At 45.1% G+C, this 60,948-nt stretch overlaps 2 protein-coding genes across 4 annotated transcripts; one reads left to right on the top strand and one right to left on the bottom strand.

Annotated features, from left to right (window-relative positions):
• Positions 1 to 1,369: 1,369 nt before the first annotated feature.
• KLHL36 (kelch like family member 36) lies at positions 1,370 to 21,013 on the bottom strand. Of its 3 annotated transcripts, XR_010606674.1 has the most exons (6): positions 17,374 to 17,549; positions 17,055 to 17,136; positions 11,701 to 12,774; positions 10,680 to 10,837; positions 3,905 to 4,622; positions 1,370 to 2,868 (listed from the first exon to the last, which is right to left on the bottom strand). XR_010606674.1 is itself a non-coding variant. In XM_065640835.1 (5 exons), the coding sequence occupies exons 2-5, from the start codon at positions 17,112 to 17,114 to the stop codon at positions 4,067 to 4,069; spliced, it is 1,848 nt and encodes a 615-aa protein (XP_065496907.1). In that variant the 5' UTR covers positions 17,115 to 17,136; positions 20,898 to 21,013; the 3' UTR covers positions 1,370 to 4,066. The 3 variants fall into 3 exon arrangements, 2 of the variants coding, with proteins under 2 accessions (XP_065496907.1, XP_065496905.1); XM_065640835.1 differs by lacking the exon at positions 17,374 to 17,549 and adding an exon at positions 20,898 to 21,013 and having other exon boundaries at positions 1,370 to 4,622; XM_065640833.1 differs by having other exon boundaries at positions 1,370 to 4,622.
• A 253-nt stretch (positions 21,014 to 21,266) lies between these two features.
• COTL1 (coactosin like F-actin binding protein 1) lies at positions 21,267 to 42,166 on the top strand. Its single transcript, XM_065640990.1, has 4 exons — positions 21,267 to 21,487; positions 21,749 to 21,831; positions 31,178 to 31,335; positions 40,782 to 42,166. The coding sequence occupies exons 1-4, from the start codon at positions 21,411 to 21,413 to the stop codon at positions 40,890 to 40,892; spliced, it is 429 nt and encodes a 142-aa protein (XP_065497062.1). The 5' UTR covers positions 21,267 to 21,410; the 3' UTR covers positions 40,893 to 42,166.
• Positions 42,167 to 60,948: the final 18,782 nt, after the last annotated feature.

Raw genomic sequence — 60,948 nt, 5'->3', positions numbered from 1 at the left:
TAGAAAATCACCCGTATTTGGAGGAGTCTGATCTCTTATGGAGACAGACACTCGGGCACATTTTTCTCCATTGAAGATTTTGACTTGAGAACAAACACATTTCCAGCTACTTTCTCAAGCCTTCAAAACAACTGCATCTCACACCACGGTGTAATTTTTCCTCGGGGTATCTCGAGAGATTTATGTTGTGGAATTTCAGCGTTACAGGCAGCAGCTCCTTGACATGCTGATGCCAAGATACAGGAATGGAAGTGTGGGAAGAGAAGACCTGAGGTTTTTGATAGCTGTTTTGTGTCAGGTGAAATGAGCTTTCCTCAGAATTTGGCAATAGGAGAGTTTTTAAACATTAGGTAGAGCAGCAGTTATTTTTCCCTAGGGCAGGAAGAGCGAGCTCTGCTCCTGACAAGAACTAAAATGTTTTTCGGAGCTCGCAGATGAAGGCAGTGGCGTGCACAGGTGCTGGGCTGATTCCCCAAGAGCAGAGAGCAGGACGATACATCTTTTCTCTCCCCATCTTAATGACTCACCAAGAGGGCTGTTTGGACTACAAAAATCAAAGTAGAAATCTGCTCATCTCCTGCGCATTCTCCCTTTCATTTTTTTTGCAGAAATCCAGCAGAGCAATTTCACAAAGCAGTTCAGCACTTGGGAGCTGAAGTTATTTTCGAGCACTGTGTGCGACCTACTAACACTTCCCGAGTGCTGATAAACCACACCTGGGTAAAACAACATCCAAAATGACAAGGGACTCTGCCAGGCTGTGCTTCTAGAAATGCCTACTACTGTGAGCCTCATAGGTGCAAATGATAATCATTTGTTTCTTTAAGCTTTTTTCCATTATTATGGCAACAACGGGTACGATACCCCAGTGACCTCTAGTAACACAAGGGATGTCCCCATCTCACCAATAGCCTCTAGTTTGCAAGGGACAATAAACAGACCAGGAAAAATAAAGCTCACTTTGATGAGTACTGGGGTTATATTTTGCCTACATAATTAACATTATGAAGTCAGAACTGTGTTTATCTATTCCCCATTACATACTGTCTTTGAAACCACTACATAAACTGGGTCCTTTGTGACAGCTGCAAAAAATGTGAAAAGTAATTTCTGTTTGGAGCATGATGCAGAAAAGGTGGATTAGCCAAATAAGTTATGTTTCTGCTTTATATTGAAACAATTAGTTTCTGCCTATGAAAATGTTTCCACCATTATCAATGCCACCTAAAAATAATTACAGAATTACTTCTTTCCAATTTATCAAAAAGGAAAACCTCAGTTAAATAAATACACAAGTCAGATGGTGATGAATACAATATTCTAAACTGGATTTATTGTCTCCAGACATTAATGTAATACATGAACACGGTAAAAGGGGGGATATAGTAACAAGCAACCCATTAACAGAAACAAAGGAATTATTTGAAATTTTCATTCTATACTTACACATGAAAATGTCCCAAAATGTTAAGTAGTTGTCAGTCAACATTGCAAGGGTTTCAGATACAAAAAGGTCCAAATAACTCATTAATGAGTTTGTCATAACCAAAATGTTTGTGGTGGGTTTTTTTCTTTTTTTTTAAATTTTTAGGATTTAAAAAAGAATAACCATTACCTCATGCAGTTTACAAAGGCTTTAAAATAAATCCATTAATGCAAATGAAAGACTAACTCCTGAGGCTTTTTTTTTTTAAATAGCAAAGAGACCTCAAGGAGTTTCACTAAATTAATTTCAACTAGTTTTCTTAAATCCTGTCTTAGCACTGAAGAAGAAACCTGTAACTTCCTTGTACTGCAGAAATTTATTCAGAGGTACCTCTTTCAATACAAATATGTTCTTGTAATATATCTAAGAGGTCTTCCATTTACAAGAGCTTCAAATGAAATTAAGTGCAAAAATGTTTTCTTAGTGTTTTCCAATTACTGAGGTAAATAGTTGAAAATAAAATAGGAAAAAAAAAAAGGTAGCAGGACATCAGCTGTATTAACACCAGATGGAAAAAAAGGCAAATCTGAAATACATGGTTATGGTGCACAAAGGAGATGTGAAAGGACCGAGGCAGAAATAACAGCAACAATCAACAGTTCCCCAGCAGAACGTTCAACCAAAGCCCCTGAAATCCACTCAGCAGATCCCCAATAGCTGCAAAGAAAGCGTGTTTATTCGCCTGTCTGCGAGCTGGACCAGCGGGAAGAGCCCGCCTGACCACGCTGAGAACGGCAGCGCTGCCCCAACAGCTGCATCGCGTCCCCCCAACCACACCAAAACTAAAAGATCCACCGAATGATGAGTTCCTGACAGCAACAACGGGGTCACAATGACAGAGCAGTAGCTTCTATAGTAAATAATATCTGGCAAACAAGAGACTGAGTTAGCAAAATGCGTTATAAAAAAGTACAAAAGTTGTTTTTAAAAACTTTCTAAAAATTTCTTTTGGGAAGGAGGAATATTAGTCTGTGGCCTGGCATGATGACAGTAACTGAAGTGGTTGTATCGGATTGCTGGTGATCGACTTCTTGCAAATCAGAGGTGCATTTGTCAAATGCCCCAGGGTGAATGCCTGAAAGCTGGCCAGACAGTCGGGGAATTTTAATATCTGCAGCAGAATCAGCTGTGTTTGTAGAGGCGGTGGACTAACACTTGGGCCTGAAAGCTCCTGACTTGGAATGCAGAGGATAGTGTGACACAGAGGATCTAACAGACGATTTTCAGTTCAGTCCCACTGTCTGGATCCCAAACACAGTCCTGAGTTTATTTTGGGTTTCCCCTGTCTCGCACGGGAAGGTGTTCGGTTGCGTTCCTGATGAGCCGTGGCTTCAAGTCCCTGCCAACTCCATCACAAAAGGCTGCTCTCATGAAAAGACATACTGAACTTGAGAAAAAAAAAAAAAGAAAAAAAAGAAAAAGGAAAGTGTGAGCTATGAGCTCAGGTAAAAAAACAAGTTGCTGTTCTTCAGGATTACCGAACCCCAATTAATAATCCTGGGTTAATAAATTTTTTGACAGCTGACAAGTCCCATATGGGCTCTTGTTCATACCAGCTATTAGATGTGACCACTGTGAGAGCCCAGTCCAGTGAAGTGGATCCCATTTTTTTCAGCCTGGTCAGGCTGGGGAGAAACATCTTATTTCCAGTTCACCTGAAGGATCCTCCTCCATCCCTCCTCACCACTACCCGATTCAGCAAACCCCAAACTCACAGTGAGCTCCTATCAGTTCCATCTGCTTTAAAGCCCAAGGCAAATTGTACAGTTTCCACCCAAATCCTCAAGTCTTCTCTCAAGTTCTTCGATATATATTTTTTTTTCCTCCTTCTGGGGCATATTTTAAAGCCTAAGAAAAACTTGCTATCATGTTTGGATGCCAAAGTCCCGTGACCTTTCCCAGATTTCGAAGCTCACACGTTATCAATCCAAGCCCAAGTCAATCCCGTCTATTCTTCAGCCACATAGTAAGGTCTTCGTAATCCTAAGAGTACAGCAGAGTTATTTGCTCTTCAAACTGATCTGACCTGCATTGACCAAAAGCAATATCCTCTTCGAACACTCGTGTGTTCCAGAAATCTGACACTAACAACTCAAGAATGTATTGTAAATGAAATTTAACATCACAAAAACTCAAGATTTACAACATCGAAGATCCATTTCACTATTTCTTAGCAGTTGCTTCTGAACTCCTTTGAACTGCTCTGTAACTGCCTCCTCCCCCTTGACATTGTTGTCTCAGCAGCATATTCAACCTTATTTTAAAAATGTCAATATCATACGATGTATTTGGAAATACCATGAACCACAGAAGTAAAAGACTAAGCCTTAACATTCCAGAGCGGAGTGTAACCTCTCTCACCATATCACCCTTTATATAGCAGGAGGGGGTATTTTTGGTTTCTTTTGTTGTTTTTACCTTGAACATGAGCTTAAAGCAAAACCACATTCAACTGTACATTTGAGGCTTCAGAAGATGCCTTCCCCGCTGTTTAAAAAGAAAGAATCAAGGTTATATAGAAATGATTAAATACAAAGTTCTGTTGGAGTCCACCATCCAAGGGTGGTTATCCAGAAGTAGTCATCTTCCTCGATCTTGATGTTTTTTTGTTTTCTTCTTTTTCTTCTTGTCCTCAGTTTTGGGTTTCAATGCACACACACATGCAGACACACCAGCAATTGCTTTGGGTAAATCAGTTCCTTTGTACCACTTATTTTTCTCCTTATCATAAACCTGGACTGTTTTGGAGAAGACTGTTTCTTCCCAGCTGTAGCCTCCGAGGATGTAAATCTTCCCTTCCCAAACTGCCACCCCTGACTCACTGTTCGCTTGCAAGAGAGGAGCAACTCTGGTCCACTGGTTACACTGAGGGCTGTACGACTCCACGCTCAGAATGTCAAAACGAGCCATGGTTTCGATGTTGTCATCGCTGCCACCGATGGAGTAGATGTTGTCCTGTAAGGTGCACATGCTGTGCCACCCTCGGGCAGTGATCATCGGCCTCTTCTCCTCCCAAACATCCGTGCGGTAATCGTAACACAGCAGGTTTTTCCTATAAGGGCCAATTTGGTAATCGTGGCCTCCTGAAATGTACACAAATTCCTTGTAGACTGTTCCAGCGTGGCCGTAGGTAAACCTAGGACAGGCAAACAAAAATGATCCCAACTTAGTACTTAGAGATTTTAACAAGATACACAAGCATTCAACAAGTACTGGCACTAAAGAAAATCAACAGTAACTGAAGACAGAAGAATCCCTAATCCTGTTAGTTATCCAGTAACTATTCTTATTCATACTGCTCCACTCTGCGCTGCAGAGTGCTAAGGTACGACAATCACTTTTTGAGGCATCCTTTTCATACCTGGTCGCTACAGAGCGCTAAGGTATGACAATCACTTTTTTAGGTATCCTCTACAGTGTGTCATACAAGAGGGAACCCATCCTGCTCTAGTTGGCATGGCCTTCGCTCCCATTTTTCTGCTCCAGTGCTTGGGTTGGATCAGTCTGAGAGGGCCAGAGAGGAAAAAATCCACATCTCAGCAAGGGTTTCTATGACAGAAAGAGGAAATAATCATGATACCTCTCAGACTTACTAGTAGCAGTTAACCAAGAAAAAACAACAAGAAAACTACCGCTGGCTTCCACTTCCACAGCTTCAGGATCACAAATCACATTTCTTACCCATCAGTGTTCACAGCCCAGATTTTTTGCAGTCATGATACATAGAGTGTCCTTTTCATGAGCTATCCAACTGTTCTACCACTTCTGCTATACAGGTGATAATTTCTTTGGTCACCCCAAGACAAGGCAACAGACCTCAGTCAATCATACACCAGAGTCCACGTGCGAAATAAGACAAAAGGAGATGGTAGAAACCAGCATCATGCATGCTGTTTCCACAGGGCAGACAGAAAACCCCTTTGATCACTCGTAATAAAGCCACCACAAAACTAAATCTTGAGGCTGTTCTTAACTTCACATTAGGATGTTTCTGACCAAACCCTTTTGAACTCTTAGAAGTGGAATGCTAAGGCAAGGACCAGCCTTGGCTTCTTTAAACATACCCTTCCTGCAAATGCCTTTTTATCTTTTCCTGGGCATGGGGAGGTGTCAAGAGGCAGCACCAGCCACAGCAAACCAGCTCATACACTGGGTACAAAGAGCCTAAACAATTTAATACCCACAGGGCTGCAGAGCAATGGACTCACCACGTGGCACTCGCTCCCTCTACTACCATCCTTTGTAGTCAAGGACTCAAGACAACTCAACCTCTACAGCAGACAAATCTATGTTAGCATTACTTTAGCCTGGAATGCTTTTGAACCGTGCCCGAACACGCTCAAAACTCAATGTGGAGAGAACCTTGAGCTGTTTTTATTTCACACAGTAATCATTTGTCTCAGCTACACAAACTGTATCATAACTTCTTCCACACACCTCGGTGCCAAGCGCTTTTGCGCCAAGGGAAAAGGTGGAATAGAAAAGAAAACCCACGTTTACCCTGAAAGCACAATACTTCTGAGAAAAGCTAAAATATGTTTACTATTCTAGATGCCTACTGAAGCTTCTGATCCCTGACCAGTGTCTGCATCAGATATTTTAACAGGCTCCTGCTACAAGAAACAGAAAAATCCTTGACATGCTTGGTCTAAGAATATGGAGTGGCCAGGACAGACCTTGCAACTACAGGGGCTGAAGCACCATCCCTGGAGACCTTGAAGGGATAACTTCAGAACCGCATGGCTTCTTAGCCACTCAGGAAAAGGAAAGAAAGGAAAAAAGAGAGGACTAAGGCATAGTTATATGACTTTATCCAACAAGGCAACTCAAAAATACCACAGCTCACCATCTGCCTAACCGTGGAAGCACATAACTCAGGGCTGGTGCCCCTGTTTGACATGAAATACCCTGAGCACACACGCTCCAGCTTTTGCACCAGCCAGAAATGCTTGGGCAGGTGTCGTGCACATGGATGCCGCTCTGCCTTGTTTGTGGTCTCTTAGAGACAAGAAATGGGAGCATACGTCTCCAAGCGGCACCCAGTCTGGTTGGTAGAGTCTTTACTTCTCTATATACACAGGAATGGGTCTTAAAAAGTAGACAACCTATTTGGGATGTAGGATGGGCAAACTTGAATTCATTTTCTTTCTCAAACTGCACTGATTTTAAACCCACATCTAACCAGCAAGCTACCTGGAGGATGTGCAGCGCACTCCACTGTGGAGGTAGTGTCAGATAAGAGAGAGTTACACCAGAGGTGTTTCACTTTGCCTGACTTCTGAAAAGCTCACCTAAAATTTCACATACCCCACTTCACAGTAATAGAAAAGCACATGAAATATAACACAGAAACTGAAAACAATGAGTAAGAATCCTTTCTGCAAGCCCTGTGGCTGAAACAGGGCATTTTTAAACGTGCAACAGAACAGGACACTTCAATACAGTGAGTCCAGACATCCTCCAACAGAAAGCATCGAGCATTTTGGCAGCATTACCTGTGAGAGTGGCCAGAAAAACATAAAGGCACTAAGGAGAAAGAAGTTTGGATTCAGAACATCTGCTAGAGCCAGTTACCATTTTTTAATAACTTACCTAGATAAAATGCTGCAAAAATTACAGTTTCTGACACAGTAACACTGTTCAATGCTAGAAAATCTACCATTTCTTTTCTTAAACAAAAGAACACTTGGCCTAACTCGATAAAGCCTTAGGGATCTCCAGCTTCGACCAAAGTCCAGGCGAGCTGTGGTTGCTCTGAATCTCAGTGTCCACCTGTTGCAACCCTGCGAGATTATTCATGACCCAACTGGTAGAACAGATACCATCACTCGTTAACCTGTTCCAACACATTTCCTCACGCAACTGCTTTCAGTTGTTCTGCCAAACTTTAACCTAGGGCCACTCAATTAATTTCAGTGATGTTTGCAGCAGGCTTTTTCACAGTCTGTTCAAGATGAGAACACATTGCACCAGCTTCTGCTCTGCCAAGCTTGTCAGCCACCGCTGCTCCCTTCTGGGCTAGAAACTATGGCAGCAACTGCTCCCAAAGAGCCTGGGAAAACGGCAAAAAAAAAGCCCAAATCGGACCTCTCTGAAGAATGGGAACAGCATCGCACAACCAAGGGCCCTAAAGAGAGTCAGGCAAAATTAACTTGGAGCAAACTTGGACCAGGTCCATCCTTTAGATCGCTTGGCTGAAGTTTTCCACATTGAGCATCTGCCTCAAGATGCTGTTTTCTTCTCCAATGAGACAGCATTATTTCAGTCAAAACAGCTCTGCTCTTTCGAAGAAAGCGGTTAGGGAAAACAACGTGTTGTTTTGACCATGTTGGGGTGGGGAAGGGGGTGGGAAGAAGGAGAGATAAAAAAGAGCTTGCAAAGCTCTTCCTGGGAGGAGCACGACTGTGCTGTGGGCAGCAACACAGAGGATTTGGCAGCGGACAGGAGGCCCCTCTATTCAAGACCCAACCATTGCCTTGCCCCCGAAAATCTCCACACACAGCAAGCTATAAACCTTGGGAAGAAAAAATAAAAATAAAACCATTTTTTGCATGTTCGGAGGAGAAGCAGCTTTAACAAATATAAACCCTTGAGAGTTCAACGCCACACAGCTCCAATCAAACCACCTCAGGATGATGTCAACGCGTGCCTGTTGCTCCAGGGAATGGTCTTCCAGGCAGCTGCTGGCTCAGAGCTGGCACAAACACCACCAGGGAGCTGCTTCGGGTGGCCGTGCACCCGAGAGGACAAAAAACCCGCACATTTTCTCTTCGGAGGGAAGACGACAGAAAAATGCAGGAAACAAAGCAGCTGTGTTGGGATGTGTTACCTGATCGGACAATCAGGAAGCAGAAGATTGGAGCTTCTGATTTCTTCTACATGAGGAGAAATGATTTGCTGCTAGGATAGGGCTGGGGAAGACGTAATTTGGGTAAAAACTAACTAAAATCAGTTTGAGGAACAAAAGCACATGGTGGGGAGCAAAACAGAGACCAGATCAAGAGTATTTTGAAGGGAAAATAGAAGTACATAGAAGGAATTCTAGCTAGCAGGCTTTCTTATAGTTGTGAATAGATCACAAAATTCTCTCTCATCCTTCCTTTGCTGTCAGCAAACCCATCTGAGGCACATCAGGGAAGGAGTGTCCAGATCCCTGCAACAGCCACATCTCTGTGCTCCAGCAGCACCCGCATGCCCCCGCATCCAGAGAGGTTTCTTTCTGTTGGCCACCTCTGCGCCCATTTTTGCCCAACACAGTAGTTCTCAAACAGGAGAAGGAGCAACAAAAAGACAGAAAATCTGAAGGTACTAAGTGTCCGCTAAGATCTAACTAGAGACATAGTAACATGCAAAAGAGCAGCTATTAAAACATGGAAAAGTGAGAACTATCCAGCAGCTCAATATGCAGCTGCACAAACACCTGAGCTGGCACAAGGGTCACCATCCCTGGAGGTGTTTAAAAGGCGTTTAGACGAGGTTCTTAGTGCTAGAATTAGGTGAGTGCTAGACATGGTTTAGTGCTAGAATTAGGTTAGGTTATGGTTGGATTCTATGATCCCAAGGGTCTCTTCCAACTGAAATGATTCTATGATTCTAAGGGACAGCACAGGACAAGGACAGAGCAGGCAGGAGGACAGGATGCTGAACTGTTTCTTTGGGATGCAGCAACAACCTCAGTAGTCATCGTGTTAACGGTCTAACCCTGCAGTTCAGCAACCAGCTAAGTCAACCTAAGTGGGATCTGTCCCACAAGGGGGACTTTTGCCAAGTCCAAGTGGGTCAACTAGGGACTCTAATAAAAAAATTCACACCCCACACACACCAAAGTTCACTTTTAAATGCTGCAGCTGCAAAATTCACAAAGCCAACACACAGGTAGCAGTAAGAACACGCAGAAAAGCTGTCCGTGTTCAGACAGCTTGCTGTCTGCAAGCTTCCCCTTATATGCTGGGGAAAAAGAATCCATATCTGTTCTAAGGTGAGTGTTTTTCTAACAACATACAAGGCAGTCAGGTCACATCTACATTTCTTTGAAAAAACATTTGGTTTTTTTTTTTTTTTAAATAAAAGGCTGTGTTACAATATCTATGAGATGTTACTGGGATCTCACAGGTCACCCTAATTAAGAGAAAGGCTTAGGAACTGAAAACTCTCAAACACAGCTTCAAACTCAGGAAAAATTGTGGTGTTTAACCTCCATGTCTAGATCTGTCTACGTGAGCAGGAATAAACCAGAAACCAGCATCCTGGTTCTGCAGAGCGCTCGAGCCCAGCTGTTAACCCAGATCAGACTTGCATTGCAGCACCTGCCCAAAATAGAACCGGGCACCAGGCTCCTGTGCCTTCACTGGCTGCCTCTGGCTCTGCAGCTCAGGGAATAAGGGGAAAAACTCAGAACTCTTGCAAGAATCTTGTTCGTGATGCCACTAAGCAAGCAAGCGCTGCTGCTGAAGTTGCAGGTTTCAGCCATCATGAGAATACCATTCGTATAGTCAATACTCCTGTAATTTCCATAAATGTGAAATATTACTAAATCTGAACAACTGCTTGCAAATGAAACGCTGTGGTATCACTCTTACCAAGTCACTGCTCAAACACTGATTGAAGACAGGAGCAATGTCGCATGCTGCTGTTACAAGGAGAGCTGAGCTGCAGTACTAAAGCCTCTTAAAAGTACAGCAGCTAAGTTTTAACTCATACTGAGAGAAAGAAAGGTCATATTTGCCCGGGTTACCTGTATTTTTAATACAGGTAAACGTGGTTTATTTGTAATAGCCAACCTGAGCAGCCAGAAAGAAACACCTTGCAAGGAAAACAAGCAAAACAAGGTGACAAAGGCCAAATAAATAACAAAAGCCTTTGATCAAGATGTAAACAGTGCCTCTGAAAAGACTTGATTTCAAGTGACTTCAGGAAAAACATCTCAAGAATAGTAGAGTGAAATTACAAGGGCTCTTCCATCCTTCAGATGTACCTCAGGACAAGCATTAAAATCAATCAAGTTGACACTTGACTGCCTGGAAGAGATGGCTGCTCAAATACCAGATGCTGATGTGGTTTGTCACTTGCTCATACGTGTTGGTTACAGATCCCTTGCCTCCCTTCTAGCGACACCCATTCATCCGCTTAAGTCACACGAGCTCGCTCTACCGCCATTCTCCAAGCGTGGGATGGCTTTCCAAACATCTCCTACCTTGGCAAGCCTGCTATGTAGGACCATGAATCCTTCTGAGGACTGTAGGTCTCGACTGAAGAAAGTGCCCCATTTTCATTCCTGCCACCAACAGCTACCAGCATGTCGGTAATAGCTCCCAGGTAGAAATCTACGCGGCGTTGTCTCATAGAAGCAACCTGTGAGAAAAAAATATAACATGCTGACATTTTCAAACACCTGGTAAGCAAGCTGAATTAATATATATTCATGTCTGAGGACAGAATTTGCTTCTTCCCATTTATTTGAAAGGAGAGCTACTGGTTTTGATCAATTGTACTCATAAAATACTTTTGTTTTTCTGCAGTCGCAGGTTACATAGCACTTCTTTACAAAAAGAGGGGACGACATAAAAAAATCTCAAAGACAGTCACTCTATAAAGGTTTGTGTTACACAGGCCTCCTTCCAAAACTCTGCAAGAAATATAAATTGCATCAATCAGAAACACAACCAAACCACACAAGACAATTGGTTCAAAATATGTGAACAGTGTAATATTTGATAGGTCCTGCACTGGCTGCAGGGTTTTACAGCAGGACTGGAGGTGAATAGCTTGTTCGAAGAGACATTTAGCACAGACACATTTGGCAAGTGGCAGAGACATATTCTTTTTATATCAGACCCATATTTTTATTTATTTGTATGTGCTACAGCTTGAGAAAGATGAACTAAGCAATCGCGTCTGTAAGTCCACTCTAGCATTATTCCCAAAAGCAATCTAAAGAGTTGCAGGTGTTTGCTGACCAAGAATTTCACAGATGAGATGCCCAATTCCCAAGTGAAGCTGAAAATCTGCCTCAAAGTCTTTCGCTGCTTATGCAACTTAAGCATTCCCACAAAGGATTCAAGTAGCTGCTTTTTCAACTTAAATAACTTGATTTGCCACTTGCAAGCATTGTTACATTGGCTATTCTAACAAGCCCTGTCCCTCCACCTAAAAGAAGAAAACACTCTACGCATTAAGGACTTTTAAACAGAGAAATAATACAGCTTAAGTCTCACCTTTATCCACTGGTTACAGCGGGGATCATACCTATATAAGAGATTCGAAGCCGCATCCCCTCCATTGTCTCTTGAAAAGCTGCCTCCGGCTATGAAGATGAAGCCTCCCAAGACTGCGACGCAGTGGTGACTTCGTCGGGCTGGGAGAGGCGTTTCTGCCACCCACTGCCCCTTTTGGACGTCCAAGAAACAGGTGTCGTCGCTCAGTTCCAGGCACCGTTCGGAAACCTCCCCCCCTACGAAGAGGAGCCGTTCCTCGCAGGTCCGCAGCGCCGTCCGCTTGTTCTGCAGCACCGGCTGAGCCGTGACGTTGTTGTGATAGTTCACCGCTTCCTCGATGAACCCCTCGCAGTTGGCTTCTTTGGGAAGAAGAGAGCAGACGGCAGGCTTGACTCGATGGAGAAGATCACTTTTAGGTATCAAGGGAAAATGAATATTATCTAGCACCTGGTAAGCCTCATTCTCCCTTTCTGGGTACTGGGTGAGCCACTGCAAGGCAGCCTGGAGCAGGTCGTGCTCACACTCCTGCTGCACGTCACTGCTGTCCAGGTATTGGCACAACTTCTGCAAGGAAATGTTCTGCAGGAAGTCCGGGGTGAAAGACAGCGTACCGAAGTTCTGCAGGATGAAAGAATCGATGTAGGAATCAAGGCGCTTCAGGTTGTAAATGGAGGCGAGCTCCTGCAGGTACAGGTAATTCTCCTCGCTGACTTCGTTCTCCAGATACTCGCAGCAGAAGTCAACCACCTTCCAGATCTGCAGCAGGTGAGCTGTTTCCAGCACGTAGTCGATGTTGCCTCCATCTAAAGACAGCTCGCTGCCATACAGGAAATCCACCACGGCCTTCAGACCAATGTAAGAGGCTCCAAAAAGTTCGACCTCTTTTTGGTGGGCTTCTCGCATACCAATGGTGAACATGGAGTTGAAGTAGTCACTGCAAACAGCGAGGAGGTTCCGATGGGCAGGGACTCGCTGTTCGTCCACCACGAGGACAATGTCACAGAAAAGGCCTCGGTGCCTCTGCTCATTCAGGCTCTGAAGAACAAGACTGGAGTGGTCATCCCACCTGTACACCTGGAATAAACAAACGGCATCAGGCAGATGTTATTTTCACCAAGAAAAATGTTAGTGTGCACAAAGTGTCTTCCCATTAGATGCAGTCATACATGAGAGAAACCCTACTTGTGTTGCATGTTGATCATAAATTCTGACTTGACACCGTTGGCAAACAACATAGTAAGAGCCCAAGCTCCTCATCTCCACTTTGAAAGGCCTATGCAGAATTTTACTGCTTCCTACTCCCCTTTTTTGTTATAATCTACTTCTACCTCCTCCACAATGCTGCATCCAAACCCCCTCCCTGATGATTTATACAGGCACAATTTTCTGAAACTCTTCCACGCATTGTCTTTGAGACATCGTGCTGACATTTCCTTTCTTCCTCATCCCCCAAATGACTCCTTGCAGAGTTCTTCTCAACTAAGCTACTCGCTAAATATTTGGAGTGGGAGACACACATGCAGCAGGATGCCAAATTTTCATCCAGCCCATGTATTGTTTGGGTTAGTGCTTGACAGCTACCCCCCTCTTCAATCTTTTCAGAACTCTGCATTTCTGAGCTTGTTAGGGGAAAATCCCTCTCTTTCTTTCCATATTATTCCAGGCACACACGCTGCATTCAAAAATAATAGCTGTTTATTTATGTGCAAAGCCACAGATGTGGATAACTTATTCCCATAAGATTACTGCTTTCTTCCAGGAGCTGAGGTAGTTTTGGATTTAATGAACACGACTAAGTATTTTTCTTTTAAAGAAAGGGGAAAATGCCCTCAGAACATAGCCATGAAGTGCCCTTCTGGGACCCCTCTGGTCCAGACATTCTTCCCACCAGCTCTGTACGTGCCACAGAGCTTTTGAGGCAACCAGTATTTGCCTTTTTCTCACAGACTCGCGTTACCAGTCTTGAGAAGAACAAAAATGGGACTGTTTTCTGTTACCCCTCGCATGTCCTGCAGGACACGTATTGAAGGGGTTGGTCACCCCAGCATGTCAAGCGATGCAGCTTTAAGGACCATCCTTCCGGAGGAATGGTGTGTGTGATGGTACAGCTGGTTACCTTGTGATCGCTCTTAATAAAAGCCAGGTTAAGTTAAATGCAAATTCATAACTTTAATTACCAAATCCAAAACAGGCCCAGTTGCAGGGCCTGTAAGAACATGTAAAAGAAATGAAAGGAGGTGGAAAGGAAACACATCTTCGTATCGTACCTAAGGTGGCTCTGAACAGTTCTGGCTGTAGCGCCCTGGGGCTTGCCCAGTTCGGCACCCTCAGGCTGCGGTCCCAGAAGTGACGCCCTGGAAAGGTGTCTCGGTCCGTATCCTCATTGAAAACAGTCACACAGGTGACCTGAGGTCTCTTCAAGCCTCTCAGGCATTCACAGAATCACTGAATGACAGGGGTTGGAAGGGACCTCAAAAGCTCATCCAGTCCAACCCCCCTGCCAGAGCAGGAACACCCAGGTGAGGTTACACAGGAAGGTGTCCGGGCGGGTTGGAATGTCTGCAGAGAAGGAGACTCCACAACCCCCTGGGCAGCCTGGGCCAGTGTCTGTTACCCTCACCAAGAAGAAGTTTCTTCTCAAATTTAAGTGGAACCTCTTGGGTTCCAGTTTGCACCCATTACTCCTTGTCTTACCATTGGTTGTCACCGAGAAGAGCCTGGCTCCGTCCTCCTGACACTCACCCTTTACATATTTATAACCATTAATGAGGTCACCCCTCAGCCTCCTCTTCTCCCAATTAAAGAGCCCCAGCTCCTCAGCCTTTCCTCACATGGGAGATGCTCCACTCCCTTCACCATCTTCGTTGCTCTGCACTGGACTCTCTCCAGCAGTTCCCTGTCCTTCTGGAACTGAGGGGCATTCAGCCCTTCCTTCCCCAAACCGTTGCTTCTTCTAGAAATCCCAACCCTCTGTGGCTTTCCCGGTTTCCCAAACAGAAAGCACATGATTATTGCTGTCTGGCTGAGCCATCAATGGGTTCATTAAATCACGGTGAGGCAACATCTCTACCCACCTGGCTGAGAAACGTTCCCCAACCATTGCTCTAGATATGCACCCCGTGCACATAATTTGCTAATTGTACTTTTATTTGATGAGATAACCGAGATTAATGCAGGCAGCTCCCCACTGTCCAGACGCGACAGCAGCCAAGCATCCTGAGCTCACACCGACCTCGGGAGCCTGATCCCCCATGTCTGCCTTTCAGCAAAGAGACCCAAATTAATAACCAAATGCGCTGCTCTTAGCGTGACATCCCAGTGGTTTCTTAGTTTTGCTTACGTTCTTTTCTAAACAGCAGAGACTAAACTGCCAAAAAGCCTCTTGGAGTAACTTCATACATGCTCGCATACAGAGTTAAACCAATCCAAGTGAAGAGGCTTCAATAAATAAGTTTTCTGGGCCAAAACTCTTAAGTTTGCCTTACTGCCTCATCATATCTCCAAACTTAAAAAGGGATTTATGGCACAGACAACAAAGTAACTTCCACTGAGGAATAAAACTGCCAGAGGTCTGTAACAGAGAAAAGATGCGGAGTTTAAGGACTGTAAAGTTTTAAATCTTAATTTTTCTGAATTTGAGAAATGTTGATATCATACAGGAGCCCAAGCAGAGATGGGGGACGTGGGAAGGAGAATAAATATGGCAGAGGACAAACGGCCCATTTGTGGCAACTGTGCTAAGGGAGAGTGGATGAACAGACAATAACAGAGCACCCTCTTCTGAGTCTGACTCATGGGGGACAGTTATTGGATTAAACCAAAAACATATTCCCTCTCGTCTCTGTAAAGTGGCTGATCATTTCTCTCTAATATTCTCTAATACCATCATTGTGCACGTACATAACAAGATTACACCAGAATATAAGATTTGCCAGAGATCCCGACTTACTGAGCTGACTGTCGAGTCAGGAGCATAATCCTGACCGCAAATACGCCTGACAAGTTGTACTCCTGAAATCCTTGTTGCCATGTAGAATTGCTGCGACTTCAGAAATCAGCACAAAATGCCGTTACGTACGGCATTGGTTGGACTCAGAATACATTAACGTATTTCAGCCACTTAGCAAGTTCATTCGTGCAGTGAGCAAATAACAGCTGATAGCTACACATTTCAAAATCAAGACTAATTTCATACTAAACACGAACATCTTTCTCAAGCTGTTTATATTCTGTAGAATAGCTTTAGCACTATCTAGTCATTCTAAGTTTAGCAGATAGTGACAGATGCTGTCTACGCAAGAAAAGAAAACAATGCTGTCAAGTTCATTAATTTTTAATGTGATGAATTATTATTACATTCAGACTAAACCATTTAAGTAGTAGACAGGATCAGCACTTGAAGCAAGATTATACTGGTAGGGATGCATTTAAAAATTAGTCCTATTTAACCAATTGTATTAGAGCAGCATTTTAACTCATCTTGGATTCAGAGATCCAATTTCTGTCAGATTGCTAATGCGGCACCACTACTCGTTAGTGATGCGAAAGAAAACGAGATCTGTCTCATTTGACTTGGATAAGACAGAGACAGCACTGAGAAGTTTTTCTGCTCCAGCTGTTGCCGGTAGCACAAGGTCCCTGCTCTGCAGCATCTGTAACCTGGTGCTCGTGTGGAACAGAAAAGCAGTTTTCACTGGTATGACACACCGTGAACACAGTAATTACAGCAGATATTTACATCTAAATCTTAAGTCATCATCCTGATGACCTGCATGAAGAGCTACCTAAGATGGACTTCTGTGGATTCCTAACTAAACTAAATTCAACATATTTGTGTACACAGATATTCTAAACAAAGAAAATTGAGCTCACAAACCTAAAAAAACATCTTGAGTTTCCTGGAATAACTACTGTTTGCAGGACCAAGACTTAAACCTTGTACAAAACAAAGACTAAATCTAATATGTAATCCCAGCTTTGCTTCTGTAACTAGCTTGGATTTTATGAGATAGATGAGTATGAAAAATCGCCCAAATAAACACATTGCATTTAATGACTGAATTTGTGCTCTAAGTACTGTGCTGCAGTAACGTGGGTTTCTTTTTTCAGTTATGAGTCATGATGAGCAGATGCCCATTTGCTGCTGTTGCCTTTTTTTTTTTTTTTAAATCATTAGGTAGCAATTTCTTCTATCAAAAATACTTGAGCGGGTAGACCAGTGTTTTCACACTTCTTTTTAAAAGCTCTAAATATCCACGTTCCTCCAAAACAGCCCATCCAGGGGAGAGCCTTTACACCCCTTCTTGTTATTTATTTAACTTGCTTTTTTGGTAGGTAACACAAAACATACCAACCTTTGAGGATTCGCTTATCTTGTGTGGACGACAGATCCTGGTTTGCCTGGTTCCCTCCATGACCGGCTGACCCGCCGTACCGCTAGAACAAAAGCAAAGGAAGATGTTAGCAGCACAGAAAACCTTTCGGGCTGCTAAAAACCATAACGTGCTAAATAAATGACACCGTTAATAAGACCCGCACATGCTAACCTGCACTTTGGAAATGGAGTCAAAACCATATTTTTTCCTCCCTTGGTTGTGTCAACAAGTTGAGGGTATGCGCTCGGGTATAATCAAAGACAAGCGTGTAGTTATTGTCGGTAAGTGATTTACTTACTGCTAGTCCTCGCTACAGCTGCCGGAGGTGAAATCACTTCCCTTCCATCGCCGGCAGGACCGGGCTCCGCACCGCGAACCCTTCCCGGGGAACCGCGCTGCGCTCCGGGCTCCGCGGGCCCCGCCGCGCCGGCTCATCCTCCGCCCGGCTCGGCCTCCGGGAGCCGCATCGGCCGCGCTTTATCCACCGCGTTTATTGAGTCGAAAAAAAAAAATAAAAAAAAAAAAAAAAAAAAGCGGGGCGGGGGAGGGGATGGGGTGGAAGCAAAGCAACAGCAAACACCGGGAGGCGGCAGCGGCGCCCGGGGGAAGCGGCCTCAAAACCGGCCCCGCAGCCTCCGGGAGCTGCAGCCGCAACGTCCCCGCGGCGGCGGGACGGACGGAGCCCGGCGGGGCGGGCGGGCTGCGCCCCGGGCCCGGCGCGGCCTTGGGCGGCCCAGGAAATGCCGGGGACGGAGCGGGGCGGGACCGCGGCGGGGCGGGACCCGGCGCCGGGGGAGGTGCCGCGGGGCAGGGCCTGGGCGGCTCCGCGGACCCGCCGAGAGCGAATGGCGGCAGCGACCCGGCGGGGCGGCCGGCGCTGGCCGTGGGCTCGGCGGCGGGGACCCCCCCGGAGGGCTCGGGAACCCCCCGGAGGGCTCGGAGCCTTTCCCCGCCGCAGGCCGGGCCGGGGCTGGTGCTCGCCTGCGAGCCCTCGGTGTCAGGGGCGTCTGTCGCAGCGAGCGGGGGATGCTCCGCGGTGTTATTTTGCAAAATAAAAAGAGAACAAGAGCGTGTGTGTGCGTGTTCAAGTACAGTCAGAAGCCCAGTCACCATCTCTTGCTCCTCACCCAGGCATGAATTTATCCGATTTCAAAAATGTCGAGCAACTGGCACCTCTTCAGCAGTGCGTGCTGCTGGAGGGCTTGTTCTCATTGATTGAGGCCCAGGAGGCTTAAAAATTAATAAAAAGCACCTTGGTGAACAGCGGGGCTGACAGGACACCTCCTTCGGGGATGAAGTAAGAAGCAAATCCTTTGTACGCAGTTGCCACCAAGTCCCATGGCAGTGCGATGGTCTCCACTAAAGCACCACAAGTTAAAAAAACCCCCTTTGTTAATCCAGACCTCCTGGGTATCTTCCCGAGTTTATCGTCAGGACAGAAGCAGCAGCCGGCAAGATTGTCCGTGTGTCCAAGCGCCATCTGCTCCCACTGGGGACAGCCCAGCGTCGACACATGTCCCACCTGGTGACGGGGCCGTTGTCGTGGGCAGAAGATGATGGGCAAGGAGAGTGTGCCGGCGCTGTGTCTGTCCTTCAGCCATCCCGGAGAAAAGGAGCTGATGATGAGTTTCTACTCATCTAATTGATTATCGAGCCCGAAGATGAGAAGCATTTTTGCCAGCTCTGGTCTCCCGTAGCCCTTGTGACTGTGGGGACCCAGGATAAAGACCCTCAATTCCTGGACTGTCTGGGTCAAAAAAATACCTTAGTGACAAACCTAATGCTGTGATCTGTAAATTCACAGCAGCCTCTTCCCGAAAGAGGGGATTATTCTCTCCATTATTTGCTCTGCTCCTGCACAGAAAAGACACAGGTGGAGAAGCAGGATTGGGGACTGCCATATAGAAAGATCAGAAAAGAAGCAAAAAGGTGTGATGGATCTAGTAACACGTTTTAGGGGAGCAGCTAAGCCTCCTGGGGGGCCATGGCTGTGCAGAACCATCCTGTTTGCTCAGCTCCTCTACATGTTCTCAGGCCCTTCCCGAATTTCATTAGGAGAGTCCAGACAGCTGAAGGTCAGGCCAGGCCTGACATTTTTTTAGGGAAGACCTTTCACTTTCTCTGGTGTCTGTGCTTCCTCTGCGAGATGGACAGATGGACCTGCCAGGACAGTGACACCTTCCTGCACAGGATGGAAAGACCCATGTACAGAAGACAGAGGTCTCAAAATCCCATATGAAGAGCAAATCAGAGATAAACAGAGCCAGAAAAGTAGGTATTTCCCCCTCTCTAGTTAAAGCCTGATGAAACTGAGCACAGTATCTCTTCCTCCGTGTGTTATAAGAAAAAAACCCATGAGAATGTGTCCAAGACAAGGAAGAGAAGCAAAGAGAGGAGGCTGGGTCCCAAGCATTTCCGAGGTTTGAATCGGGCACTTAAAAGTGTGAGGCATAAAGTTCCTCATCAATATCATTCAAACACTCAAGCCACTGGGCCACAGAGACCCAAACAAGGTTGAGGTTTTGTCCTTCCAAGGGAAATGACATTTCAGTCACCCGCCTCTCCCCTAGGCAACATCGGGAGCCGAGGAACAAGCGCGAAGAGACAAGGACAACCAGCGGTTGTTACAGGTATAAACAGCAGTGAGGTAGCGCCAAAGGATGATAAATGCAGACTATGAAAAAATGATTATGAGCAGATAATGGTCAGCACAAAGGCTTTTACAAAAGAGAAAGTGTTTCTGAAGACAGTTCCAAAAGAAAATCAATACAAATTCAGACCTATTAATGCGTGATTATCACCTTGAGCCTGCAGTCTATAGATATATTGAGTGTGATTCACCCCGATGCCGTGTCCTACACTCGTACTGACTTCAGAAATATTTCTCTCTTCCCTATGACCTCATCTCCATCACAGATGCACTGCAGCAATTCACTCGTGTTTTGGGCGCTGATGCTACAGGGAACCTCACATCGTTCAGGACTCTCTGGAAGGAGCTGCCTGCAGGATTAGGGTTCATATCGTATGGCAGAAAAACGACGCATCTTACAATTGACACATGTTCTGGTGATCTTGTTGCTTGACATGTCTGGAAACACTGAGTAACTATATGTGGTAATGAGGTTTCTCACTGTTCAGACTTCCCTTTCAGAACACATTGATGTGAAATAAATAATTAACATCCCACTGCAAACTTTAAAAGAAACAAAATGTGATACTTTTTTATAATGGAATGTAGTTTTTTATTAAAACTGCAATATCCAGCCCCCCAGGTTTAGAGTAGAAACCCACTAACATGCACAAGAACTGTTTTCTGGAACTCCGGTCCTTGGGCACAACATCTGGAGACATTTATTTCAAGCAAAGCAAAGGATCCGTCTCTATTTCTGTAGGCAGAGGACTGAAGCGCAATCTTACAGACGACCCTCATGCTTTTGCCTAAACCCCAGCATCTCCCATTAGCGTATTGATTTGGGTTAGATTTTCCGTTTTCAACTGGCAGCGCTGGAAGCGCAGTCCAGCAGGGGGAGATCGCTCCATCTGAAACGGGCTAAAACACACCGGCACACGCACCTGAAGCAGCAGCGAGCTGCCACGACCTAAAATCACCCTCCCGGCCCCCGGTGACGGTCCGGACCACCCCGCAGGGATGGAGAGGGGAGCGCTCCCCGGCTCCCACCCGCGGCGGAGCGGGCGATGCTCCCCCCGGGCAGCCGCACAAGCCGCCGGGCGCTTTCCCCGGCCCCAGCCCGGGCCGGGCCGGCTGGCACAGCCCACACCGCCCGCCAGCCCCCGCCGTCCCCTCGCCAGCCCCCGCCTCACCTGCCCTCCAGCTCCGCTACCTCCCGTGCGCCCGGCCCGGCTCCCGGCCCCGCCGCGCCCGCTCCATCTTGCGCATCGTTTCTCCGTCCTTCCTCCTCCCGCCCGGCGGGGGCTGCAAAAACATCGGGGGGGCTGCAAACATCTCAGCGGCCGCACAACGCATCACAGCGCCGGGCCCTCGCCCCCCTGCCAGGGCAGCATCCTCACGACAGGTGCCCCCCCCCGGCCCGCCCCAACCTGCATCCCCCGTGTCCCCCGGCTATTGCATCACCCCGAAACCCCCGCGCCGGGGCCGGGCGGAGCCGGGCGCGGGGGGGGGCAGGCCCGGTGCGGAGCCATTGGCAGGCGGGGCGGGGGGACGGGGCGGGGGGACGGGGCGGCAGCGCTCGGCACTGCGCGGCGCTGCGCGGTGCAGGGCGGTAGCGGCAGAACCGGCGGCCGCGGCCCCCCCAGCTCCGCGCCGCTCCGCGCTCCCCCCCTCCCCTCCCCTTCCCCGGCGTGCCGGCCGCCCCCATGGCCACCAAAATCGACAAGGAGGCGTGCAGGGAGGCGTACAACCTCGTCAGGGACGATGCCACCGAGGTGAACTGGTAGGTGGCCCCCGGCATCTCCCGGTGCTCCGTGATTCTCCTCTCCCCGCTCCCGAAACGGTGACTTTTATAGACCTTATTCCCCTTCTCCTCCCTCCCCCCCCCCACCCCCAAATGATGTTATTTTACAGCATGTCCTTCCCCATCTCTTTTCCTTTCCCAAAGGGTGACATTTAAATGTATTATTCGCCTTCCATTTCCCCCATCCCAAAGGGTGACTTTTAAATGTGTCATTCCCCTTCTCTTTTCCCCTTCCCAAAGGGTGACTTTTAAGTACAACGGCTCTACAATCGTCCCTGGAGACCAAGGGGTAGACTATGAAACCTTTAAAAGGAAATGCACAGGTAAGCGCCGTCTCCGTCTCCATTGCTTTGGCACCTCGTCGTGTTTCTTGCTGCCCGGTGCGAGGGGGAAAGGGTGGGAGAAAACTCGGGTAACCTGGCGCTGGTGCTGCTGCTTCCCCTGCCTGCCCCGTCCTGCACGATCGGGTTTTCAGCCGCCGAGTCCATAGTCCGGCCGCTCCTTTGTCTCATCCTTAGACTTAAGGTCCTTTGGGCTTTTTCCCCCCCTCTCATTGCACAATTTTTCATTGCTTCTGGGGCATAAATAGGATAAAATGCTTGATTTGCAACGGTCTCCTTGTTTAGCATTGCTGAAGAGCATAAAAGACTCAATTTTTTGTGGCCAAAAAGATGCAGTCATACAGATCATTTTACAATTGAGTTCTTCTGTAAATTGTATTTATAGCGCTAAAGTAACTGCAGATTTTTTAAGAATATGAAACCTGAGAAGAGCGGTTATGCCGAAGATTGGCTGGAACAATACAGCACTGAAAACAATCGTATATGTGGCGTTGCACAACCGCAACAGTTGCGGCTCTGGTTTAAACGTGGCAGTTGATTGTTTAACTGTCGGTCGCAGAATAGTAACAGGAGGAACAAAGCTCGGGGTAAAGAAAATAAATTGAGGAATATTTAACTTCACCTGATCTTAACTTTTGACGTGTTTTACAAAAGCGCGCTTTGATTTTTCTCAAAATAACTTCGAGGGGGGAATCATTTAGCTTTTCCCCCAATATCTAGGCTGCTATTTTAACAATGGCACCATGTGACATGAGATATGAAGCACTTGTAATACTGGACTATAACCTTCCTCACTCAGCTAGTTCCTCCGCAGTCAAGCGCTACAGTTAACCTGTATTTTCAGAATTATGTGTCTGCACAGCGAGGGAATTGCACATTGAACAGTCTCTCCCTTCTTAAGGTGGGGCGAGTCCTGGAGGTGTCGTACCCACAGCTATCGAAACACCAGTGCCGGGCCAAATTGGTCTGTCGAGTCCTAGGGCTTGGCTGTATTTTACTGAGTTGTAGGGGAGGACTTCCAGTGATTTACGTAAGGATGGGACTGGACCGATACTTATCAGTCAATAAATATCACAGGAGAAAAATACATTTCAGTCCTTGGAAAGCAGCCGTTAAATCAAGAAGGTTTAGACTTCTCTGCTATGACATTTGCAGTGAGGTCTTACTAGGATTAACACAGCTACTCATTTCCAGCTGTTCTTGAGGCCTTTGCAGGGAAAATTCTCAAAACCGAAATGGATCCTTTTGTAGTCGATGTCAGATGAGCTGATACCCTGTGCCACATGAATTCCTTCTCACCCAGCTCTTCTTAACAGGCAACGTAAGGCAAAAAGCAGTTCCCTGGCATACGGGGAAACCCAGGGCTGAATGCTTCTGAAGTTCATGCCAGTGGTATCTAAAGGGTCAGGAGTTTTCTCAGGAGGTCAACAGCTTCGCTATCCGAGTGCCATTTCTCTGTCTCCTCGTGTGGCCAAGATAACTGAGCATCTCCAGACATCCGAGGTTTGCAGAGGAACCTTCCCCATTTCTTTTCTGTCCTTGTTTTTAAGGAGTCCTCTTATTTTGTCTGACTTTGAATGCTTTGTCAGGAGTGGCACCCTCTCAAGAACAGTTCCTTATCTTCTGTAGCAAAGGGAACACTTTTATCGAGTGGCTAAGCAGGCAGAGGGGCTTTGGCAAAAAGAGTCATCGTTGGGCTGGGTAGGGTGCGTGTGACAACTCACGGAGGCACATATTGCACTTCGGAATATGGCCAGTTTTGTTTTCTTGCCACTGTTTGCATGTGCCCAACCCTTATTTATAAACAGGGTATTAAACAGACAGAGTTGAAGCAAACCTTGTTTTGTACCAGCGAAGTGCCAAGCTGGCCCCCATACTGAAACATTTTTTACAGCAAAAAGGAAATTTTGCATGATTTAGGCATAAGCTTGGTAAGGGAAGAGTTAAATAAAGGGCATCTGGGGGGTAGACTGTGGCCTATTGTTAGCCTTTAATGTGGAGCTAAATCCCTTATAGCTACTCAAGCCTCCCTTTCCCTCTTCCATCTCTCCCTCCTCCTTCCCACCACCCCCACGGGCTGCTCCTTGGCGGAGCAGAGGCAAGAGGTTCTCCTCAAACCCACCTCGGGAGCACAGTTCCTGAAGCCTTAAAGAACTAGACAAATTCAGCTACAGGGTGCTCGGCCAAGTGCTGGAAAGGATCTTCCTCCACCCGAATTATGGTGCAGAAGTTGGGGAAGCAAGAGCTGCAGGTTGCGGTGCCTCCATCTGTGCAGCAACCCTTCGCCTGGCCCAGTAGACTTAGTCAGAAAATGATGCTCGTGCCAGCAGTGAAGTTAGAGCTTTCCTCCCCAGCTGGAAGAAAGGTGCCAAATGTTACTATGAAGCAGAGCTGGTTGGAATATTTCTACTGAAAGTCAGCAAAAAAGGGTAGGAAGGGATGGGAAGAGCTGCTAAATATTATTTCTTCCAATTGCTACATCTCTTCCTTCCTGGGTCACACTCCATCTTATTCTACATCTTGCTGGAGGAGAGAAGAGCTACTATCAATGCAAGCAGCTTTGGAAAATGTGATGAAAAGATTAAAAAAAACCAGCATCAGAATAAACTTCCTTCCTTGTTTCTAATTCCTGTTTTGTGAAAAACGCGGCCCTGAAAGCCACAAAGTGCTGCAGCTGCCTCTAGTAGGAGCTGAGCGTAATTTGGTGCTTGAAGGTGAGAGCGGGAGCTGGAACGGAAAACCTCAGCGTGCAAAGCGTCCCCAAGCCCCTCCGTCACAGCTCGCTCTGTTCTGCTTTCTCCACCATCTATTTTAGTGCCGTTCTTAGCGCCAAACATCTGCGTCCCCCGCTTTCTTTAATAACCATTCTTCTAAAAAGCACCTTCAGCGTGCGGTACATATTGCTTCACCCCAGGGCATTAAATTACAGAGCAGGCAGTGTCCGTGTGTGCTAATTCATGTGGCTCTCAGACCAAGAAGGTCTTTTGTACCAGTCTGGAGACATTTGCCTGTGGTGGATATCCTGACATCTGCAAGGACCGAGCTTAGGAAAGGCTGGAGGGGGCTTGTTGGCAGCAGGGCTGTATTTTTGCTTTTTCTTCCCCCCATAAATAACTCTTTTCATGCAGCCCATGGCCCAACCCATTACTGATCCTGCAAACCTCCTCGGGGAATGAGAGAGGTTGAGGACAAAGGGAAAAGCAAGAAACTAAAATTGCTTCTTTTAATGGAAGCAGCAGTTTAAAAAGACCATGTAAGAAACGGGCTTGCTGCAAACCTCCCGTAAGGCTCCGTGGGCTGCTGGTGAGGGGACGGGGACAGATGGAGATGCTGAGCTCCTGGGGCAGGGAGGTCCATGCCCTGGGCCAGGAACTGCTGCTGCAGCCCCTCTACCTCGGGCAAGTTTCATTATTCTCGTTGCTCTGTTCTCAGATATACATTGCATGTCGGTCCTACATGTCATATCTCGGGGTGGAGGTTTTTTCTTCCTAAAGCTATGTACTAAGCTTCGTGGACTAGCGGAAAAGTTGAAGGAACTGTATAATCAGTCACTCTTTCCCCATCCCACTGCTTGGGGACAGCAATTGCCACCGTTAAAGGAAGAAAACATAGTAAGAAAAGCTCCTTTGGTGCCCTTTTGTTCAAGGTCCCAGGATTATGCTGCTAACACAGCCTGAACCCTGGACTTTGCGTATCGGTCGCTGTCAAGGTCTGTGTCACGCCACAGGACGACTCAGACACTTTGGCTGGAGATACCAGGCACTGCTTGGGTCTCTGGCAAGAGTCTTCTCTGTCCTCCAAAGACCAGCCCCAGATGTGTGAACGGCTCCGCCAGCCGATCCCAAAGTCAAGTCAAGGCGGCTGGTTTAAACCACTGGCACAATAAAGTCCTTGTATGATCAAGAGGGGGCCGCTGGTGGCACTTTCTCTTGCAGTCCTGCTAATGACCCATGTTTGCGACTGTATTGGCCTTTGTCTGACCCAAAGAGTCTGGAGACCAAAGTTGAGGACATTAATTGTGCCAGAGTCGTTAAACAGGCAGTGTAGACACCCCGTGTCTTCTGCTGAAGGACTGTTTTGGTTGGGCTTAACAGCACAGATTACCTCTGCATTAAACAAAGACTTAATTCAAGGCTTTTGATCCATTTTACTTCACAGTTACAGCTCTTGCCTCTGCAGATGGCATGGATCCAGACATAGCATTAATTTGGTGTTTGGTAGTACGTGCCATCAGTACACTTAAAAAAAAGAAAAACAACTGAGCTGGTGGATTTGAAGCCAGAAACACAGATAAAGAGTTGAAGGTTATTGTACGGAAGGATGTGAAGGCTCTTGAGTTTTTTTTGTCGTTGCTTTTCATTTCAAAGTCTCATAACTGGGCTGGTGATGCTGTTGCTAAGGAGAGCAGAATGACATACAACTGAGATATCCAACTAAAAGTTTGGTCCAAAACATCGGTATAAACTTTAGTGTGTGTCAGTAACACCCGACTGCACCGGCCAGCTTGCCTCAGTTTCTGTATTACGAAGCAGCAGAGCATTGCACTGCCTGTCTGTGGTTTACTTCATTTTTTTTAAAGTGTGTATTCTGCCATTTAGTAACAGAGAGGCTGGAAGACTCTGTTTTCCCCCCCATGCCACATGTGAACAGTTGTTTTTCAATGCATCCCTGACAAAAGAAATAATGAGCCTTTTCTTTGGAAAGCCCCAGTCCAGATAAATAATTGCAATGACAGCATGAAATGGGATAGTTATTCATGTGTCTGAAAGGATCAAACCAAAACGACACTGTGCATTCAGCACGAAGAAGAACTGAAAATCTTTGGTCGGAAATAAACGCCCTATAAAATAATTTCTGGTTGGCATAAAATATTAGGAAGAAAATAAAAATGGAATCGGCTCCTAAGACAAATGCAAGCTCTTTTGGGCTTATGACAAGTGTCCTATAAAGCCTGGCCTGCATATAAAATTTAGGAGCTAAGAGTTGAGAGATCACCAAGATTACATTGGCACCTTAGGTTGTAGGAAAGATTTGTAAAAATACACGAGGACATATAATGAGATAGGTGCTTATCTGCATTTGGCTACATCTTAAGTTGCTAAAATGGGCTTTGCAAATCAATCTCCTACTGCTTTTGTTTTTCCTCTTTAATGTTCGTCTTGCCTGCTTTCCCTGAAGATCTATTTAAAGGCAGAGCTGGGGCCATGGGTGGTTTGTGGGAATTTCACGGTGTCTTGGCAGCGTTTCCCTGCCCCTGTGCCCTCCCCGCTTGCTGTGATCCTCATGCTCTAGGGGGGAATTCAGCCCAAGTGGTTATGGTCCCAAGGTCAAACATTTTGTATTTCTCTTAGCTGACCTAATGAGCATGTCTGCGTGCTCTTTAACATGGTTAAAGAGGGCAAAAAACCAGCCTAGTAAGAGGTAGGGAAGGTTTTCTGCCTGCACTTCTAGCCATGTGAATACAGGGGTGACTGAAGAGGTGGAAAATTGACAAATTAATCAAAAACGAATCCAATTGGAACAAACAAATCCTTCATGAAACCTGTCATGCGCTATCAGTAATTCGCTGTTGGCCAGCACACAACAGCAGATCTTTCCATCAGCTGCCTCGTTATACGTGACCTTGCCTGAGCAGGCAGGTGAGCGGTGGCCTCATCTTGGCACGTCCCCGGCGTGGCCGTTCAGAGCCCTAAGACCAAGAACCGTGACGCTCCTGACCGTGTATGTCTTTCCTGCAGCTATTGTCTTTTACTGATGAGTCAGTCCACTTTAATCTAATGGGGAATTTTTTAGTACAGCTGAACTAAAGGGTTTGAGTGGATGAAAAGGAGGAGAATACCATGAAGGAGATCTCTGCAGCTTGGCATCGAGTTTGTTGACAGCCAGGAGCAGCTTAGTCAGTATATTTGGAAAATCTTGCCTACTGATAAGTAAGGGGTTTGGAGAAAAATACTAAGTGATGCTCATTAAGGCATTCATTGTACTTTCCATTGTTTGTATAGCCCTATTGTCCTGCTCTACAACCATAATTAAAGGAGTAGTGATATTAGTAGGAATTCACGTTTTTAATTCCTGCTGTTTGTAGCTTGGGAGAGCTTCTCAAATAAAGCTATTTCCGTTCTACCCAGATCTATTATTTGCTTCTCTCTGCCTTGAAATTCATGGCTTAGTGACTAGGAAGGTGGTTGCATAGAACTGGGCAGGATTTCCTCTCCCGGAGGAAATCTACTGTCTCACTATGATTTATTGGGCTCTCCCACACAGCCAGCAGTTCCTAAAACCACTCTAAGTGGTTTTGTGTGAAAAGGGGGGTGTACGTGGTGGTGGATATTAATGCCCTGAGATTTCTAGGGCACTGATGGCATCGATGACTTCCAGCGCGGCGAGGTGATCTGGTAGGATAGAACCGATTAACCGTGAAAAGAGGAAATCTGGGAGTATAAAAGCACTTGTGCTTTGATCCCGTTATCGCTCTGCACATGCTTCAGACTAATTGTGAAACTCAACCGCTTCTGCTCAGGGATTTTGACCTGCAGTTGGAGAGGCCCATACCCAGGCTGAAGTAGAGCTAAAAATCTCCGCATCTGTCTCCATTGCCCTTTTAGGAAAAGAGACGTGTTGATTGCTAAGGGCTCCAGTTCACATTCCCTCTTGGTTTCACGTGCAGCTGCTGAAACGCTCCTCAGCTGCCGCGATTCACTGACTGGCACGTCAAGTTAAAGCATCACATATTGGTGGTTTATGTTAAATACGCTGGGCTGAAAACTGGCAGCTGAAGAGCCTGTTCTGCCTCCTGTGGGGATACAACCCCCATGGGGAGGCAGGAGGAGAAAGCGCCAAGCTCGGCTCTGACCATTCCAGCCCCCCCAGGTCAACCCGCCCCAGGTAAAATCTGCCCGAGACAGTGACTCAGAGCCCCACATCTCACCGCAGTTGCTCATTAAACTTACCGAGAATTAACACGATGAGGTAAAGAGTTGCTCATAGTCACTATTAGGTGATCTAACAGATAAAAGCCCACGTGGAATTGCTGCATGTGGTGCCGCTGATCCAGTTGCTCTCAGACAGAAAGCACCCCAGCTCTGCTGCGGAGGAGCAAATCCTGCTGCTGCCAGGGATCCGTGGGTTCATGTCAAATTGAAGTTCATGCTGACAGATAAATTCCTTCAACTTCCTGTTACCTTGCTGTGAAAAAGCACTGCTATCTCACATTCATTGTGGTTTTGCATTATCTTTTTAATAAAGGGGTATATTCCAGAGCAGCCTTCAGGATCTGTGACAGCCTTTGGTAGAAGGGGCAGGGATGCAAAACCTTTATGCTTGGGGTAGAAAGCGATGGGCCCATGGGAAGGGCTATGACATGGTTACAATATAGTAGGGGCCAGGACTCGATGACATTAAAGTGCCTTCCAGCGCTGTGTTCCCATAGGAACCACAGTACAATTCTTAGCAGAGCGTGGCCTCCTTTACTGACCGATCGGGGAAAGCGATTTTTTTTTTCATAGAACTGTTAATAGTAACGTTAGGGGATTTACTGTCTCTCTTCACCTTGGGTATTTCCTGGCTGTCGGTTCATTTATGGTTCTAATCAATCTTGGGAAGAGGATTTACTGTCAGAAACAGGAGTCTCTCTGTGTGTTTCTTGTACTTGCCAGTCACAGGGTATCTAAGAGAGAAGTTTGGTTTGCCTGAACTGTCGATACACGACTCTTACTCTCCTTCCAAAGGTCCATCTGCATTTTTCTTTTGAATAAGATCTCTCTTTCTCTTTGTTTTGACTTTTTAATCTTCAGAGGAGTTTGTTTTAAACACTGTACTGGCTCACACACACCCCTACATGTATTTTCCACTTTTCCCCAGTAGTCCTATATCAGTGGCAAAAAAAGAACCTAGAGAACAAAATAAGGGGAGCATAGGTGGCCGTTTCTCAGACTTAAAAAGTCTTATATTTTGTCAGGGGGAAGTTGTCTTTACTTATACCTTGGCAAAACAAAGTATTGAAGACGCTCTGAGATCTGTCAGCTTTCAGAGAACATCCCACCTTTTTTTGCATGGATTTCTAGCAGCTTATTTTCTGGGGATGAACAATTTCGAGCTGTTCTCCCCTACCCCTAGAGCTCCTGGGGCGGTCCTGACCGTTCCTGGAACAAGCTGTAATGGATCCAAGGATGCAGATGTTGGCAAACATTACGACACCTGGAGCCTGCGTTTTCACCTGGCAATAGTCAAGACAGCAAATAACTATAAAGCATGTCGAACTGGTCACAACAAGTGTAACCAAGATTAACATGATTCTGTTCAAACAGCAAGTTTGTTCTCCTATTCTGAGTCATCTAATTTCATTTACAAGGTCTTGAGTGACCTCAAACAGATGCAGTAGCTATCATTAGGTATATTCCATGATTGCACAACTGTCCGTCTGCTCTGCTTTTCTGCACGATCCTGGCGGAAGGTTCCAGCATCGTGTGTGCCACCCAGGCTGGGAACAGGAGTAGATGGTGTCACACGCTTTCGAAGTGCCTGTGATCGTGAAGGTGTCCAACTACCTCCGTTGATGAGTCACCCTGCAAAGGACTCTTCGAGACAAGGAGTTTACAAGGTTTTCACACATATGACCAGGCTAAATAACTCCAGTCTGGCGTGATATAGCAGAAACCGGCTGTGAAACAAAGATGCGAACAGTTCTAAAATCCAAAGCCTTTTTCTACAAGGCTTCAGAAGGAGTAGAAAGACACATCTGGGGAAGTAATTGCAATTTTTTCTTTTGCTTCTTCTTCTGTCCTACTTATAAACTCATAGTACAACTGAGCCAGAAATGTTGCTGCAGAGAAGGAAAGGATCAGATTTGCACAATGGCCAGTTTCTGGTATATGTTATAATATGTGACCCTAATCCTGCTATCCTGTAAGAAAGAGATGCTGAGAAATCACTTTCTTCCCTTCTTGAGCAGTGACCTGCAGATGAATATCTGGCTGAACGCGTAACTGGGGTTAGCCCAGCGCTCTTTGAGCTGCCTGTTGATTGTCTTTTCTCCATTTCCAAAGTCACTAATGTGGGGTGGGGTGGCCAGCACAACCAGCTTCCCCCCAGTAACTCAGAGCAGCCCAGAAAGAGGCAGACCTGACACTGGCAAAGCGCACCCTGCAAGCAAAGAGTGTACAAGCAGAGCCCTGTAATTGCCCTTTTAATCCTGAGCGATAGTATTGTAGCACAGGATAAGTGCCTTGGCTTAGTCTTTAAGTTGAGAGCAATAGTCTCACCTGGAAAACAGCAAGACAGGGATGTTTCTAGTTTTAATCATCTTGTTCTTTTTGCTTTGTCTCTCCAGATGATGTTCGATTGTTTGGCTTTGTCCGATTCACCACCGGTGATGCCATGAGCAAGCGGGTCAAGTTTGCCCTCATCACTTGGATCGGAGAGGATGTCAGTGGCCTGCAGAGAGCCAAAACTGGGACCGACAAGACTCTGGTCAAAGAAGTAGTACAGGTAACCTCCTCCTTCTGCTCCTAACCACCAGTTCTCATCGCTTTTCGCTCTGCAGACACCAGCAGGAGGGGAGGGAGGGGGAAAGATTGGATCATACTTCAACTTAGTAGTTAATCCCTTAAAAAGAAGACGGTTTCCTATTGCCTGTCTTCTTATTAGGAAGACTTAACATCTGCTCTTTCAGCGCTCAGGCATAAAGAAGCACCTTTGAGCTTAAGGCTGTCTTAACTATTTCATGAGGAGGGAACATATGCACTCCCCTCCTTGTCACCATTAAGATGTTTCCCATCTCTTTCCTTGATATGGAAATAACGTAACACTGAATGGTGGAAAAGAAGGCAGTATTAAGTTAAGCAGGTAAAATCAAACAGAAAAACCCACACCCTTGTTTAAACTTCTCTTGAGGCTTTTTGTCTCTGCACAATGAATTCGTGGACCTAATCAACTAAAGTCTGAAGTCCCTATCAGTACCAATGAACCAACAGCTCTTAATAGCTAACTAGATTTGAACGGTCTTCTGTTTGGCTTTGGGCGTATCAGGGAAGAAGGGAAATGCGCTTGGTACACACCTTGGAAGGGCTTCACTTGAATTTGTCTGCCCAGCTGAGCTTATCAGTTAACTCTGTCGAGTCCCTGGGCACTCGGAGCCCAGCTCGCCCTGTTGGGCTCCAGGCTCAGCCCAAGTGAGTGAAAACAGCAGAAACCACGAGAGAAGCGAATTGTGGAAGGCTGTGAAGAACTGCTGCCGAAAAGCTGACTCTAATGGGAAGATGCTCACGTTTAGCATGTTTCCTCTGAAGTATTTCAAGCAAGATCAGCTCTTTCAGCTAAACCTAAGGCCAGCTCTTCACTGCCTGAGAAATGGTCTTTCTTGTGCCCTCGGAGAACACGCTGACCATTGAAATAATCTCCCTCAGTAGTTGTATTCTTGCCTATGCAAGGAAAACTCCCAGTTGGACAATGTGAAGGATGAGAATGAGGTGCCCCTCAATTCATTGGTAGTTTGTATGATGCAGAAGATTATATTTAGATAAGAAGCACAGAGAATATAATAGTTTCATATCCTTCCAGAAGATAAGCACTGGTGCTGAATGTTTCAAAATGACAGCTACGCAGGGTGGCCCATTCTGAAAAGAAACTTCCATAATGACACCTGACAGAAAGGAAAGCAAATCTCTGCTCATGTGAAGCACCTGAAACTGTGTAATTGTAGCTGAAGATGAAATTATAGAGTACTAATGAATGACTCATATAAGAGTCACTAAGCCCAAGGTTTAAAAAAAAAATATATGCGCAGACAATTTATTCCTGTTGAGTTGAATAGCATTCCTGAATGCTCTTCTGAGGTCTGTCCCTCAGGTCTGTTACATATAATTTGCAATTTCACTTGTTTCATCTTTGATTAGTAGTCTGCATGAGTTAATAATCTGGTGGAACATTAACCATTCTTGGCTGTTATTTAGAAGCTTTCATATTCCAATCAATCTGTACTAAAATATGAAAACAATACAACTTGTGCTTAATACAGTTCTGTTGAGCAACCATGTCTATAACCCACTCCAAAGCATTTCTGAATGTAATGTCAATGCGGTGATCTCCTTTTCATAAGAAATTATTTGACAACTATTTAAAATAGTTGTAGATATGCAACTGAATCCCTTTGAGTGGAGCAGGATAAAAGCAGAACTATTTTCTTGGTTTTATGCATATAACCTTGCAGATAATCTGTCAAAACAAAAGAGGACAAGAAAGTCCAACTGAAATTTAGTGGAGGGAATTTATCCCAGAGCCATTTTGCTGTTACTAATTCTCTTGACCTTCAAGTACATTCCCAGTCACCCCACTGCTTCTGATTTTTACAGAGATTATTTGAGACGTTAGTTCTACATAGAAAAACACAGTTGGTTGATTGCTGTAATGATGAACTACAAATCTGACTCAGAGTTCGTTCATCATTTGGAATGAGGAGTACTCTAAAGTGGGAATTTTTTTCTTTATAAACGAGAATCGGGGCTATTGATGCAGTTTGGCTCCGCAGTTTTAGTTGCGTGCATGGCCCACAGGCGCAACTTACTCTGCGCGACATGGATCTCCTTCCAAGGAAGCGTGGCACAAAGAGGCTTTTTGTACAGCAAATACCAGCCTTGATTTTGTGATCTGTAGAATAGATTGGTTGGGATTCCAGAACAGCAGTTCTTCAGTCTGAGAAGCCCTCAGTAAAACTCGAAGGGTGCTCGCTATCTTGTCATATTTGCAAAAGCCAACTGTGGTTCTTTATTGAAGACCAAAGCTCCAGTGTGAGGGGAGACCTGCTTTATATTCTCTGCTATGTTGTAGATGCATTGATGAGCTACGGTTCAGCTCTGCTCAGGGCTGAACAAATGCCAATAAACACTGTTCTTCCACTGAGACACTCAAAGTGAAAGACAGCCAGCTTGAATACCTCCTAGCAAGCAAAACCCACCATGTTGCATCTGTAGAATAAAGAGTGTTCACACACGGTGATTATTAACGGTCTCCTAGAAGCATCTGTCATAAGGAAAACGTAAGGGATATTCACTGTTGAAGAGTAGATCGTGGGCTTGTGAACAATGGGATGGAATATTATGAAGGAAGGAGAGGAACTGCGTTGCACTCACTTTTGTATTCTGCCCTTGGAAGGGGGAGCAGGTGCTGGGAAATCTATAGGGAGGTGGCTTGGGAAGCAATACTCATAGTCAATGGGGGAGGTTGCCAGAAAATCTCTCAGGAAGAAAGGACAATTGATTTTTAGCTCTACTAACTGCAAAATTACAGGGATGGATCTCATCTGGTGCAAATGGCCATAGTTCTCCTAATCTGTACTAGCTGAGAATCAGGTCTTGCTTATTTGGGACTATCCTTATTACTTCTTCAACATCGTTGGAAAATCGGTTTTGCATTTATTGTATTTATTTTGGGTTGTAGAAAAATGCATTTTTGCATTTAAGGAACATTCAGTAGGTTTTTTTCACCCCCATTTATTTTCTATCCTTTCCTCTTCACCTCAGCTGGAAGTCAAGCCCGTGACCCAAGTAGTTCAGCAGAGAGCAGGGTAGAAGTAAGGCCAGGATGGGGAATAAGTATTTAGGTACTGATGTGTGGAGGCTTTTCTGTGTAAATGGAGGCATGGAGTAAGGGGATGCAATATCCCATCTTTTCTCCACTGAGCTTCTGTCTAGGCCAAGGGCAGCCCTCGGGGAGAGGGGTAGTAGCACCCAACACCTCACGCTTTGCAGACTGTTGCTCAAAATATTTGGGAGGTCATTTCTGGAGTACAGTCTAAACCTAGATCTAGAATGATCTAAACTTAACAGCTGAGGAACCTGATGAAACAGTAAGCCAGGATGACTCAAACTACAAGGCTGCACCTATTTTGTCATCGGCAGTAGCGTGTCTTGTCTTGCGCACAGGGGTGAGCCGCAGATGCTCAGGGAGCCACACGTGCAGCAAACCCCGCGGCGTTTGTCCCCTCTGCACAACTGCAGTTCCACCACTGTAGATACCCTGTTTCCCCGAAAATAAGACCTACCCCAAAAATAAGCCCTAGCGTGATTTGTCAGGATTTTTGAGGATGCTCGAAATATAAGCCCTACTCCAAAAATAAGCCCTAGTTATAGTTCGTTCAAAAAGTCAATTTAAATAGTGTCCAGGCAGCTAAACATGTAAAAACATAAGCATCTTTTGGAGCAAAAATTAATATAAGACCCTGTCTTATTTTGGGGGAAACAAGTTACCAGGTGAATGGAAAGGCTTTAGGCATATTTTCTACTTGGCTGCAAAGGAGATCATCCAAAGCTGGTCTTAAAATCATGCTTTATGCCCCTGGCAGCAAGGACAGTTCTGCCTTTTACCTCCTTTCTATGCACAAGTTGTGGCTCATTCAGCATTAGTACAAATCCATCCAGGAGACTCTCTCTGTTCTGAGGGCTGGGTTTTTTTGACGTCCTTTATTCCACAGGCCCGGAAGAAACAGGTCAGTCAGCTAAAGCCCAGAAATCGAGCCTATTGTAAGCTGCTGTAAGGAACAGCTGCCAGCATGAGGTTCGGTTCAGCCATAAAAATTCCTGCAAGGTGAGACCTGGCAAGTCCAGGAGCGTCAGGCCTTCCAGTGAACAGCCCCGATTATTTTTTGGAGAGGCAGAGGGATGATGGTGCTTTTCTTCAAGTAAGGACAAGCCTAGGCACAAGGGGCTTGGAGCTGGGAGTGGCAACCAGTGTAAAAAGGGGTCTGGTTTTGATGTAAATGCTGAAGAACTGGAAACAGGACCTGGTTTCCCTCTGAGCGTTGCTTCCTTTCTGTGAACTTGTTGCCCTTCATGGCTGCATTTCCTACCAGGACATTTTAACCCTTCATCGGGCAGCGTGAAGGTCTTTTTCCTGACGGGACTGAATTCCCCTGCGACAGCTGTCTCAGCAAATGGACTGCCAGACCTTTGCCAGTTTGTCTTATTTTCCACGAATTTTGACTCTTCTCTATTTTCCTCAGCACTCCTGCCCCCACAAAGTCATGTGCTCTATTATTTGCCGAAATCATATTCAGGGTGAAACAGCTCTGTTTCTGTGAGCAAATATTCGTGGCATTTTATTCATTATTATTTTTGGTGAGGAATTTGCCCGACTTTAGTGATGTCAACAAGTTTACAGAGTTCCTGCTTTGGAGCTCATGGTCGGATCTTTTTTGTTCGCCTTTCTCTTTTCCGCTGGATTCCTCGCCGCCCTGAAGCTGCTCCCTCAGGAGGGAGGACCCACTGACAGGGTTACGGTTCCTGGTTTCAGGACAGATACAACACTTATAAAATCACGTATGTGCATTAGTTTCTCACGTTAGTACAGTGGCCTAAACAAAGATGGCTTAATAACTTTGTTAGAGGCAGTTAGAAAATCAAACTCATACGGTAACAGCTGTATCGTGGCTTTGAGACAGGCTTTCTCAGGAGCGTGGGTGACATACTGCTGGGAAGGCAAACAGAATTGTGGTTTTTGACTGTTTTTCCTATTCTGGTTTACTGTAATGACCATACCAAATGGATACAGATTTATAAGAACTCCTCGTCTAGAGAAAGCTGTAACTTTGTCAAGTAACTGCTTCGGGCTGGGATAAGCAGCCTCTCATCACCCCACATCTGCCAGCCAGCCCTGTGACTTCTCCAGTGGGATGCAGCACAGATAGGAAGAATTTGCAGATCAGCTGAAATGCAGTTCCCGTCGCTGGGAGATGCGTTTGCCAGAGGTTTGGGCTGGCTTTTCGCAGCGGCTGGAACTGGTCCGTGTAAAAATTGGCAAGGAGTAAATTTGCAGAGAAGGGTTTTGCTGATGGCTCAGGCTCTGACGGCTGATCACAAGACCAGGTTTGCTGCAGCCACAGGACGTGTCCTTTCCTCCCCATGACCCCGGGTCTGGGACTCATACAATGCTGCAAAACTAACATGGGAGATGTCATCTCCTCTGTACTGCGTCTGCAACTGAAAATAAGATGAGCATGGATGGGAGCGGTGACATTGGGCACAGTGGAAATGAGGATTCTGAACGATGGAGGCTGCTGCAAGTCCCCATGTAAATAAAAACAGCAAGAAGCTGCTCAACTACCTGGCACTGTTCCTACCTGCTAAGAACCCAAGTGTCTGCAGACGATACAAGGATTTTCCTTCTGGCTTCAGGCCTACCCATGCTGGGATTTATACCGGCCTCTGCAGACCTTTTCGGTACAGTATCTGCACCAGGCAGATTTTTCCCTTGGCCAGCTTAGGGAAATTTTATGGCCCCATATGCTAAATATTCAGGGCCTGAGAAAATCTATTCCACCTTTTTTTTTTTTTTCCCCCGTAAAGTTGTCTGGAAGAGAAACGCTGGATTGTGACCCTCTGCCACTCCGGCACAAAGTGAACCATGTGCTAGACAGGTGTATTGAAGAACCATGAGTAAACCTGACTTTTTACGTGTTCAGTGATTTGAGAGACAAAGCAGAGGGACTGTGGTCACTTGCATCATGAGAATGATAAAGATAAAAGGCATCATTGTTTTTGTAATCTGTAGGCTGCTGGTGACTCTGGGGTGAATACAAAGGCTAGAATTCACTCGCAGGTCTTGCTGCGGTTGTAAAAAGCTTGGGGACAGGGGGAGGAGAAGAGAAAGGGAAGTGGAGGATGTAAAATGAAGATGCATGTCAGCAAAGAGAGGGCTCAAGCATCAGAGCTACGCACCGTGCCTTAGGCAGCTATAACTTCTGTGATTCTCTTGAAAGGCATTAGATATGGGTATGCGTGAGAAGAGAAAGCAGGGACTGTCCCCACCCTAATCTTTTAAGGACAGAAAGAAAATCTGGTGGCAGAGCAGAAATCTGGCTGTTGGCATTGCTGTTAGCTGCTTGAAGCTAGGCTTTTTCCTGGTGCTTTGCAGGAGCCGGTTCGCTATGATCGGTTATTTATAATTGCAGATGACAGTCACGCCAAATAAGGTTCATTGCCTGGTCTAGCTAACATCAGACCCAATTAAATCAGTTGGGAGCAGTTTTACATTCTGGCAGTTTCAGTGGGGACAAAAAAAGAGTGAACTCTAGATAAAATGGCCCTCGGCTGAAAAGTGCTGCTGTTGATCATGGGTGCCCAATCTCCTGATGTGAGAGCCGGAGTCCCTTCTGTTTCCCTGCCCTGATGACACAGGAGGCAGTTTCAACTGTCTCGAAAATACTTATATGCCTCCCTGACTTGCACCCTGAACAAAAAACCCCAAAGAGCTCAAACGGTGAATTTAGAGTGATGAGGGAGGATATGGCTTAAGAAGGGTCAAGCAGGATATCGAAATCAGGAGTTCCAGGCAGCAAACTCACCCGAAGCATCTTCTCCCCTTGGGGCCAGGCTTGATGAGACATCGCGGTGGGTGCAAAGAACCAGAACACTGACAGCACCTGCCAGCAGAAAGGAATAAAGCAAAGAGTTATTATTAGCGGTGACCCAGATTGCACTCCGAGGGTACAAATCTGGCACAAGAGGTGGCCCCGGTCAGCTAAGAGGATATTTAAGAGTGGCTGGGAATCCAACCCATCTGGCCACTGCTGGGGGGAGATTGTTCCAACCTTGCAAAGTGTCTCGGTAGCATTGACGTGAAATAGGGGCTGGTGCCCACAGATCATAACCCAGGAATCATCTGGGTAACTACCTAGTTGAGAAGACATTTGGGAAATTGTAATAACTTTGTGGTACATATTATTTAGTTCCCCTCTGTTCTTGCGTGAGTGCGTTTGCAGTTTTAATTTCAGAATCAGCTGGATTCTGCAGAGCGGGCATTGAAGGAAACCCTCCTCACATTTATAAAACACACATATTTTTCATGGAATCCCTCTCAGAAATGATTTTATGGGCCTGCCTCAGTTCTCACTAAAGTCAGGGCAAAGACTAACTCTGAAGTCGCGTAGTCCTGGATAATCTGCTTCCTGAGTTGAGGAAAAATTGTTAAACCTGTTAGCACACAGAAAATTAACTGAAAAGGCTCAGCTCAAAAATCGTGTAGGTAGCACACCTCAGTGAGCGTCAAATAGTTGAAACCCATTTGTTTGGTCTTCACAAGAGCTGAGCTTTGCAGAGATCTCACACGGATCTGGAAGTAGGACACTTGTGAGCACGACCAAATCTGATGGTTTGGGCAGTTTGCCTCTTCATTTCCCATCTTTAAAAAAGGATTTTTTTTTTTCCTCTAAATAAACAGTTTCTTTCCCATTTTCCCTGAACTCTCATGGCTGAGTGCCTGTAACGTCTGTCTGTCCTCATACCAGAAAAGCCGACCATTGAAGTGTGGAGCAAAATGCTGCTGTGAAGCAGTTGTTATTTCTTAGGACTTTGTCTAATTGCTGATAAACGAAAGCAGAGCAGACAAGGCTTCTCAGAGCTGCTATAGGCTTTTTATTTTCTTTTTTTTCTTCCCCCTCTAAGCAGCTCCTGGGTAGTGAGGATTTCCTACAGTGTGAAACAGGATCAGCCGCAGCCTGGGCGACTGGCGTGGGGGAGGCAGCTGGTTTGCTCTCCCTTCCATTTATTTCTTCCACCGCATGAAAAGAGGCGCTGAGGCTCTTTCAAGCTGAATCCTTCTCCACCCCCTCCTTTACCCGACTCTGATCCCAAACTGAGACCCTTGAGACGCTGCCAAATCAAGAGCTCTCCCATGGCTTAGAGTCCGAAACCAGTTAGAACCTCCCTCCCCGCACCCCAGTTGTGCCGGAGCTGGGGAGATCTGGACAAGATGACAGATTCTCTCTCACAGCATCACCTCATTCTCCCAGGCAGCTCCATCCCTTTTTGGGGTGCTTGCTGCCCAGGGAGCCAGGCATTATAGATTTCCCGAGACATTGCAGCAGGACTGTTGGGATTTCAATGTATTTTTTTGGCCCTGGCCCTGCAGAGTGCAGTGGCTTCTCTTGGCTTTTCACGTCTAAAACTCTCTGTGGGTTGGGGGGAAGGGAAAGGCACAGGCGGCGTTTTCAGTTGTGGTCAGGAAGGGAAGGGAAATGCTAAAGCGAGAAGCAAATGTGCGTATTTGCTGAATTGTCTGTGCGCCCACACGCGTGCCACCCTTGCTAGGAGGGACGAATCCCTGGCCGTAGTGACACTGCTGTGACAAGTGCCCTGAAGGCACCGCGGGATCCCATCCACAGCGATCTGTTCCCAGCAAAGTTTCCTCTGCTCACAGCCTCACACATGCTGCCGAGCGCCTGCCCGGCTCCCATGAGTTGCAAAGAGCATTGGAGCAGCCAGACAGCTGCCCTGCAGTACACAAGTGTGTTAATAAAGCGTGTTCTCAAAGGTCACTTCGGATCATTAGACCACAGAGCATACTCAAGCCTATTAACAACACCAGCAGCCTGTCTTGTACGCTATCTTTGTTTTGGCCCTGACGGGATAGTTGAGAAGAGGATGTAGATGTATTTGCTCCCCGTACCATCTGCGTGTTGTTCAGTCTTTAATCAAAGCATCCTCCCAAAAACTGGTGGGGTACTGTGGCATAAGGCTGATGATCTTGTTTTGGGAAAAGGGCTCCTGAACAGGACCAGGGCACAAACAGGATTAGAAGATCATTCTGATGGTCTGCAGCAGTTAGAAGGTCAACAATTTTGGGATTTTTAGATTTCATTACTACTTAGGAAACTTGGCCTAACCTGTCCTGGGCATTTGTCGCTAGGAAGAGTTGTTGTATAGGGCAAGATTGGGTCTTGCAGTTGGTGACAGTAGTAGAAGGAACATAAACATAAAATTCCTCCAGGTTAAGTCCCAGGTTTTGCCATCACTAGTTTTGGGTCTCATCCACAGCTTTCTACTTATCAACAGCAGATAAGGGTATACAGCTCATACAGCCATGGAAGCTGGATAACACTTCTTTATTCAGGTACTTGGACAAATATCGCCTTTTTTAACAGGCTTTTTCTTTATCTCTTGCAGAACTTTGCCAAAGAATTTGTGATTAGTGACCACAAAGAGCTGGATGAGGATTACATCAAGAATGAGCTGAAGAAAGCAGGGGGGGCTAATTATGATGCACAGACTGAGTAAACGCACGAACCTCCTGGCACCACCATCACCTGGATCTCAAAGGGAGGGGAAAGGCACAACAAATAACCCAACTGAGAGATGAGGCAACTGGAATCCCCAGCGTTCTGTGTGTGCACCTAAGAACTCCCTTCCTTTGCACACAGCAGACTTTTATTTTCCATTCCATCTCATGAAATGTCCCTCTCTGGGCTGCTTTTTTTTTTTTTTTCCCCCTCATTTTTTTACTCATAACTCTATGTTCTCACATCTGTGCAATTTAGGTTTGGCTCTGCTTTGATCCTATTCAGCATTGTGTTTCTAGAGGCTTGCCATTGTGTCTTTCTTCACTTGCCTGCATGTCTGTGTGTTTTAGTTGGGCTCAACCTGGTCTCTGAGGGGAGAAAGTTTTGAGGGACTTCTGAACACTGATGATTTTAATTTTTTTTTTAATTTGTTCTCACTGATACTCTTGGGAATAATATTTTTTGCTGTTGTAGGCTCAGATCAACTCGAGTTGATTTCACCTAAACTTTGATTAAATTGTCTAAGCTTAAATGCCCAGCTAAGATGCTATCTAACAGATTAAAAAAAAAAAAAAGAACAAATAAAAAACCTCTTCAACTCTTAATAAACGGGAATAAATTTGCCTTAAACATTGCTTGACAGTTGCTATGCTATGTGCTGCATCTCTGCCCCTCCCTCTTAAAAATAAGATCCAACATGATCCGAATGTGGAGGTTCTGATTTTTTTTGGAGGTATTATGGCACAGTAAAGTGAAGGTCTTAGAAATGTCTGGACACTTGTTCACTATTTTGTGTACCTTGGTCTCTGGGTTTGTATTTGACTTTCCTAAAGCTGGGGCTCAGGAGGTGAAACTGAAATGCATAGATTTTCTTTTTAAATGATGTCTGCGAGAACAGCAGCCGCTGAATCCCAGCAGCCTTCTCTGCCCAAGTCCCCCCTGTTTTTTTTGTCAGTTAAACATAACATTTTCAATTATTTGGGGCCTTTGGGCAATGATCCATCCCATAGCTCTGACCGAGGGATGGAGCAGGGCAGCTCTGTCCCAGCTGGGATGAAACATTCAACAGCAGAAGCTCAGAGATAACCTGGGCACAGTTTGTTTGGTACCAGACTGTTTGTTCAAGGAGGCTTCTTTGTATGGCTTTTTTTTTTTTTTTTCCATCAAAGGTAATTTTCCCCAGAATTATGTGTAGGGGGAAACTGTGTTGTACTGCAGGCTTGGGAGTCAGCACTATAAACCCATTACAGAAATAAATGTTTTTCAAGAACAGTTCTCAGTGACTCTGTTGTTCTTTTACCCTCCCTGCAACAACAAGCCTATATTTAGGAGGTCTTTTAATCCTGGGTGTAAGGCTTTGAGCTCTTGCAATCTTGGGACTATAAGGGGAATTAAACACTGGCTTAAACGTAAAATGATCTCAGTGCCTGCAGCCCTTGTCTGCTCGTCTCAATTCTAAAAGGCAGAGGTGACCACGGTGCATCCGACACACTTTTTGTTCAGCAGCTCTACATCTAAATTTCCAGCACCAAAATGCCAAGTGGGAATTGTAATTAGGTCAAAAAGAATTTCACACCCACGTAAAATAAATGTAGAGAGGTCAGGAACAGATTCGGGAACAAGAACAACACTTCCAGAGTGAAGTTTTGCAGCTTCCTGCACAGGATTACATGGGGCATTACAACTCTGGACTGAACCTCCCGTAAAAGAAAGGAAATGTGTTTTTTTCACAGGACTGACAGTAGGGACAGTCATAACTAACAGCAAAGAGCTTTGCAGAGAGCTTGTGACGCTCTGAGGCTTTGCCTGACCAGTTGAGTGACCACGATAAACTTTTATTTGGCAGCTTGTGGGATACAGGGACAACAATCTCAGTCTGGTATTGAAGCCCACAAGAAATCCATCAGCACCAGCTGTGGCGTGGGGTTGGTGCACTGCTCAAGAAAGAGCTCAGCAGAGGCAAACCAGCTTTCTCAGCTGCTCAAAGACACCTTAGCAAGACAAAGCGGAGGATGGAGGAAGCAAAGCCATCACCCTGGCCCCTCTGGTTGCTTTGCTATCCTCAGCATATGCCTCCCATAGAGTATTTTCCTAAAGACTTTCTAAATATTTTCTAAGTATTTGTCTCTTCCAGGTCACTTCTCCAGGCGTGTCTGTTCCATGCTGTCTTTGACAGCCCCCCCGGGGCCATCTCAGTGTCCTGCATCCAGGCCTGACTCACCCTGGACGGGCTGGGAGGGGAGACACGGGGCTTGTCCCTCTCTTGGATTTTCTCCTGACTTCTGCAGTGGTTTGAAACAGGTCTCCAAAGTACTCATAGAGAATCATGGAGTCATTTCAGTTGGAAAAGACCCTCAAGATCATCGAGTCCAACCATTACCCAACCCCATGTCCCTGAGAACCTCATGTCCGTCTGTCCAACCCCTCCAGGGATGGTGACTCCAGCACTGCCCTGGGCAGCCTGTTCCAATGCCCCACAGCCCTTTGGGGAAGAAATTGTTCCCCAGACCCAACCTCAACCTCCCCTGGCGCAACTTGAGGCCGTTTCCTCTGGTCCTGGCGCTTGTTCCTGGGGAGCAGAGCCCGACCCCCCCTGGCTCCAAGCTCCTTTCAGGCAGGTCAGAGATCAGAAGGTCTCCCCTCAGCTCCTGTTCTCCAGCTGAACCCCCAGCTCCCTCAGCCGCTCCCATCACCCTTGTGCTCCAGCCCCTTCCCCAGCTCCGTTCCCCTCTCTCAACTCACTCCAGCACCTCAAGGACTTTCTTGGCATGAGGGGCCCAAAACTGACCCCAGGATTTGAGATGCAGCCTCAGCAGCACCGAGTAGAGAGAGATGATCACTGTCCTGGTCCTGCCGGACACACTAGTGCTGATACAAGACAACCACCCATTTGCCCTTAGTTCAGTTCACAGAACATACAAGATCCCGTATTCCCTCTCTGAATCGCCTCTGTGACGTACTGGCACACGTGGTTCCATTTTGACCACAGGAATATCAAGCTTGCAGTCCCTAGTACAGCAATTGGCATGAGCAACATTAGATATGCACAAGAAGAATGAGGAAGAGAAGGAATTACTCATTTGTGACATCAGGATAAATCGTTACAGAAAAAAACAGCCTAATGAATGACACTAGTGACAAATAATTAGTGGGGTTTGGTTTTGTTTCCAGCCTCAATTTCACCTTCTCAGGCAGGTTACCTAGCGATACCATCTTGCCAATGCTCCAAAGAACTTTGTGGGGAAAAACCAGGGTGAGATGTACAAAAGCATCACTGCTGGTCTGGCTCTGGCCTCACTGGAGTGCAGCTGGGTCAGTTCTGGAAAACCCACCGGGGAGTTCTTGTTTGCAGTCTTGTTCCTCTAACAACACTGCAACAGCCAATTTAATTAAGTTTCTCCCTGTTGAACCCTCAGTCAAATATAAGATTATCTTTGTCACAAAGAATGTCTTGGAAACATACCCAGCCCCGACCCCAGCCCAAGCTGATGAATGTACATCCCAGGTGGCTCCTATGAGTGTTTGGGGCAAAATGTGTTTCAAGAATTCAGTATTTCCCTCCCTCTCTACTCATCACTCCTGTAAAAACAATCTGAATTAGATACTGAATGGCTTTGTTTTTAAAATGTTGATTATACTTCAGCATTACCAAATGGCCATTTTCCTCAAGAGAGTGACTTTATTGATATTGAGTCAAATCCTTCTCAGGTTTGTAATAGGAGCAGCTCAGCTACTCACAAGGGCTACACACACCTGGTATAACTCATAATCTGCTCTGCAGGCAGAGAGTATTTACCCCACAGTGTTTGCATGCATTATCCTTCCTTGCTAATAATTAAAAATGCAAGAAACAATTGACAAAAATTGAGCAGAAGACAGACTAGGACATGAAGAGTGAAAAGACTAAGACCAATTACTGGTGGTGCATTTGGGATCTCACGCTTGGCATTTCACAATAACACAACGCGAATTGGAAATCCTCTCTTTTAAGACTGCAGGCCTGTTTGGTATCATCCTTCACAGCGCATTAGTGTAGCTGAATGTCTCCAAGTGGCTGATGCTCTAATCAGAAACTAGGGACTCTGTTACGGACTGTATTTTGCACCCAGAGTGGTGGAGACAAAGAAGGAATTAAGAATACCTATTTTTCCTGTAATAGTTCTCATCAGGAGGTCTCAGAAAGATTACTACAAACCAGACTGTACTGGTTTTACTACTCTTGTTTAGGAAAGGGCCTTTTACCACAGAATCAAAGCAGAATCAGCAGCCCATGTGTTACAGGGCCCCACAGCCCAGCCTCGGGAATCAGCCTCCTACTATGTGCCTTCCTCACCTTATCAGAGAAACACTGATAACACTCCAGCCTGGGATTTTTGCTAATGACCATATGAGACATGGATTTTCTTTATCATTTTTACTGTTTTTTTTTTTTTTTTAATAAAGTCCAGTGCCCCGTTTTGTGTCCGCTTGGTATTCAAAGCTCATTTTTTCCTTATCAGCCCTTTCGTCAGGTCTTTAAAGACCTGCTGCTGCTGTACAGAGGCTCATGGGCTGCGATACAGGAGCCCGCGGTGTCCCCCGTGCCGCAGCTCGGCGGGGGCTCTGCCGCATCTCGGGGCTCGGGGAGACTCCGTTCTGCCTCCGACAAAGCGAGGGAGAGCGTGAGCAGTAGCAACAGCACGCTGCGGGCTGTGTCTGGCAAGGAACAGCGTGAAACGGTTCAACGGCTGCTTTATATTTGGCATGGCCAAACGATTTTCTATTCCTCCACATTCCGAGTGCAGCAGAGACGAGGCGGCATCCGCTTTGAGCGGAGAGGGAGCAACAGAGCCGAGCGAAATATCCTCCAAAATCTTCTTGATTAATACAGAGTGCAGACACAGAAGATAATTTTAGCAAGCCCAGATTTGGGGCTTTTATGCAGTGCAGCCTGATGGTGGTAAAGGGTGGGGTGAATGGGTGAACCTCCCCGAGACATGTTTAGGAGACCATGGCAGCCAGCAGGGAGAAAAAAGCTCAGTACTCGGAGTAAAATTGCGATTTGGGCACAGGAGACAGCAAAGCTGCTCTGAGTCAGAGCCGGCTGCAACACGTGAGCAGCAAATTCTCACTCCGAGGAGTAAGCGGGCCTTTGCAGAACAGAAAATAGCTGAACCAGGCGACCCTGGCTGCACGGACCGGCCCACGGAATCCGCCGGCGTGTTCTGTGTGTTTTTATAGCCTGCTGTCCCAACGAGGGCATAATGCCAGATTACTGGCTGGTGTTAAGTAGGCTCTGCTCTACGGACCCCCAGGGTGATCTCATCTCTCTCCAGTTTGAATTGTTGCAGCTATTCAGCAACAAGGCACCAGAGGAGCCGCAGAGAGGGGTGCAGGGGAGATGCAAGATATTTTGTGCATTATGGTACGGGTCCAGCTCAGTTCGGCGCTCCACGACGCAACACAAAAAGGGACATTGTTTAATCGCCGTCAATGCGTGAGCTATAAGCTCTTCCAGGCATGACGACAGCAGCTCATTCTCTCGCCTGGTCCCCGGCGGACGCGCTTCCGCCGGCTCCTGGCACCGCATCTCTTACCATGGCGGTGCGGGGGGCTGAAAGCAGAGAACTGGGGATCTCCCACAGATTCCCCCAGACGGGGGAATCCCCAGGGGCTTGTGGAAGTGGAATCTCTCTCTTACTGAGCTATGAAGCGAGACCTCTTCTGCCCTCAAATCTCACCCTTTTGCGACATCCCGGTGTGTAATGGGGGCGATACGTTAATGCAGGTCTCATCTAAGGCTCGGCTTTATGGCCCAACCAGGCAAAACACTGAAAGAGAGGGTTTAATTGCAGCATGATGAACTGCGCATTGCTCGGTGGGAATGAGTGCGATAAAAGACCATTCACAGCCCGCTCATTCCTCAATCCCTGCGGCGGTACCGTCTTCCCTGGTGTGATTTGCACCTACGCTGGCAATCCATCCGCTAAAATCACCCTCTCTTCAGCTTTCAGAGACAGCTGTTTCTGGCCTGGAGTAGCTCACTTTGCCCGTCTTGCAATGACCGATTGATTTGTGTAAAGTTTATCAGGGCTGGGAAACAAAGAGAAACCTTCCAAGATATTTCATCTTTCTCCCTCCCTCACTGAAACGTCCAGTAAGGTTTTTCATTAACCTTAAGACATCTTCAGAGTGAAAGCGCATTTCCATGTAAATGGAGCTGAAGGGGGAAAAACCAGCATCTGTTCTGCAAATATTAAATGCGGGCCGTAGATGAATAGACTTATCTCCTTTATCATGATTAGCCACATTTCTGCCTTGTAATTTTGGCCCATCGCTCAACAGAAACTGTAATCAGGATGTAATACATCCTATTGGCAAATTACAGCAATGCAGCTGTTCAAGGCAGCAGCTGAACCCTTCAGCAATTTAAACCAGGTTTTATTACACCCAGAGCAAGACTCTGATAAGTATATTACTGACGTGATTTAAAAATAATAAGGGTTGAATCTTGTCCCACTGAGGTTAATTCTGAAGTCGGTTTTCATGGGACGAAGCGTTTCGCCAAAATCAGGAATCAAACAGGTCTGAGGGGTGTTCTCAGCACAGCTGGAGACTGAGAGCAAAGAGCTGTGCCGAGATCACCCCCAGCTACAGGGTGAATTTGCCTTCGCACAGTGATTTCTAGGTTACTACAAAGTTTCACGTGAGGACAATTATATGAAATCTGACTACAGAACACAGGGCTCAGAAAAGACTTCAAGCGTGCTGTGACATAGTCTGAATTTTCAGCTCTCTTCCATCTGAAATGTTACGATGAAGGGTGTGTTATCGTACCAGAGCACAGAAAGTGTATTTAACTTAAATGTCAATGTTTCAGTTCTGCTGACTGCCAAACCAAAATAAAAAGAAAAAAGAAAAAAAAGAATCATAACTCTTTATCGTAAAATTATGTTCATGTTATGAAGTGACAGATTATTCTCGTATCCATAGGCTACTAAAAGCATTTGAAAATAACTAGTAAGAATAGAGAAGCACTACAATATTTCTAGATGGAAAGTGGCTCGTCTCTCTTGCACTGAAAGGTTTTCAGTCCCCGTATCGATGTATCACTATTCACTTACTACCTAGAGAAGCAGCTGTTTTAGCTGTTTTCAATATCCTTGTGCTGCCTGTCATCAGATACCACATTCTGTTTGAAAATGTTTTGACTTTTGTTTTTTTTTCCCCAAACACCCTCGGTTGAGGTGGATTTACAAGGTTAAAGAAAAACATTTCAGACAGAATCACAACAAACTTTTACAGTTAGAAATAAGCACTCGCCTTTCGCTTTTAAGCTGTTTTCCAGGAAGCATCTTGCATCTAACTAAATCTTCCTTCTTACACACTTAAGCAAACTTTCTGGAGAATCCTTAAGCTTCCAGAATTGCATCACCACTGGGTTAATATGGATGCAATTACAGAGTGATCTGATAGAGAATCTTAATCATGATCTGTACAGAGCAGTGCATCTTATATCAGAGCAATAAATCAGGAACGCTCCAAAATTTATTCTCTTCATCTTCCTTATTTCAAAGCTAGAACCTGTCAGATGGAACCATAAATCTGCTAGATGGCCCTTCTTAGAATCATAGTATCATAGAATCATTTTGGTTGGAAGAAACCCTTAAGATCATCTTGCATCGAGCCTCTTAATATTCCAGTTCATATTTCCCTGTTTCCCCGAAAATAAGACCTACCCTGAAAATAAACCCTGGCATGATTTTTCAGGACGCTTGAAATATAAGCCCTACTCCAAAAATAAGCCCTAGTTACAGTTCATAAAAAAGTCAATTTAAATAGTGTCTATGCAGCTATACACATAAAAAAGTAAGCATCTTTTGGAGCAAAAAATTAATATAAGATCCTGTCTTATTTTCAGGGAAACAGGGTTGTTCCTGAAAACTCTCTGCCAACATTTCATTTTCCGCTCATACTAATACTTAATGCCTTGAGTGCTTGGAAAGATAAACATTGGCTTTAAGCAGTAGCATCTCATGATCAGTTTATCTGAGGATTATTACATGAGTGCACGGAGGAGTCAGCCACAAATTGAGCATATTCTTGCCCTAGCTGCTGATTTAATTGCAGTGAACGGGGTGGCATATTCCAAGAAGAATCGTAGACCTGAGACGTAGAGAAGATTCAGCTAACAATTTCATCCAATTAATAAAACACACTGTGATGGGGCATCGAACTATATAACCGTGAACCACACTACCTGGTGCTGGGGGGTGAAGAGAGAATATGATGTTTTGCTGGGGGCTGAACTGGTGTCTTGTAGCTGAGAACAGCAACAACAGAACAAGAATCAGCAGCTGAAGACAGACAAATCAAAACAACCTAGACACGCATTTTTATAAGGGAAGGTGATTAACCTCTGGAACAACCAGTCAAGAAAATTGACTGATTCACCATTTCTTCTACTACACAAAGCAAGAATGCTCTTTCTGGGAAAGATGCTTGAACGAAACAGCAATTATTTGGCTCAACAAACAGGGGAAACACAATTGTCTGCTGTGCACAGATGATTAGAGTCGATCTCATCTCTCTTCTGAACTCCAAGCATCTTCACTGTCTCAGGTACAACAATACAAGAAGTGATTCAAACCGCATCTTCACTGAACTCGGATGCATTTGCAGTCACAAATGAGAAACAAATGAGGCAGCTCTACTCTAGACTGAGTGGAGGGACAGAGCGAACAGCTGAAACAGCAACGTCTTAACGGGTTACAGCTGGATCCAAAGACAAATCTTGTCTCTCACAGCCATAAGGTTCTCATCCTTAGATAAGGATACACAAGCCTTTGTTTGCAATAATGCTCTTTTTTCCCTTACAGCACCATTTTGAATAGATTAAATTGTCTGAAGTATGGTTTATGACTTACGCCAAATGCTACTTTCAGCACAGCCAGAAGAAGTGAAGCCTTCCAGCGGGAAAAGAAATTAAGAATTGACGTGGAACTAAATCAAACCAGCACAAGCTCATCCTCTTAAATTCAAACCAGGCAAGAAACCAAGTAAGTTTGGTTTTAGTGCATGTTGGACTGAAATTTAAGAAAGAGTGTGAGCAATGTGCTGGGAAAGAGCTCCGATAGAAATGTAAGGGCAGAGGCACAAAAAACTGAAGTGAAAGCAGTGAAATGTATGCTCAGGTTTCTGTCTTTTCCGTTCAAGCATTTAAGCTGCTCTCAGCAAGTCAAACTCACCGTTTGCAGAAACTATGAACGTTCCTTACCAAACCCTCGTGCACATTACAAACGAAGGGGAGGAGGTTGCTCACTGGTTATTTTGCAAAATGATAACGATTACATCTTAAACTACAGGTCAGAAGAGTCCTGTTAGGGTAACGGCCTATTAATGCAACTATTCCTAATATTAACGCAACTATTCCTAATATTAATGCAACTATTCCTAATATTAATACACAGCTTACAGCTTTTCATTCTGCAAACATATTTTTTTGGTGAGTTTTAAAACCTGGTTAGTGGCGAAAGCCCACGTTCCGCATTCACCAGCTTGCAAACACCCCACACATGCCAAAATTCTCCTGGGGTTTTACTTTATTGGAAATGTAAATCCCCAAAACAAACCAGCTTTCACTGTAAACTTCCTTTCCAAGTTTAACTGTTCCCAAGGTTGCTCCCTGGTGACACTTCCGTGCCAGGCTGCAATTTCTCTTTTATTTGGTTGCAACTTGTAAAACCCATCTGCAAGTGTGATCCAGCAATAATTATATTGTTCCTTTATGTAGGGTTTAGTATTTGAATTGAGTGACAGCTCTGCATTTACAAGCTGGTTGTCAGAATTACTATGCAAGTTACAAGTTATCTTCTCAACTATACACAAATAATTCTTCTGAATTCACATTTTACTACGTTATTTATACCAACAGATGTCAAGGCAAGAACATACTTGAGTCCCTCCTGAAAACTGCTAATTTCAGTTTGGAAATACATTTTCCTAATGAAAAATATATTAGAGGCAAGGATGTTTTCAAAGCAACTCGTTCTGGCATGTTACACTTTCAAACTAAAGATATGCTTTTTTCTAAAAGGATTCCATAAGATTCACACATACTTGGGAAAACAAAAGATCTTTTTGTATGTGTGTGAAAATTGACCCATTGCTGGACAAGAAATCCAAGCTAACAAACAAATCTGCATTGGTGATAGATGATTTGGGGACTTCTTTACAATGTAGGTTCTTGGACCATTCATAGCAGTGATTTTTGAAATTCTTTGCTTTTGAAAGGTTCTTTGTGAGGGAAATATGGTTTAGATTGAGTCAGGGATAGGGGAGCTGGAATAGGAACAAAGTCCACTTTCTCATTAAACAGAGTACTTTTCATTTTCCACGCAGACAGACCAATATAAATCACAGATAGGCCTGAAATTCCATATTTGAATCCACAGTCAGATTTAACCTTCCACTCTGTTTCAAGGAAAGGGAGAAAGGCACATCCACAGTTTATGTTCAGACCTAATTCAGAAGTCTCTGAACGTTAAGAAGGGACCAGAGAGCTCGTGCCTCAGCAGCCCCATGTCCGAGATCGACTGGTGCATGAGATGGATTCAGGATAAACCTCCATGGAGCTCTGAAAATACCCCAGAGTCCTCAGACTCTCCCAGGGAGCTCCAGTATTTTCCAGGACAGAACTGGTGAACTCTTACCTGTCTCCTCACACATAGCTTCCCTGTGGTTGGACATCTGGTAGGTTGATGCAGTGATTAACTAACATAATTCCACGATTCCTTCATGCAAATAAGTTACAGCAGTGTCTCCCTGTGGCATCTGATGCAAGCTCTGTTACCCCATAATTGAAATTGTACCTCAGTACCCTCTTCTACAGAACAACCACCTCCTTCACTTTACCAGGCTTTCCGATCCAGATTATGTTTCAACAGTTACAAATGCGGTGTGGCAAAAAATGTGGTAAAAAAGAAAATGTCTTATAAATAGTAATAGGGAACAGTGTTGCCCTCTCACTCTTTCAGAGAGAAAGATGATGTTCACTTCAGCAATGAAGTACAGAAAAATGATAAAGACCTTTTGTTACAGGTCATCTGGTCCTTCCCTCTGTTCCTGTTGATGGAGTGGAAACGAAAATAACAGACTCAGGACTGTGGGGTTTTTAATTGTGCATTAATAGTTTTATGTTGGATTCAACTACATCAATTATTACTGAGCTACATCTGTTAAAGAACTCTGTCCAGGTAAAATCAGCATCTCCTGGCTCCTGCTCAGATGAAATCAATAGGCTTTTCACCATCAATTTTTATGGGACCAGATACAGAGATATTGCTGTGATGTGTAAGGGTAAAAAATACGGACAGGCAGACGCATATGATGTGTCTGTGTAAACTGAAGCCAAAGCTTTTCAGCCTCCAGCAAGACTGTGTTCTTAATTAAGTACAAAAAAGAAGGATAATTTGATTCAGAAGTAACATTATCTTTCCCCTACCTCCGCTCACAGCAGAAGGTACATTTGGTTTCACCATAATAAATCAATCGCGCAAGGCATCCAGCATACATCTGCGATGCTGCAGAGCTTCCCGCTATGCTGGCTAAAACCAAGATCAGATTAATCCAGAGCACAGGACCAGGTGTCCTGAACTCGTTTTCAAGCAGCGAGTGCTACAGAAAAGATGGCTGGAGGTTGGGCACCACGCTGGGTATCTATTAAATGTAAATGCTGTTTCTCAGCAAGATCACCCAGCCAAGATGTTCTACTTGATGAGCTCAGGAAGAAACGATCACTGAAATGCATGTATTACAGTGCTCTGACTTTGACAGCTTCATCGCTACAGCGTGGTTGCATTTTACACCTTCCTTTCAGTGGGAGAGCTTCATATTGACTTAAGGAGCAGCTTAATATTGACAGTGGGTCATCTCCACTGGGGTGATTGCTCTAGTAGTTGTAATCTCCTCTTTGATGTAGTTCCTTGAAAAGTTATCCTACGTGATGAAGGAGTTTTTCAGGGTAACTTAAGAACGTACAAGCGATAAGATGTTTTTCCTTTTCTTCAGTCATCGACCTTTGCAAGGCCTATGAGAAAGGCTTTAAAGAAGAGCAATATTTTCTATATTTGCTTGCTACCCAGTGATAAAGGAGAAGACATAGAGTCTCTACACTTCCATCCCACCTGGACATCACAGTGCATCAGAGGACAAATGACGGCACAGACTGGATCCCCCTCCTGTCTGGTTTTTGTTTCCTTTAGCTCACCCACGGACCAGCAGAGAGAGGCAGCTGAATTCAGAGGACACCGTCAGAGCCTCTAAATTAGCATTTAACTGTTCTCTAACTTCAGTGCTTGGGATAATCTGTTTGGACACCAATATGGTTGGGGAATCAGTTTCTTTCCCCAGACTTTTGAAGACACGTGTAAAAAACAAAGTTCTCAACAAACTTCATTTAAATGAAACAACCATTCCCTTCAGGAGCAATAAGAAATATGCGATTTTATCACTCCTGAATTACCTCCTGTCCCAAGCTCCAGATTAACTTTGAGCAATTAGCAGGGATGTCCTTAGTGGCCATTTACTCAATTGCTCTCTCCAGAACACAAAACCACCGAGAAAACAATACAGATGAGTGACAGCAGGATCATCTGTCCACCCACAGATGATAAAAGCAAATCAAACTCCCAGACGCACCCCCTCTTCAACATCACCACAATAGTATATGCAGACACTTCTACCAGTTCACCTTAAATATCTTCTAAGTGCCCAGGCGGGGATTCAGTCATTAGTATGACATAAATCTACAGCAGCTCGGATTTAAAAGGGAAACCTCCATGCCACACTGAAGCAAGATTGTGGCTACATAATCAGAAATTTGTCTCCAGGTGTTTGTATCTGACATCTTATATTGTAAATCAGATTGTTAGGGTTAGGCTGGGTGAAGCGGGTCTAGGGTTGGACTGGTGATTGGGGGTTAGATCACAAATTCCTTGGTGGAGGGACTGCTTTTCTATGGCTCTACGATGCTTTAAACCACATGCAGACTAAAAGATGCTTCTGCAACCAATGCATGTTTTCAATGGAAGACACAGCAATGGTTACATATGAGCCTGCCCCACAAAGGAATGAAGTGTGTTCAGAAAAAATAACTGACCCCCAAAACATCAAAGATGATCAAGCAGAAGATGAAAGGAAGGTGGCTTTCAAATAGAAAATTTTCAGAAGGCTTTTGGAAACACGGATGAGTAGAGGAGACTATTTGGAGTTGACTAGAATACCGTTAGTGAGAAAATTAATTCAATAGCCGCAATTGTCTGCGTCCAACACGCTAGGAAATTTCACATTAACACTGACCAACAGGCACGCATTTTCTCCCTCATTGAAGGATTTTCCCTCTGCTATTTTCAGAGCACTCTGGAGTGCTCAGATAACCCAATTTTGTGACTCAATCTCAGCAGGAGACTATTTAATAAGAATCTTTTTAAGATAAAATCTTTCTACAAAGGTGGAAATAATGCAGTACCCTACAGTCCTTTTGAAAAGAAACAGCACCGGAGAAGTTAGATGCAGAAAACCCATTTTCAATCATTCTAGTCCCCTTCTCATTCCTGCAGGATCCAGGACTTCAGACTATCTGCCCACAACACAAGCGCCAGAGGTGCAGCTGTGGTGTGTGATATACGGTTACGGCCAGCACTGAGGCTCATCTGGAGAGCCCTGAATTTCATTACTCTGCTCCACATCACTGCCACTGACCCTGTAACGTCCTTGCACCTCCTCAGGCCTGTCTGAGGGTGGTTTCTGCTTATTCTGGCTGCTAAAGGGCAACAATTAAGAATTGATACGAATTGAGGACTGTGCTCCAGCTATTATATTTGCCTTCCCGCACCTCGATGGTAACAACAAGGCTAAGTAACAGCAGAATCTGCTTTGCCTGCTCCAGTTTAACAGAAAATCCTCTCTACTGGTGTATCCTCGTGTGTCCGAATAAAATTATCGCTTGAGTGGGCCCAACTGTAACATTATTCGCCAATTTGACACAAGAGTTCAGTTTATTGCTGGTTCCTAAAAAGTCCCCAGGTGAAGGGCTGTGCCTTGCTCTGGCAGAAACAGACGGTTTAATTTTGCTCAGCCACAGGCAATGGTATAATACCCTCTTTCCCCAAAAATAAGCCCTACCCCAAAAATAGCACGATTTTTCAGGATTTTTGAGGATGCTCAAAATACAAGCCCTACTCCAAAAATAAGCCCTAGTTACCGTTCATAAAAAAGTCAATTTAAATAGTGTCCAAGCAGCTACATATGTAAAAAAGTAAACATCTTTTGGAGCAAAAATTAAGTAAGACACTGTCTTATTTTAGGGGAAACAGGGTAGTTGTGCTCAACTTCTCACATGCTCAGCAACCCATCTTAGTTGTGCCTTTAGCTTCAGACACTAGACGTTTCCTTGGCTGTTAAGGTTTTCTAGTTCCACCCACTGCTAAAAAAATCAGGGCAAAGAATGCTACAGGTCTGCAGAAACTAAAAAAAAGAACGGACATTTTGCATTGTTCACTTACTTAAAAATGACCCAGAGCTTTTGTGGAAGGGCAAGAAAGCCATTTTGGCTTCACAGAATCACAGGATGTCAGGGATTGGAAGGGACCTCGAAAGCTCATCCAGTCCAACCCCCCCGCCGGAGCAGGAACACCCAGCTGAGGTTACACAGGAAGGTGTCCGGGCGGGTTGGAATGTCTGCAGAGAAGGAGACTCCACAACCCCCCTGGGCAGCCTGGGCCAGGCTCTGGTGCCCTCACTGAGAAGAAGTTTCTTCTCAAATTTAAGTGGAACCTCTTGTGTTCCAGTTTGCACCCATTACTCCTTGTCTTACCATTGGTTGTCACCGAGAAGAGCCTGGCTCCATCCTCCTGACACTCACCCTTTACATATTTATAAACATTAATGAGGCCAAGAGATATTTTCTGAGCACTGGGCAGGGAGAATATCAGTGAGCAAGTGAAAACACAGATTTGGCAAGTGAGACACTGCCAGCGCTGGGCTCTTCGTCACCCGCCTTTTTGTCCTTTTGGTGTGATAAATATCAACCAGTTCTGTTTTCAAATGATACTTCGCAGAAACAGTCAAAAAGCAAATTAACACAATTTGCTTCCTCATCACCACAACATCCTGCGTTCCCCAGCCCTGCTGGGATGGTTGACTGACCCCATGGGCATAAACATAGATTTGAATTCCAGGATGCCTGGAGAGGAGAATCCTCCGTGTTTATCCTCTTGCAGCTCAGCTTCCTGGCATAATGCTGTCCCATGGGTGGTCACAAGTTACAAAAAAGGAAATTCTGATCAAACCTAAGGGGGAAAACTGTTCCAGTGCTTCACCGCTCTCTTTATGAACAGGGATCCAGAGAGGCTGTGGAATCTCGGTTGTCACAGAATTTCAAAATTTGAGTGGACAAGTTGTCCTCTGCAACCCGATCTAACTCTGAAATTGGCTCTGCTTTGAGCAGGAGCTTGGACCATGTGGCCTCTAGAGGTTCCTTCCAACCTCAGTTTTTCTATAAGGCTGTAATTCCAAGTTTGCTTTGCTCCAAACTGAAGGAAAAAAAATAACACAAAAAGTTGTGATGCTTCCAGCAAATAATTTTTTTTTTTTTTTTACATAACCACACCATTTTGTGTTGAGTTTGATAAAACATTTGTTAATTATATTTGTATGTAGAAAGAGTTGTAGAAATTGCGTCTTAACAGTGATATTTCTTTTATTGTTAGTTCTTCAAAAAGTAATAAATAACAATACAAACAAACAAACTTATTTTATATTTACATTAAACTTTTTTTTTTTCTTCCATAGTAAATGGATTGATGCACTCCTGGGGAAGGTTTTAGTTTTGCAAAAACAGTACGCTCCACAGAATTTTTGTCTCACGGGAAAACTTTTATCCACTTGCATCCGGTAATTGTTCTATTTTTCACTTTGAAAGATCTCAGTTTGATCAGTTCAGCTTTCCGATTCTGGTTTACATTTATTTCCAACAGGAAAACACATCTGTCAACAACTGAGTACCCTGCTAGTAATTGGAAATTTAATCCAACATGCAATGTCTTTTTCTTTTTCTGGCACATTGCGGGAATAGAAAAAGGGTATTTTGGACAAATTAGAGATATTAATACGAATGTGTTTCACACACTAGGCACTGTTGAATTGCCATGGCAACTATCTCCATGGAGATTTCTAAAATATTGATTCCTGGGTACACGGTAAATGTTTCCATTATTGATCAGAGACTCATCTGGAGTCTCTCGAATTTATTGGTGATTTGCGTATCTTTGGGGCCCTGGGTTTCAAAGCAAGTTGAATTAGCTTGGATGCAATTTTGATTCCACATTCCTGAATTGTTGTAGGAACTGTTCAAAGTTCACTTTAATTCACTTTTACAGTTTCCATTCAGCACGAAAATTTCAATTATTCCATTTACTTTAGTCAAAAGAAGATGGCAAGAAATGAGGTGGCTTATAATTTCTGCAGCTGTTAGTATTTAGTGTCAATACCAAAAATATACTGAAGACTGAGAACTGCGAATGTATAAAGAGTCTTATAAAACACAAGCTTTCAAATTGTGATTTGCAGACACCAGGGATTCCAAGAACTACTTCTAAGGGATCCATGAAACACTACTAAGAAAAGCAACCTTAGTAGGCTTAAATTAGTAGGTTTAAATTCACTATTCAGGGACCACACATCTAATAGAAAACCTACAGCTCAACAAATAGCTGAAAACCTCTTCATGGAACAGATTTGCAGCTGAGAATGTGAGCAGTATGTGTCTCATTTCTGCAAATGATGATTTATTCCAGAATAATCAGTCAAGGAGGGAGTGAGATCCCACCACAGCAGCGTGAGAAGACACCGTCTCCAATTCTATTTTCGCTGCCACCACTAAGCGATTGTCCGAATTGGGGCTCATCGCTTCCCTCCCCACTGCATCTGTCCCCGTCCCAGCCTCTCTGAGTCTTGCCTTTCAGAATTTAATTTCTCCAGGCTAGGGACTGCATTTTATTATGTATTTATATAAGACTGAACACAACAGAGTATCACTCCTGACTAGAGTATCTTCACCACCTGGATGTTTCCGTAATCCTTCTTATCATAATAACCCTATCCACGTCTTGCTTAAAAAAGAAACAAATCTTGATTGTGATTATTTTACATGCCCTTTTTTTTTTTTCTGCTGCCTCTCTGATTTTTTTTTTTTAGTGCCAGGGATCCACCCATTCCAAGAGTTCTGTGGTATTTATGGACTCCAAGACATTGAATCATAGAATCATTTCAGTTGAAAGAGACCCTCAGGATCATCGAGTCCAACCATGACCTAACCTAACTCTAGCACTAACCCATGTCCCTAAGAACCTCGTCTAAACGCCTTTTAAGCCCCTCCAGGGATGATGACGCCACCACTGCCCTGGGCAGCCTGTTCCAATGCCCGACAGCCCTTTCTGGGAAGAATTTTTTCCTAATATCCAATCTGAACCTTCCCCAGTGCAAGTTGGGGCCATTTCCTCTTGTCCTGTCACTTGTTACTTGGGAGAAGAGACCAACCCCCTCCAAGCTACAACCTCTGTTCAAGTAGTTGTAGACAGCAAGAAGATCTCCCCGCAGCCTCCTGTTCTCCAGGCTAAACAGCCCCCTAACATCTTTCCTTACACACTTTCATTCTGTTTGCTTTTGGAGAGGTTTTTTACTATTTAAAAAAAAAAAAGGAGACAACAAGAATAACTGACCGGAGCCCTTGTCTCGGAGCAGAACAAGACACCCTGTGCGGTTCAGAGCATCAGTGTCATGACGCGGGGCAGTCCCATCTCTGGAGCTCGGCTCGTGGGTTATTGCCATGGGTGAGGCCTTGGGGATGCACTATGTTGTGTGCTGTGTACCCAAACCGTGCAAGAAAACAATCGGCATTATCACTACATTTCTCCCTTTCAGCACAGATTATATTTAATGGCTATAAAGACAAAACAGCTCCAATGAAGGGCAAATAACACCATAGTTCGGCAAAGACTCTGTCCCTAAATACAGCAGTTAAAGCTTTCAGATTTGTAAACAACCCTATTGACTCTCCATCAGGGACAACCTGCAGGAGCTGGACAATAAACTCCTTAAATTCTCTGTGGCTCATGATGGACTGAGCTGTGAAATGGCTTTTTCTGGGAAGCCTCTCCCTTGTTTATCGCAATTCCTTGTTTTCTGGAAGAGACTGCAGGATCATTCTGGCTACAGTGAATGTGACCTCAGATGCCTTAGTTATTATTTCTGTCACCAGGAGAATTTAACAGCATGGTCAGGGGACCACAAAGAAATGTCCCCAGTGAGTGTGAAACGTTCACCTGGCACCTGTATCACACAATGAAATTACTCCTTGAGTCTCAGTGCCCAAATGGAAATGGGTGATAAAACATCATGGCACAATAACATATCACAGAGAAAATATGTCGTGTTGAAATACTGAAAGCAAATGCACAAGTGGCTTCAGGCCACAAACAAAGAAACCAAAACCAACCAAACAAACCCCCAAACCAAACACAAAAACCCAAACACAAACAAACAAAAAAATCCAGAAAAACTCCAAACTTGCAATCAGGGACCAATTCTTTTTCTCAATAGGAACTCACATTTGGGACTGCTACTTGCTTCACATGAAAGCATTATTTATTTCCTTAAAATCAGATGCTATTAGTCAAAGGAATTTATTAAATGAATCACCTTGATTCGCTAAGCTTTTCCTTGCTGCGACAGAATATTTAAAATATTTCAAGCCTGACTGCTTCAGTCATTTACTATGAGCGAATGTTCGGCAGGGGCCAGCTTATGAAATCTTCCCGTGATGAACTGGGGAGGAACAGCTGGAATGTTTCACAGCTGCTTTCTCATTTGGAGATCTCATTGGACTCTTGAGTCTTTCCAGCGCTTAAGGAAGAATTCTTTGCACTGATTTGCTTTGCTCACTACCCCGATGAAAGGACCAGGAGAAACAGCCACCCTGATCTTCTCCGAGTGCCTCTGAATAAGCACTGTCCTTTTTTCAAGCATCTTCCCCCACTTCTGGATGGGGCCCCGGTTATGTGATCATTGACACCAGGAGGACACAGTCGATGTGGATCAGACACATGATCGTATTTCTGGTGAAATAGCTGGTGTGCAGAACACAATGTTTACACTGATTTTCCCCTGCCTAGAAGAGGACAATTTCTGACAGAGTAAAAATGTTGGAGCAGTAGCTGCAGAATATGCTTTATCTAAAAGTGAGACTTCTGGCCCAATGTAAATTTGTAATTACTTTCCAAAACATTTTAATAGGCAAGCTTGCTTCCTCTGTGTGATGTGATTCTGTGTCATGACTTCTCTGATCCGACACAAGGAGCCCTTAAGCTGGATTTACTGTATTGCTAAATCATGACCTCAGGGATTTGGAAGAGAAATGAGCTGCGGCCATGCGCCAAAGATTTTTAAGGCAATTTACAAGTGGAATCTTGGTCACACTGAAGTCAACAGCAAAACTATTCTTTTTTTGGGACAAAACCACTTGTTTGCTGAAACATGAAATTTCTGTACGAATGCTTGGACCAGGCTCAGTGTGGCTTGAATTTCTGGCCTGAGTCTCCAAGGAGAGAAATGTTCATTCTCTCAGAAAGATGGAGAGAGACCATCCCACCCTTCATCCGGGAAGGGGCTGGACCAGACACACCAGGATCCTGAGCATCCCAAACCCTCTCTCACCAACAAAGCCACCCTGCAGTAATTCAGCTCCACTACTGCATTTTGTGGCTCCCACATTTACCCTGGTTCGCACATCAGTGAGGAAACACTAAAACGATCTTTATTTTGGAGGGGTTTAAGCCTCCTATACCTCTCACAGGTGTCCTTCCAGCCAGTGACTTAATCTGAGCTGGATAAAAGCCCTTTCTCCCATCTCTCCCTTCGATTCTTTTCCTAGACATTTTGAAAGGCCCAAGATCCATTCTACTGCAAGGTGGAAATATTTTGGAAAACAGTGTGGCTTATATGTAACTGCAGGATGT

The sequence above is a fragment of the Caloenas nicobarica genome, chromosome 9, assembly GCF_036013445.1.
Source record: "Caloenas nicobarica isolate bCalNic1 chromosome 9, bCalNic1.hap1, whole genome shotgun sequence".
Lineage (NCBI taxonomy): Eukaryota > Metazoa > Chordata > Aves > Columbiformes > Columbidae > Caloenas > Caloenas nicobarica.
This window is presented reverse-complemented; position numbering and strand designations above follow the sequence as displayed.

Bases quoted from the DNA above. Each gene is read 5' to 3' on its own strand.
- KLHL36 (XM_065640835.1), bottom strand. From the start codon at position 17,114: ATGGAGGGAACCAGGCAAACCAGGATCTGTCGTCCACACAAGATAAGC. The intron at 10,838-11,700 runs GTGAGACTTAAG...TTTTTCTCACAG, and splicing joins GCTGTAACCAGTGGATAAAG to GTTGCTTCTATGAGACAACG. The intron at 4,623-10,679 runs GTAGGAGATGTT...TGCCTGTCCTAG, and splicing joins TACATAGCAGGCTTGCCAAG to GTTTACCTACGGCCACGCTG.
- COTL1 (XM_065640990.1), top strand. From the start codon at position 21,411: ATGGCCACCAAAATCGACAAGGAGGCGTGCAGGGAGGCGTACAACCTC. The intron at 21,832-31,177 runs GTAAGCGCCGTC...TTGTCTCTCCAG, and splicing joins CTTTAAAAGGAAATGCACAG to ATGATGTTCGATTGTTTGGC. The intron at 31,336-40,781 runs GTAACCTCCTCC...TATCTCTTGCAG, and splicing joins TGGTCAAAGAAGTAGTACAG to AACTTTGCCAAAGAATTTGT.